The sequence below is a fragment of the Chiloscyllium punctatum genome, chromosome 15, assembly GCF_047496795.1.
Source record: "Chiloscyllium punctatum isolate Juve2018m chromosome 15, sChiPun1.3, whole genome shotgun sequence".
NCBI classification, from domain to species: domain Eukaryota; kingdom Metazoa; phylum Chordata; class Chondrichthyes; order Orectolobiformes; family Hemiscylliidae; genus Chiloscyllium; species Chiloscyllium punctatum.
This window is the reverse complement of record NC_092753.1, coordinates 85,396,003-85,468,091: the sequence shown is the minus strand read 5'-3', so window position 1 is coordinate 85,468,091 and position 72,089 is coordinate 85,396,003. Positions and strand designations below refer to the sequence as shown.

Sequence of the window (72,089 nt, the reverse complement as noted above, 5' to 3'; positions counted from 1 at the left end):
CCTGGACCGTCTCAGACTCCTCCCTCCCATTCCTAGACCTCTCAATCTCTATCTCGGACGACCGACTCAACACGGATGTATACTGTAAACCGACTGACTCCCACAGCTACCTAGATTACGCCTCCCCTCACCCTGACCCCTGTAAAAACGCCATCCCATATTCCCAATTCCTTCGCCTTCGCCGCATCTGCTCCCAGGAGGGCCAGTTCCAATACCAAACAACCCAGATGGCCTCCTTCTTCAAAGACCGCAATTTCCCCTCACATGTGGTTGACGATGCTCTCCACCGCATCTCCTCCACTTCCGGCTCCTCCGCCTTTTAACCCCGCCCCTCCAATCGCCACCAGGACAGAACCCCACTGGTCCTCACCTACCACCCCATCAACCACCAGATACATCAGATCATCCTTTGTCATTTCCACCACCTCCAAACGGACCCCACCACCAAGGATATATTTCCCTCCCCACTTAGCGTTCCGGAAAGACTACTCCCTCCGCGACTCCCTTGTCAGATCCACACCCCCCACCAATCCAACCACCACTCCTGGCACCTTCCCCTGTAACCGCAAAAAATGCAAAACTTGCGCCCACACCTCCCCCCTCACTTCCCTCCAAGTACCCAAGGGATCCTTCAATATCCATCAGAAATTCACCTGCACCTCCACACACATCATTTACTACATCCGCTGAACCCGATGTGGCCTCCTATACATTGGGGAGACAGGCCGTCTACTTGTGGAACGTTTCAGAGAACACCTCTGGGACACCTGCACCAACCAACCCAACCGCCCCGTGGCTGAACACTTTAATTCCCCCTCCCACTCCGCCAAGGACATGCAGGTCCTTGGCCTCCACCATCGCCAGACCATGGCAACACGATGCCTGGAGGAAGAGTGCCTCATCTTCCGCCTAGGAACCCTCCAACCACACGGGATGAATGCAGATGTCTCCAGCTTCCTCATTTCCCCTCCCCCCACCTTTCCTCAGTCCCAACCTGCAGACTCAGCACCGCCTTCTTGACCTGCAATCTTCTTCCCGACCTCTCCGCCCCCACCCCCTCTCCAGCCTATCACCCTCACCTTAACCTCCTTCTACCTATCGCATTTCCAACACCCCTCCCCCAACTCCCTCCTCCCTACGTTTTATCTTAGCCTGCTTGGCACATCCTCCTCATTCCTGAAGAAGGGCTTATGCCTGAAACGTCGGTTCGCCTTCACCTTTGATGCTGCCTGACCTGCTGCGCTTTTCCAGCAACACATTTTTAAGCTCTCATCCCCAGCATCTGCAGTCCTCACTTTCTCTGGATTAACAGGCCAGTGATAATATCACTAAGGGCATTGCATATGACCTATTGCTAATTAGGGCTCGCTCCCACTGCAGTCACAATAGCAGTGTCTTATTGTTGGGTTTGATCATGTTTAGTCCATAGGAGCAAGACCAACCTGAATCATAAAAGTCATTCTTTCATGGGCTGTGTCTGGAACTCCTTCCCCATATCTTTCCAATTCTTTGGCTGCTGCAGATAGTTTCTCTTCAACTTCCTTTTCTAAGTCAGGCAATGATTGCCTTCAAAAAAATAGAAGAAATTATTACAGTCCAACATCAGTTCTTGACAAAATCCCACAAGTAAGTAACTGATTTAACCCCTGGAAAAGTAGATATGGTCGAACCATAAAACATTTCACAAACAAACATACCAGGATGTGCTGGACAAGCTCTGTAGTGAATCTTTCAGCCAAGCATGGGACAGTGGCCTTCTTATCATCCAAAAGAGGTCTAAGGAGCAAGAAATTGCACAACTGCATTGGCCACATGGTTGGTCATTTTGACAAACATTTAACGGAAATTAAGTTGGTTGAATGACAAAAAAAAAGAGTACTGCTGAATTACTAATGCCCAGAATGGAAGAAGCTATATACTGGTGTCCCCAAGGGTTCAACACCATTGTTCTCTGGATATATAGGAATAAGTATTGCTGAAAGAAAGACAGATTTTGTCTGTTACAACACTCCTCTGCTAATTTAAACCAGCAACACAGAAAAGATTCAGCCCGTGCTGTAACCTGTTAAAATTTGAGAGGCAAAGATTTATCCCAGTGATCATTATTTAACGTAAAAATTAACAACTTTATTCTTTAACTCCAACTGAGAATATCAAAACCATCAACTATTTACAACTTATTTCCCTTAAACCTATCTTTTACCTCCCATTCTATAATACTAGTCCAATAAAATACTAGTCCAACTGCTATTCCGAAAGAATATTTCTCAGGAATTCTGGTACAGCAGCTAAAGGCTGATAATAAAATTGAAAGAAAGAATTGAATAGTTATAGCAACTTGTCACACCTCTGATTCTACATCTAACAAGCCTGCATGTTTAAGACATAGGCATGACATGTGACATTCCTATATAAAAAGGTACCTGCCTCACCTTCAGTCACTCTATGTATTGGAGTGGGGAGATTGTGTGTGATGATCAGTAACAACAATTAGCATAGACCCAGCCTAATCTGTATAAGTCTGCAATGTCACAGTCTTAATGTGGAAAATAATGTTTTATGACTCAGCAGAACATAACTACCCGCAGTATGTGATGTGGACTAACAGATATTAAACCACAGCCTTCTTGGTGGCAGCAGGAAGGCATTGAAGGTTGGTCTTGACGGCTGGAAGTGTGCACAAAAGGCTGAAATGGTGAATGCGCTGAGCCAGTTGTGAACAATTATTTTTCTAACAATGATCCTTCAGTCTACCTCAGTTTAAAGCTGATGTTTCAACTACACCAATCTAAAAGCTGCAAAGCTGTCCTGGAAAAGTGACTATTACCTCTCTCTCTCTCATACAGAAAAACACAAGAAGCTATTACTGATCCAATTTTTAAAAATGCTATTTATAAAGTGAAGAACAGCCCCAACTTAAGAAAAATTCTCCTCCTGCAAATAACAAGAAAAAAAAGCACTGAACGAAAAGTAGTTTTCCACATTGAAAACCTTTAATAAATGTTCAACCCCGGTTAATTTCACTGCCTTTGGAATAAAGCTAGGAAACCAAGGAATAATGTGCTTTCCTCATGTATGGTCATTACACACATCCTGAGTGGATTCAGCAACAGCAGATATTATGATCACTGTTGCCTTGATACAAAACTGGCATAGAGAACTTGAGGAGACTGAAAGTCACCAGCAAGCTCAGGATCAGGAGCAAACTCAGGGGGACGCCGAACAGCCTCCACATAAAGAGATCTGATCAGGATGCAGAGGAGGTTCAGGAGGCGCAGAGTGCTTCACCCTAAATGCAAGTCCCTCCACAGAGTAAGGATGCCCTGGGACACCATCACAGAACTGTGACATCTGTGGGAGCAGAATATTTCATCTGAAGGGGTTTGGGGTGGGGGTGGGGGCATCCTAGCCTGGTGGCTGTCAAAGTGAAAGCTGCTCTGAACTTTCTCATAATCAACAGGGACTCTCCGCAGAATCTCTTGATCCCTGACCCAGATTCACTGATGCAACTTGTGACCACGTCAGTGCTGCGGCTCAGGTAATGGACTTCACCAATGGGGGCAGGATGCTATAGACTGTACATATGTCATGTTGAGAGTGTTATACTGTTGAGAGTGTTATACTCATTAAGGGATAAACTTTGTTGATGTCCAAGACAACTGTATTATCACTACCATGTCTTAGAGGTTTGTGCCAAGTCTTGTGGAAGCTGCCATGATTCTTGATACCTATCGGGATTTTAGTTTGTTTCAAGGGCTGGATGCATTGCAAGAGTGGCTGAAAGGAGACAGAGGTCACCTTCTCCAACCAAGGCTGTTGACTCTGTTACTCAAGCCCTTGACTGAGGATGAGTACAGATACAGTGCAGCTCATTCTTCCCCCAAGGTTATTCCTGAGCAGAAGCTAAACTTCCTCAAGTTGGTGTTCCAATGCTTGGATTCCAAGCTGAGCTTCTAACAATACATCCAAGTCATCACCAAGAGCATCTGCATTGACCTGCCTCAATGGTTCACACTACTGCCTGACAGTGCTATGGACCCAGGTTCAATTCCACACTCAGCTGACTATTTATGAGGAGTTTGGACATTCTCCCCTTGTCTGTGTGGATTTCGACCAGGTGCTCTGGTTTTCTCCCACAATCCAAAGATTAGGGGGGATCGGCCATGGGTAATGCAGCGTTACAGGGATAGGGCAGGGGGATGGTTCTGGGTGGGATACCCTTCGGAGGGTCAGTGTGGACTCAATTTAGGGATTCTTCTGTATGCTTCTGCACTGCAAGGATTCTATGACCTCTGTGTCAATGTTCAACTCTGTTTCTGCTGCTAACTCCCTTATCTATGTCTTTTTCACTTTGAGATTTGTCTAGTCCAAAGCACTCTGATTGACTACCTACCTTTCACCCATTCAACCTCTCCTGGCTCAGACTGAATCCTGTTCACCCATCACCCCTGTCGTTACTGGCCCACACTGGCTTCCCGTGAAAAATGCCCCAACTTGAAAATGTTTCTCTTCGTTTTCAAATCTCTCTGGAGCTTTGCCCTCTGTCTCTGCAACCTCCTTCAGCCTTATAGAATTGGGGATAACCACATTCCCCTAATTGTGGCTGTTTGAATATCCCTGATTCTAATTGTTTAATACTGGGGCTGTATCTTCAGCTGCTGAGGCCTTAAATCTAGAAACCCTTCCTTAAACCTCTCCTTCACCTCGCTTTCAATCTTTCCTTCCTCAAAATCTCCTCAAATCCTCACTCCTAAGTTCATGTATTACTGCTGTCTTATGCTGCTCAGTCTCAAATTATTTTAAATAACATTCCTTGAGATATTTAGTACATTACAGGCACTAGATTGATGTTGTTCATCGCTGTTATCTTACCACTCCCTCTGGGTAGTGACACCCCGGACAATGCCTCCGATACTGAGCTCTTCCCAGAGCTCTGGTCTCCAATCACAGCGATGGCTGGAAGAGCCAGATCCTTAGCCGCACCCAATCTTCTCAGTGAGTCGATAAGATCTTTGCAAGGACGTATCTTCTCCTCATAGCTCTTATAGAACATCGTATCCATCGTCTGCAAATAAGCACAAGGAATAAACCCCTTTAGTAAAGTCCAAAATGATCGAAATATTTCTAAGTGGAACTAAATATTTTGACCATTGCTATGCAAGTCCTCTATTTCTTATCTGATGTTTTTAAATCAAATGGAAGCTCTGGAGTTTTCTCCCTGTAGTTTCTATCTCTACTTCCATCTGCTCCTTCTAGATGCTCCTTTACCCCTCATTTTTGATTAAGCTTTTGGACACCTCTCTCGGATTCTACCTTGTCACTAGTTTCCTGAATTTTGACATGTGCAACGAACACTTCACGAAAACGTTTTCTGGGATAAGTTCCCTTTCTTCAAAACGAAATCAGCAACAGATAATATTTTTTCATCTGACAGTACCGTAACATCATCTTAATTTATGTAAAGTAAGTAATTAAGTGTTCACTGGTCTTAGAATGGGGTTAGGGCAAGAATCCAGGGACACACACTGTAAATCCTGGATTTGCATGTCATTCATAGCAGGAGGAAATTGTGGATGGACTTTTATTTCTATTGCACCAATTTCTTCTCTCTTCTGTCATTTCGCTCTTGTTCCTGATAGCTGGTAACATGTGCATCATGGCTACATCATTGAGATGGTTCCTTAGCCCATGTTCGAGTGAACATTGTACTGCTGGTCATATCTCTTAGTTCCTGATGAAGGGCTCCTGCCCGAAACATCGATTTTCCTGCTCCTCGGATGTTGCCTGACCTGCTGTGCTTTTCCAGCACCACTCTAATCCTGACTCATAATCTCCAGCATCTGCAGTCCTCAATTTCGCCACATCTCTTAATGTAAGACTATCACTTGAGCTCAAAGCATGACTCATTTCTATTTGCGTGAAGCAACCTACATTCAAATGCAGTGGCCCATTTTCTGTGACCAAAAGGAACCTGATCAAGACGTGAGCCTTTTCTTTCAATTGCTCGGTAGGTTGTCAGCCCATAATTCCCCATTGCTATCACACTGGCAAGCTGAATCAACCAGCATCCTTATACCTTGCATAAATTGTTGTGATTAAATTTGGACTCCATCGTGTTTGCCTTTATGGGCGCAAAATGACAAGCTTGAGAAACAGCTCTCTCCCTTCAGGAATATTTAAGTGTAGGAGAAATGTTTGGTGGGTAACAGCAGAGAGTGCTTAATAAAAACCAAAGAAACTGTGGATGCTGTGTTATGGACCACGACAGACTCCCTTCAACCGTTTCAAGGAAGTAGAAAGGCTTTCGCCCGAAACGTCGATTTCGAAGCTCCTTGGATGCTGCCTGAACTGCTGTGCTCTTCCAGCACCACTAATCCAGAATTTGGTTTCCAGCATCTACAGTCATTGTTTTTACCTCAGACCCAAAATTTGCTAGTTGTTTAAGCAGATGTAACGCGAATATTCCAGGAACAATGCAGCTGGTCAAACCACATAGTTTTAAACAAAACAGAATTTATTTACAAGGTTACCAAATGAAACAAACAAAAAAAGAACAGAATATAGAATAACAACCTATCCGAAAACCCAATATATTATCCCAACTTAATGCTGCTGTTCCAACAATTCCCATAAACACCCCTTGGCAAAATAGGAAAAAACAAAAGCAAGTTCTGACAGGAGAGATGTCAGAGAGAGGGAGGATCAGCATGGACCTGCTTCTTCTACATTGCTGTTTCTTAGAACAGAAGCCTCAAAACTGACTGTCTGTTTTCAGTGTACAGCCAGACTGGGAAAAACCATATCAAAGCAAATAATAGCTGAGTTCTGAGAACTGGCCACTCCCATTTCATTGTAGATGTTGTTTTTAACTTGAAAGCCTTTTTCCTGAGGCAGTATCTGTGAGCCATCATCAAAGTGGCCTGAAAACTCTTCAAACCCAGACACCCTGGAACCAGTGACTTTACAACTGCTCTGGGAAAAAAAAAGCCAAGGACAACATAACCTTGTTAAAGGTGCATCGTCATCATCACAGCTTTAAATCAGAAACAAAAACAGAGGTTGCTAGAAAAGCTCAGCAGGTATGGCAGCATCTGTGAAGAGAAATAAAAGTTAACATTTGGGGTCAGATGACCCTTCCTCAAGGAGAGGATGCTTGCCAAGGGAGTCATGCCATGGTCAGGCAATGTGTTAACTAATGAGAGTAAAGCAGTGGGGACTGTATGTAATGCTGAAAAGTTTACATTGGGCACTGTATGTGTGTTTTCTGTGTGAATAAGCTATGAGTGATTCATAGGCTTTCATTTTCTTGCATAATGTTTCAAAATTAATTTATGAATTTCTTTGGTTACATTTGTCTCACTACAATCCATGAATACTCAATACTCTAACCTTACAAATTTCACCAGTGGTATTTTGACACTGTTACAGGGCAGAGAGCTTTGTTGCTGGTCAGTTGGCGATTTTATTTCTGTGGATAGTAAAAGATTCTATGTTACTATCCAGAGAAGAGACAAAAAAAACTGCAGATGCTTGAAACCAAAGTAGGCAAGCAGGAGGCTGGAAGAACACAGCAAGCCAGGCAGCATCAGTGGAGAAGTTGGGATAATATATTGGGTTTTCGGATAGGTTGTTATTCTATATTCTGTTCTTTTTTGTTTGTTTCATTTGGTAACCTTGTAAATAAATTCTGTTTTGTTTAAAACTATGTGGTTTGACCAGCTGCATCGTTCCTGGAATATTCGCGTTACATCTGCTTAAACAACTACCCTCTACCTGTCTTCTACTATCCCCAGTTCATCACTATTCAGAGAAGAGAAGAAGTGACCTCCCACTATCCAGAATGGTGCTAAAGTAGCATTGCTGTTTGTTGGGAGTATGCTGTGTGCAATTTGAGTGTTGCAGTTCAACAATGGCTGCATTTCAAATGTCCATTGTTGACTGGACAGAACTTTGGGACATTCTGAAGTTGGAAAATATGCAATATAAATGCAAACATTTCTTTCTTTACCCAGAGAATGATCACTAACCTATAACTAACCTTCTTCTGCAGAGTATCCCTTTCTGGAGAGTGTTGAAGGCCCATTTCAGTCACAGGTAGGGTTCTTTGAGGGTACATGTATTATGAACCTGGATACAATTTTGTACAGTGTTATTTTCTGCTGGCTGCCTTGCCGTGTGGGTTGGTGTGGGATATAGGTAAAGTAGTGTTACTTCTGCAATTATAATTACTTATACAAAGTAAATGAACTCACACCAGCGTGTAATTGTTTCAGCCAAGAGCTGAGTCAACAAGAATGAAAACATTGTGGAGGAAATACATAGTTGTTTTTGTATTGGCTAAAATTGTATGCAAGAATGAAACGTGACTGCAAAGCAATGGTAGATATTACAGGCGAATAGATAAGATGCTGTGAGGGGAGGAATTTAAGCTAAATACGCCTGTACAAACAAACAGTAGGTATAAACATCTGTTTCCCACTTTTACAGAAACACAGGAACAAACCCCAATTAAAAGGGTCATAAGGATCAGTATGGTAGGGGAAGGTACAGATGGAGGGAGTAGATAATGGTGAAGAAAAGATATGCCTAACAATGACCCACAACGGGATGAGGTCAAATGGCCTTGTGAGGCCAGAAATAAGCATTTTGTCACAGACAAGGCCAGATAAGGCAAGAGATAAACAGGAGTAATGGGTGCCGGTCTTAGGGAAGTGCAAGATGTAAACAGGGAAGGAGCAATGAAAAAAAGAAACCAAAATTATATAAATATCATGTATTAATTGAATTTAGTGTGTGTGTCCCTTGCCTTGTAGACAATGGACATCACACCCTCTTGCAAGAGTAAAATAAAGGACACTACTGATTTAGATTTTGTCTCGGACTGCAATTATTGTGAGCTTTGTTTCTCACAATTGGGGTCTGTCCGGGATGTTCTTCCATCGCCAGGGAGAGTGGCTGGCCTTGGACACTGGGAAGACGTGTCCCGTTCCCAATTGAAGAGCAGTCTTGTGTCCCGGTTTGGTCCGCTCCCTTGGGTGACTGGTACGGATCCCACAAGAGGGACATCTGAATCAGACAGTGATAGGAGGTCGATAGAAAATATGGCGAAAAGGGGCCAGGCAACTCTGTGCACAGACCAAGGTAAGAAACCTGAGTTTTAAGTATTGCCTTGGTGGCCGGGAAAAGGGGTATTTAAATCACTGAGGGACTGGCAAGGGCCCCGGGAAATGGGGGGGGGTAGGCAGAGTAGCTGTCACAGAGTAAAGGAAGAAGAAAAAGTCCCTGGTAACATTCCTCTTGAAAGTCCGTTGGGGAGGATGTTGCGGGAATGGACAAGCAGTACTTGTACAAGGGCAAAAGATAAAAAGAAAATGATTAAATATTGTTTTTTAGTATGGACCAAAGACCCAATCATTCGTCCGGCTGTCTTCTGGCAGACGAAGGATTGGGTATGTCAGTATTTAGATTTGTATGTGAATAAAAAAACAACCATTTAGTCAAGAGGAGGCGGACTATGCATCCTGTTGGAAGGGTAGTTTGGGAATGATGGTAGTAAAGACAAGGGATTCCCCCTCTGCCCCACCTAGTCCCTGGGATCCTCTTGGCTGTTTTCCCCCCCCCGTACCATGAAATCAGGTTAGGTGAAAATGGGGGAGGAGGAGACACAGACAGACAGGGACAGGGAACAGATGACTCACAAGAGGAGGACGAAGGGGCGGTGGACAGGGATGTTGTTGTTCCTGACCCTCAATCCTCAGTAAAAGAAAAGGAAAGCTACAGTAGATGTAGAGGAGGCCACTGGAGGATCTAAACTCAAAGCCTAAGGGGGAAAAACAAAAAAAAAGGGAAGAACATAACGACTTATCCCCTTTGGGAGGTACAAATAGGGGACAAAGAGATTGGGTTTGTAAGTGCCCCCCTCACCAATGGGGAGGTCAGAACATTTAAAAAGGAAATGAAGGTGCTGGTTGAGGAGCCGGTGGGGTTGTCTGAACAAATTGATCAATTTTTGGGCCCAGTCTGTATAAGTGAGCTGAGTTAATGTCTATTTTGAATATACTATTTACTGGGGAAGAAAGGGGACTTATACGAGGAACAGCCATTAAAATATGGGACAGGGAACACCCGATTGGAGATGGGGATGGTGGACAGGGAGAGATGAAGTTTCCCCTCAGAGACCCCCAGTGGGAAAATCAAAACCCGGAGCATAGAGAAGAAATAAGGGAATTGAAAGACCTGATTCTAAAAGGAATAAGAGAGGCAGTTCCGAAGTCACAGAATTTGACTAAAGCCTTTGAAGTTAGACAGGAGAAAGAGGAGACTCCCTCAGCTTTCTTGCAAAGATTAAGAGACTCAATGCGGAAATACTCTGGAATGATCCTTGAGGACTCAGTGGCACAGGGACTTTTGAAAGTACATTTTGTGACAAAGGCATGGCCAGACATACAGAGAAAGATACAGAAGATAGAAGGGTGGAGCGAAAAACCATTAGATGAATTGTTAAGAGAGGCACAGAAAGTATTTGTAAAGAGAGAGGATGAGAGACAGAAACAGAAGGTGAAAATGATGGTAGCTATGGTTGATGAGGTAGTTAAGAAAAGCATGGAACCAATATTGAGCAACCAGAGCAGCAGGTGGCAGCATGTCGGACAGAGAGGAAAAGGGAGAGGGAGAGGACAAGGGGGAGCATTTGATAGAGGGTTTGAGTGACAGGGGCAGAGCCGGAGGTCTCCACAGGCAGGAAGCTATTATTGCGGAAAGATAGGGCACTTTAAGCAGGAGTGTCCTGATCTACAAAGGGAAGAAAGGGCAATTCCGCTTATGAATTTTGATGAAGAATAGGGGTGTCAGGGGTTCCTGCCCTCGGGGGCCCACCAGGAACCCTTGATAAACCTGAAGGTGGGACCCTATAGGGAAGAGGTAGTCTTCCTAGTAGATACGGGGGCAGCACGGTCATCGCTGAATTTTAAACCAAAGAAAGTAGAAATGTCGACACGGTCAATTACTGTTTTGGGGGTAAAAGGGGAAGGATTTACTGTTCCAGTATTTGAACCTATGATGAAAGAAGGTCCTAAGGATAGGGTCACAGGGGAACTGCTGTATATCCCTGACTAGGGAGAGATTTAATTATCCTCTTAGGACTGGAGATTGGAATTCAGGAAAAAGAACTGGTTGTACAAATGGCAATGTTGACAGAGGAGGTGGAGAGAGAGATAGACCCTATTGTATGGGCTAGAGAAGGGAATTGTGGAAAACTACAGATCCCTCCCCTAGAAATAAGTTTAAAAAGGAAAAGGGACGTTGTCTGTGAGCGACAATATCCCATTTCCATAGAAGGTAAATGAGGACTGCAGCCAGTAATTGAGGGACTGGTTAGAGATGGACTGTTGGAGCCATGTATGTCTCCTTATAATACCCCAATACTACCAGTGCGGAAATCTGATGGAACTTATCGATTGGTGCAGGATTTGAGAACATGAAATCGAATAGTACAGATCAGGCACCCAGTGGTCCCAAACCCCTACACGTTATTAAGAAAGATCCCTCATGACCACAAATAGTTTAGTGTGATAGATTTAAAGGATGCCTTTTGGGTTTGTCCCTTGGCGGAGGAAAGTAGGAATTTGTTCACCTTTGAATGGGAAGATCCCAAGACAGGACGGAAGCAGCAATACCGGTGGACAGTGCTCCCCCAGGGGTTTACGGAATTCCCAAATTTTTTTGGACATATGTTAGAACAAATATTGGAGAAATTTAGCAGCCCCAAGGGGACTACCCTGTTGCAATATGTAGACGACCTCTTAGTGACAGGAAAAAGAAGAGAAAGAATTGTAGAAGCCACGAACAAATTATTGAATTTCCTGGACCAGCAGGGACTGAAAGTATCTAAAAACAAACTACAATATGTGGAGCAAGAAGTGAAATACTTGGGACATTTAGTTAGTGAGGGAAAGAGAAAGATAAGCCCGGAACGGATAGAGGGAATAGTGGGGATGCCGCTGCCCAGGACTAAACGGGAGTTACATAACTTTTTGGGTCTAACGGGATATTGCAGATTGTGGATTGATTCCTATGCTCAGAAGACTAAGAAATTATATCTCAAACTATTAGAGGAGGAACCAAAATGTCTAAGTTGGGATGATGAGGAAAAAGAACTAGTTGAGAAACTCAAAAGAGATCTGATCCATATCCCCGTGTCAGCCTTACCTTCTCTAGATAAACCTTTCCACCTCTTTGCTACTGTAGATAAGGGAGCGGCTTTGGGAGTATTAACCCAGAGGTGGGGAGGAATGAAACAGCCAGGAGCATATCTTTCGAAGCTACTGGATCCAGTATCCCGGGGGTGGCCTGAGTGTGTGCAGGCTGTGACTGCCACTGCACTGTTGGTGGAGGAAAGCAGAAAGCTCACATTTGGAGGAGCCCTAATAGTAAGCACCCCACACCAAGTGAGAACGATCCTAAACCAAAAAGCTGGGCGATGGTTGACAGACTCGCGGATTTTGAAATTTGAGGCAATATTAATAGAAAAGGATGATCTAGTGTTGGTCATGGACAATTGTTTAAATCAAGCTGCCTTTCTTTGGAAAGGGGAAGGAGACTCTCCTCAGAATCCAGGGCACGACTGCCTTGACATTATAGAATACCAAACCAAGGTCCGTTGTACCTTTATTCCTAATAACACTGCACCTGATGGTTCAATTACTCGGGCCTTAAGGGGATTGGCTACCTTAGCAGAGGAACTGGCTGAGAATTCAGGAGTAGACACATCTCTCACGGGATGGCTTGAATCATGGTTTGGAAAAAGGAAGGGGGTGGTGGTTTCTCTCCTTACTTCCCTGATAGTTTTTTTTTGGCAATTCTCCTGTTTAATTTTTTTTTCTTCTTTTTTTTTCCCCCACACTACCGCCTAAGTGCGGTAGTGCTTATTTTTATTCCCCAGCACCCATGGTGTGTGTGTGTGTGCAGGTGTAAAACACAGTGAAGGACACAAAGTGCACGAATCTTTATTCAATTTCCACCACCAGGAAGATAGGAAAAACACCCAAGTGGCCAGTGACAAGCACTGCCCTTCACATCAAAGGGCAATGCTGTGTGATCAAAACAGTGAAGGGGAGGGCAGGGACTAAATCAAAATAGAGTTGGAGGGAGAAATAATGCACTCCACTCCCTGCGGGGCCCACCTCTCCCTGAAACTTCCCTGATAGTAGTAGTCGGGGTATTGGTGGCCATTGGCTGTTGTATCATACCCTGTATACGAGGGCTCACCCAAAGACTGATTAAGACAGCCTTAATGAAACAGATGCCCCTAATAGGGAATCAGGCAGAGGAACTTTATCGAATAAATAATAAGGGGATGAGCAAGACCAAGATGGATAAAATCTCCAGAATGATGCTGCGAATTTCAGGAGCGATGCTTAAAAGAAAAATTGCACAAGATAACAAATGGTAATTAAAGAAAAAAGGGGAAATTGTGGGATATAGGTAAAGTAGTGTTACTTCTGCAATTATAATTACTTATACAAAGTAAATGAACTCACACCAGTGTGTAATTGTTTTAGCCAAGAGCTGAGTCAACAAGAATGGAAACGATGTGGAGGAAATACATAATTGTTTTTGTATTAGCTAAAATTGTAAGCAAGAATGAAACGTGACTGCAAAACAATGGTAGATATTACAGACGAATAGATAAGATGCTGTGAGGGGAGGAAGTTAAGCTAGATACGCCTGTACAAACAGTAGGTATAAACATCTGTCTCCCACTTTTACAGAAACACAGGAACAAACCCCAATTAAAAGGGTCATAAGGATCAGTATGGTAGGGGAAGGTACAGATGGAGGGAGTAGATAATGGTGAAGAAAGGATATTCCTAACAATGACCCACAGCGGGATGAGGTCAAATGGCCTTGTGAGGCCAGAAATAAGCATTTTGTCACAGACAAGTCCGGATAAGGCAAGAGATAAACAGGAGTAATGGGTGCTGGTCTTAGGGAAGTGCAAGATGTAAACAGGGGAGGAGCAATGAAAAAAAAGAAACCAAATTATATAAATATCATGTATTAATTGAATTTAGTGTGTGTGTCCCTTGCCTTGTAGACAACGGACATCACACCCTCTTGCAAGAGTAAAATAAAGGACACTACTAGTTCAGATTTTGTCTCGGACTGCAATTATTGAAGTGGGTGAGCTTTGTTTCTCATGGCTGGGATGAGAGATTAGATCTTCTTCTGTGCTTTCTTTTCATTGGAAATTGGTTTTGAGCAAAACTTCTGCGCACGAACAAAAATGTAGATGAATATTAGTTGGTATAGTGCAGAAACAAAGATGAGGTAAAAATGAAATCTGGAACCACGAAAACCCAGAGACTGTTTCACTCAACAAAATTGACTTTCTTTGGATGAAATAAATCATAGAGTCAAAGGAGGCCATCATCATTTTCGAATAAAGACCTAGTTGGAGTGAGTATGACTGCCTTTGATGTTGCAAATTAAATAAAGCGTAGTCCCATAATGCTATGTTGCTGGGAAGGACACTTGCATGTGTGTTACTGCACCTTACCTTTCTGTACCACTCTCATGGAGAAGTAATTGTCTCAAGGATAATTAAAAAGGAGAAGGGCTATGGGACTCACCTTCATTCATCCATCCAGAAATCCCGACAAATCCTATGAAAGGAATTGGATACATACTTGAACAGACAAAGGAAAGATTTAGGGACTGGGGCTTGGACTAGTTGAAAGGTTCTTTCAAAGAAATGGGAATCGCACAATGGGCCAAATAAGCTCTTTTAGCACTTATTATGGAACAGGCTTTGAGGAATTGTAGGGGCTGAGGGGGCTTGTACTGAACTGACTGCAAATTAACATGAAGAGTCTTAATTTATAGTTTGTCAGTCAGAGCTCCAGCATACGGATGAATTATGAATTAGCTTCCTCATTTTGTACTGTGATCTTTTGAAGGGAAAATCTTTCGTGAATATCTTTAGTGTCACCATGGTCCACTGATGCTCAGCATCTCAACAGTGTAACTTTACCAAAGCTTGCTTGACATTATTGTAGGGCAGTGAGCTTCATTGCTGCCTTAACTAGGCAACTGGTTAAATGGATGGTTAAAGGATTGTACGTTACTAGTTAAAGAAGGGCATGAGGGTCCTCCTGACATGCTGAATGAGGTTTCTCCCTCAAACAGCATTGCTATTGGCTAAGGATTTGTTACATGCAAATTGCCGATTGCAATTTGGCAGGGAAGACATTTCAAAAGCCCATTGCTAGTCATAAAGCACTTTGGGACATCATGAGGTTGCAAAATGTGCCGTGAAAAATTAAAATATCTGCCGAGATGGTATAGGCTGACTTTAATTGTTCACTAACCTTCTCCTGTAGAGTATTTGCAACTGGAGGGTGTTGTAGGTGGAATTCAGTCACAGACGAGAGTGCTTTGAGAACAGTGTGAGCTTCTGGAAGGGTCTGTGCAGTGGGTACACTGTGGACTCATTAGAATTGGCATTTCATTAATATCAATGAGAACTGCAACATTTCCTCCACCACATTCCTGGCAGAAATCTGACCCCTAAAAATTACAGATTGTTCAGATTTGATTTTAAAAAATATCAGAAGAGATTTTTATATTATTGCTGTTTGATTCCTGGTCTGTGAATTCCTGCAATGTGATTGGCTGCTGACAGCCTGAATATAGTTCTTCTGTTGCATGTTGGGAAAGTCCCAGTATTAAAAAAATGACAATTAATTGCAGTAGCACTGCACAGGGCTGGAGCTGGTATTCTTACTAAGGAGATCATTAGATCCCTCAGTGAGATGTTCTTCAGGTCCTTAGCAGGTACCCATGCTCCATGGTTGACCATAAACTTGAAACCAAGGCCATGATAAATGACACAAGAGTTTTTTCTGCCTATAGTCTATTTGGGGGAGAGAAACTTTGGTTTCAACTTTGAGTTGGAAGATAGAGTTCCTCTACAGTGAGGGTGAAATAATGTTGTCTAGGTATTGTACTGGGTTGATGTCCAGTGGGAAACATACACTATTGACTTAGTTGGGCAATATTATATCTTTTGCTGAGTCATTTGCCCTCACCTCACACTCAGATAGCAAAAAGGCAGAGGATGGAGGGCTCAATACTGCTCTGGTAAGTTTCCAGAAGCCATTTATCATCCAATTGAGCAATGAACAGGGGAAGAATTTGGTGCCTTCTTGAGGGGAAGTTGTGCCTCCAAGAAACAATGGCTAACCAGATGACTGTCAGCATGCAAGTCTTGGCAAGACACTGGAAGAGGTGGCAGCTGCTGAAACTGGGAAACCCCGGGGTGAGCAGGAATAGATGGGGCGGTATATTGGGAGGTAACCAATGCACACAGTGGGGTCTGAAAAGGACGCACCCCATCCCTCCATTAGTAATGGCACCAAGTGGAACCTGGCTGGTTTCAACCCTAAATCACTCCTCCTTGTGACAAACTGCCACAAATGCGTCCACTTGTGGGCTTCCAATGGACTAAAGACAGGTGGACCTTTCACTGTCAATTATAAAAGATAAAATTATGACTCATTTGGATAGCAGTAACAGGATAGGTCAGAGTCAGCGTGGGTTTATGAAGGGGAAATTGTGCTTGACTAATCTTCTGGAATTTTTTGAGGATGTAATTATGAAGATGGACAAGGGAGAGCCAGTGGATATAGTGTACCTGGACTTTTAGAAAGCCTTTGATAAGGTCCCTCATAGGAGATTAATGAGCAAAATTAGGGCACATGGTATTGGGGGCAAGTACTGACTTGGATTGAAAATTGGCTGACTGCTAGGAAGCAAAGAGTAGTGATAAACGGGTCCTTTTCGGAATGGCAGGCGGTGACCAGTGGGGTACTACAAGGTTCTGTGCTGGGACCGCAGCTGTTTACAATATACATCAATGATATAAATGAAGGTCTTAAAAGTAATATTAGCAAATTTGCTGATGACACAAAGCTGAGTGGCAGGGTGAAATGTGAAGAGGATGTTTTGAGAATAAAGGATGACTTGGACAGGCTAGGTGAGTGGACGGATGCATGGCAAATGCAGTTTAATGTGGATAAATGTCTGGTTTGGTGGCAAGAACAGGAAGGCAGATTACTATCTAAATGGAGTCAAGTTAGGTAAAGGGGAAGCACAATAAGATCTAGGTGTTCTTGTACATCAGTCAATGAAAGCAATCATGCAGGTACAGTAGGCTGTGAAGAAAGCTAATGGCATGCTGGCCTTCATAACAAGAGGAATTGAGTATAGGAGCAAAGAGGTCCTTCTGCAGCTGTACAGGGCCCTGGTGAGACCGCACCTGGAGTATTCTGTGCAGTTTTGGTCTCCAAATCTGAGGAAGGACATTCTGACTATTGAGGGAGTACAGCGTAGGTTCATGAGGTAAATTCCCGGAATGGCAAGACTATCATATGTTGAAAGATTGGAGTGATTGGGCTTGTATACACTTGAGTCTGGAAGGAAGAGAGGGGATCTGATTGAGACGTATAGGATTATTAAAGGATTGGACACTCTGGAGGCAGGAAGCATGTTTCCACTGATGGGTGAGTCCAAAACCAGAGGACACAGTTTAAAAATAAGGGATAGGCCATTTAGAACAGAGTTGAGGAGAAACATCTTCACCCAGAGAGTGGTGAATATATGGAATGTTCTGCCCCAGAAGGCAGTGTAGGTCAAGTCTCTGCATACTTTCAAGAAAGTGATAGATAGTGCTCTTAAAGATAGTGGAATCAAGGGTTATGGGGATAAGGCAGGAACAGGATACTGATTGTGGATGATCAGCCATGATCATAATGAATGTGGTGCTGGCTAGAAGTGCCGAATGGCCTACACTTGCATCTATTGTCTGTTGCCTCCTCCACTGCCTCACATTAAATTGTCATGTGATCAGTTGCCAGGAAGGGTGCCCATGGCATCCCATCTAATTTTACACACCCCCACCCCCCCACCTGCCCATCCCTTCTTACCACCTAGGGGCACAGGGTGACTGACATTCTGCCCCATTATCCTGCTTCTGAGTCCAATGGATTCTGCTCAGATTCCCAAGATCCCAGCTTTAAATACTGAACTGACATCCTGCAGAGGTACTCACACTTTTCCACTCCTGTCATGAGCAGCAAGTATGACTTAGATGGCATGCTGAAGATTCAAAAACTGTGCGCAAATCACCTCTTACAGAGAGTTTGGCCAAAAATACAAAACAAATCATACTTGTTCAGCAGGCTTTCATACATCTCTCCCGATTTTGAAGACAATGTCAATGGTAATAATGAGATATGTACACTCTCAACCAAGGTCAACTAAATTTCGCAGTCCAATATATAGATTCACAACTCAGTATGGATTTCTTTTGAAGGGATTTGAAGTTAGTTAAATTCACCTGGTCAGTATTTTATGAGGAAACCTGCTGATGCGCAGTGTGGTCAGAACTAAAGCAAACACTACCAAGGTAAAAACATTCATCCTTTCCTCAAATAAAGGGTGAAAGATGAGAACAGCAATGTTGCAATAAGTGATTATGTGCGTTCTGCCTGAACATAGACCCCGACTCATTGCCCGCTGGACAATCATGTTGTGCTTCTTCCTGTCAGTGATAGTCAGTGATAGGGCAAGGAGGTAACGTCCCAAGTCAGCCCGAAAGGGAACTGAACCAATGCTGTTCGCATGATTTGACATCACATTCTCGACAAGTCAACCAACCAACCTTTGCAATGAAATGTAACTCAATGTAGATCGGTCTCTTAATTAGGATGCTGCGAAACCTGTAAGGGTTCAGAAAAGATTTTCCAGGATGTTGCCAGGTCTGGAGGATTTGAGCTACAGGCAGTGGCTGAATAGGTTGGGGCTATTTTCCCTGGAACATTGGTGTCTGAGGGGTGATCTCAGAGGTTTATAAAATCATAAGGGGTATGGATAGAGTGAATAGCCAAGGTCCTTTCCCCAGGGCTAGGGGAGTCCAAAACTAGAGGGCATAGATTTAAGGTGAGAGGAAAATATTTAAAAGCGACTTAAGGGCAACTTTTTCACGCAGAGGGTGGTGTGTGTATGGAATGAGCTGCCAGAGGAAGTGGTGGAGGCTAGGAGAGTTAAGACATATAAAAGGCCTCTGGATGGGTATATGAATTTTTTAATTTATTTGTTTTGAGGGAATGTGGGCTCGGCTGGCTGGCTAGAATTTATTGCATATTCCTAGTTGCCCTTGAGAAGGTGGTGGTGAGCTGCTTTCTTGAACTGCTGTTGAAGGTTGACCCACAATGTCATTAGGGAGGGAATTCCATTTGGGAAAGGTTTTGAGGGATAGGGGCCAAATGCTGGCAAATGGGACTAGATTGAATTCGGATGTCCGGTCGGCATGGACGAGTTGGACCAAAGGGTCTGTTTGCGTGATGTACAGCTGTATGACTCTATAAACATGCCCGGCCAATATTGTCATTCATTAATGACCTTCACTGAATTCAATTTTGTCTGTCATATATCTACCCATTCAACTGGTCTGTCAATGTCCTCCTGAATTCTGCTCCTACTCTCCTCTTTGTTTAGTAAATTTCCGAATTTTGTGCCATCTACAAACTTAAATATTGACCCTTATACTCATCTCAACTCATCAATATCAATAGAAAGAGCAGTTATCCTAATACAAACTCCTGGAAAGGGCAGTGCTTGTCACTGACCACTCGGGTGTTTTTCATATCTTCCTGGTGGTGGAAATTGAATAAAGATTGGTGCACTTTGTGTCTTTCACTGTGTCTCACACCTGCACACACACACACACCATGTGTGCTGGGGAAAAAAATAAGCACTACCGCAGTTAGGCGGTAGTGTGGGGATAAGGGAAAAAAAAAACAAAAAGAGAAGAGAAAAAAAAAATACTAACTCCTGGAGAGCACTGCTGTATATGTCCCTGTGTTCTCTCTGGTTGTCTGACTAACATCTGTCAGCTGCCACCATTTTCATTAATATGGCTGAGGTTAATGAGATAATTTGTTTTCATGACCTTGGGGATAACTATTCTGCTCTTCTTCTGTGGGATATAGGTAAATTAATGTGACTTCTGCAATTCTGCAATTCCATTTTACAAAGTAAAATGAACTCACACCAGTGTGTAATTGTTTTAGCCAAGAGCTGAGTCAACAAGAATGGAAACGATGTGGAGGAAATATATAATTGTTTTTGTATTAGCTAAAATTGTATGTCAGAATGAAATGTGACTGCAAAACAATGGTAGACATTACGGGCAAGTAGATAAGATGTTGTGAGGGGATGAAGTTAAGATCGGACTGAAATTATTGAAGTGAGTGAGCTTTGTTTCTCACACTTCCAAAGTCCATATGCTTTGAACACAGATGAGAATGCTGCCAATGAGCCAACGGTGATCACTGGCCACTGAATCTATTCAGTGCTATTTCTCAGTTCAACAACATGTTGTTGTTGTTGTTGTTGTTGTGACTGAGGTTGCCTTAAATATGTCTCTATCAGTAAGTCACAACATTTCATATGAAATAATAGGGTTTCTTCAAATCTGTCACATCAAAATGTCAGTTAACGTAAATGGTGAGACTGGAGGTGAGATGCATTAATGTCACGACATGAAGGGAAATATCTGACCCACACTGCACCTGTCCTCTGTGATATTGTAGATTTCAGAACTTTAATGACTGTTCATGGAGAACTAGAGGGCATAGGTTTAGAGTGAGAGGGGAAAGATATAAAAGAGACCTAAAAGGCAACTTTTTCACGCAGAGGGTGGTGTGCGTATGGAATGAACTGCCAGAGGAAGTGGTGATGGCTAGTACAATTGCAACATCTAAAAGGCATCTGGATGGGCATATGAATAGGAAGGGTTTGGAGGGATATGGGCTGGGTGCTGGCAAGTGGGACTAGATTAGATTGGGATGTCTAGTCAGTGGGACCAAAAGGTCTGTTTCCTTGCTGTACATCTCTATGACTCTATGACTCGAAGTGGTGCTTTCACATTTACTTGATCAGTTACAGGGAGCCTTGTTTTCACATTTCATCTGAAAGACAAATTACTGTTATAGTCTGCTTTCTATCCCTGAATCAGTTTTGTGTCAATGCTGATGAGCTTCAGGTTTGTCTCAAAGTTATGCCTTCTTGATTTGTAACATTAAAAAGGGTGAAAATTACTTTTCAAAACTTATGGGGAGGAAATAAAGAAGTAGACATAATAGATACACTGAAACATCTGATAGATAAATAATTACATTGTGTGTAAACCAACAGAGCAAATAGTTGACAGAACGTAAAAAAATGAAGAACAGCATACCTATGCACCCTCAATCTGAGCTGCAAAACAGGAATGTAACAGACATTATGAAGTCTATCGACAAACTATTTTGCATAAATTTCTATTTTATTAAAGGAACACTGCTGTTTCTTACAAATAACTAATTGCTCACCCACTGGCAGACAGATTTTAAGATGAATGTGAAGGAAAATAAGCACTTGCATTAGTATAGCATCATGACATCCTTTACAGCAAATGCAGAGTTTATTGAAACATGATATAGGCAATGTGGCAGCTAATTTGTGCATGGCAAGCTGCCACAAACAGCTTTGAGAGAAGGTCTAGCAGAATTGTATTAGCAGTGTGTCTCCTGCCAACCCACTTGAACAGGAAGTTGATGTCATTGCTATCATCCTTGTATGCCTGCATTACACTGGAACTGGAAACTTGTGAATTTGTTGTCGCTTCCTCCGCACCCCTCACTGCCCTGTCCTCTCTCACTCAGCTCCCTGACCTCTATACTCTTCGCTCCTCCAATCTTCACTCCCTTTGCTGCCTTGTACTCCATTTCCCCCATTGCCCTGGCCCACACTTCCACCCGTCTCTCCTCTGCTCTCCTCCTGCCTCCACGAACCATTCTCTGTGTAAAAAAATTGTCCCTCATGTCCTTTTTAAATCTTTCTCTGCTCACCTTAAAAATATGCTCCCTAGTCTTGAACTCTCCGACTGTAGGAGCAAGATCCTTGCTATTCACCTTATCTGTGCCTGTGATGATTTTACAAACAGTCAACTGCACAGTTTGTAAACTACAGTGGGTCAATTTTTCTCTCTCCTTTATTACAGTGATTCCCCTTCCAAATCTTTTTTCAAGAATGCAATGCTGGTATAATTCCTGTGCTGATATGTGCAGAACAGCGCGGCACTTATTTGGATCTACATACTCTGGAACCCATGTTTCCTTGAACAATTCATCCCCTCCCCTTTAATGGGCAAGCACATTGAGGATCTTTTTTTTAACTTATTCATTCATGAGATAAGGGCCAGCTTTATTGCCCAGAGGCAGTTAAGAATCAGCCACATTGCTGACATATAGTCACACATAGTTCAGACCAGGTAAGGATGGCAGTTTCCTTCTCTATAGGACATTAGATTACAACAGATTACAACTGGATCTTGACCAAATTGGCCAATGGGCTGACAAGTGGCAGATGGAGTTTAATTCAGATAAATGCGAAGTGCTGCATTTTGGGAAAGCAAATCTTAGCAGGACTTGTACACTTAATGGTAAGGACCTAGAGAGTGTTGCTGAACAAAGAGACCTCGGAGTGCAGGTTCATAGCTCCTTGAAAGTGGAGTCGCAGGTAGGTAGGATAGTGAAGAAGGCGTTTGGTATGCTTTCCTTTATTGGTCAGAGTATTGAATACAGGAGTAGGGAGGTCATGTTGCAGCTGTACAGGGCATTGATTAGGCCATTGTTGGAATATTGCGTACAATTATGGTCTCCTTCCTATCGGAAAGATGTTGTGCTCCTTGAAAGGGTTCAGAAATGATTTACAAAGATGTTGCCAGGGTTGAAGGATTTGAGCAGAGGCTGAACAGGCGGGGCTGTTTTCCCTGGAGCATTGGAGGCTGAGGGATGACCTTATAGAGGTTTACAAAATGATAAGGGTATGGATAGGGTAAATAGGCAAAGTCTTTTCCCTGGGGTCGGGAAGTCCAGAACTAGAGGACATAGGTTTAGAGTGAGAGGGGAAAGATATGAATGAGATCTATGTGGCAACTTTTTCACACAGAGGTGGTACGTGTATGGAATGAGCTGCCAGAGGATGTGGTGGAGGCTGGTACAATTGCAACATTTAAAGGCATTTGGATGGGTATATGAATAGGAAGGGTTTGGAGAGATATGGGCAGGGTGCTGGCAGGTGGGACTAGATTGGGTTGGGATATCTGGTTGGCATGGATGGGTTGGACTGAAGGGTTTGTTTCCATGCTGTACATCTCTATGACTCTATGACTGTAGTGAACTAGACTGGTTTCCCCCCAAGTATCAATTCATGGTCTTCATTCCAGACTTTTATTGAATTCAAATTCCACCATCTGTTGTAGTGGAATTCAAATTGGGATCCCCAGAACATTACCTGGGTCTCTGGATTAACAGTCCAACAACAATACCAGTAGGCTATTGCCTTTGACTTGGCACTGATTATATAATATGAAAGATATTGAATCAATTACCTGTTACAGATCTCTATTTTACTTTGATGGAATTGAAGATTGCGGAGGGTCTATAACAAACATCTCAATGCTAATTTTGCACCATTACTTAAAGTCAATACTAACTCCATTATTTTAAAAAAACAAATCTGTTTAACAGTAAATGGGGAAAACATTCATGCTGTCAGATGTTTAATAGCTCTTTGAAATTTCTATCCAATTAGGCTCATTTTGATCCTTCTGTTTTTTTACCAATTTTAATCCTTCATTCTTCCAAGCTTGCCTGCATCTGTTGCACGTCCCCAATTTCCCTTCAGGTGGTGGTGACGAGTCATTTTCTTGAACTGTTGCAACTCACATGGGACTTTTAGGGAGTTACAGCCTTCTGAACCCCCAAAGTACCAGGGTTGTCTGTGACTTGGAGAGAAATCTGCAACATTCCTACCAGCTGGTGGATCTGATACATTTGGAAGGTGCTGTCAGAAGAGGTGGTGAACCTTGTACATAGTGACTATGTATATATATATCTTGGGCCAGGAGTCACATTTGGAGCAGACCTGGAAAGGATGGAAGAATCCCATCCTCATCTCCTGCAGGACATTAGTGAACCAGACAAATATTAACAAATCCGATTCACGGAACTGGCTGCCATTAGCTTTTAATTCCATGCTTTCTGATTGACTGTGCTGGATTTGAATTCATGTCTTTGAGAGTAATAGCCAGGATGTCTGGGTTACCATTAACATTCCCATAATAACTATCCTCGACACTCATAAAGTTGACTTTTTCCAGTATGGAAAGAGGCCCTTCAGCTCATCATGTCCGTGCCAGTCATCAGATATCCATTGTGCCATTTTCCAGCACTGGACCCTTTGTATGCCAAGGTATTTCGAGTATTCGTCTAAATACTTATATATTTTGAAGGTTCCTGCCTCTACACTGTTTTATATATATATCTTTCAACATTAGCATCCAAACCTATGTCCTCCATGACCAGAAGATACTGGGAACACCACTATCTGCAAGTTCCCCTTTGAGTCAATCATGATCCTGATGTGGAAATGTATCACCTTTCTTTCCCTGTTGCTGGGCCAAAATCCTGAAAGTGTCCTATACCCTGGTGGTCCGGTGAGTGCACCTATAATACAAGGACTGCCACAGACCACCATCACCATGGCAATTAGGGATGGGAAATAAATGCTGGCCTCGATGATACTCAGGTGCCATGAGTATATAAAAACAAAATACTGTCCTTGTTAATATCTTATCTACCACTGTTAGTACCTTAATATTTTCACTGAGGTGGCACTTGGTTTGAAAAAGGTTAAAATTTGTAGCCACATGGATTTCCTTCATCTATCCATTGCAATATATTTCATATTTGTGTAAAAAATGATTTGTTTGCTGGGGTTCTGGATTTTTCTGTTGTTCACTCCTGACAACTTGGGTGTCACTGGCTGGGCCAGCATTTATTGCCCATCCCTAGTTGCCCTTGAGAAGGTGGTGATGAGCTGCCTACTCGAACAACTACAGTCAACGTGCGGTGGATTGACCCACAAAGTCGTGAAGGATTTAGGGGGAGTCACAGGATTTTCACCCAAGTTCACTGAGAGTCCATGGCACAGATCCTGAATTCCGTGCTGGATGTGGGATGGGTGACGTCAAATCTGTCCAGGAAATCAAAACTCTGAGAGAAACGAAACTGCATCAAATCATGTGATTCCTGGTAAAGGGAAGTGAAACTGAGAGAAAGAGAGAGACGGAGGGAAACAACAACAACAGCAGAGCTGGTTGAAGTCGTCTTTGCGGTAAGTCTGCAACTTAACTCATGCAAGGTAAACTAAACGATTTCTGCTGTGATTTTTAACTGTTCCTCTGAGATTAAATTTTTGAAAATTTCGGGGTTTTTGGGTGGAGTATCAGAGCCTGATCATTATCTCAGACAGGAGGCTGGAAGAACAGCAACACAGTAAGTCAGGGAGGATCAGGAGGTGGAGAGGTCGGCATTTCGGGTGTAACCCTTATTCAGAAACGTCGACTTCTCCAGCCTCTGACCCTGCCTGGCTAACGGTGTTGTGTTCTTCCAGCCTCCTGCCTGTCTCTTTTGGATTCCAGCATCTGCAGTTTGTGTTTGTGTCGCTGAGCAGGTTTTTAGCGACCGTTAGGAAAATGGAGTTCTCTTCAGATTGCTATTTTGCCTGAAACTTCTGTGTACAACTCGAGTCATGGGTAGAGGTTAAACGGTTTTAATGGAATTCAGTTTCCTTTTTAGAAATCTCCCACTGTTGCTGACGCTCCGGTGAATTCACGTCTTGGTTAAACGCCACAGCGAATCTTTATTTGTTCTCTGGTCAATAGAGAATTGAAGGTGTTTGTTTTATAAAGGTAACAGCATTGCCCTGTCTGCTAGTGGATTTTAGAGGTCATGTTAAACTAGTTAAATCCAAACAAACAGATTTTCTACAGTGGACTTGGGCAGTATTGTTCGGGGCAGATGGATGCGTTAACCCTGTCGTTGGGAGTTAGTGTTAAAATCGTGATGGGTTGAAGTTGGGGGCAGTCATCGCTGGAGCAGTCTCTTCAGAGTACACTGTAATTTAAACCAGAACATAATCCCAATCTGACTGTCTCCAGTTTCAGATAACACTCACTTCACAGCTCAGGAACCTGAGAATCAATATGTGTGTTGCCTCAGGTTACAACGGGGAGTGTATGAGCCAAGGATTTTACTTCTGGCTTTGGAGGGGGAGTGGTCTTGTCCACAGAACCCTCAGAACTCGCCCTGACATTAATGTCAGGATCATAATCACCTCCTGGGAATTCCTGCTCTGGCAATAAACATCCCTGGGAATTTCCACCTGCTGGTGTGAGGTTACAGTAATCTCCTTCAGTGAAGTTAAAAATCACACAGCACCAGGTTATAGTCCAACAGGTTTAATTGGAAGCACAATAGCTTTCAAGCGTCACTCCTTCATCAGGATTAGCAGCTGATGAAGGACTGACGCTCCGAAAGCTAGTGTGCTTCCAATTAAACCTGTTGGACTATAACCTGGTGTTGTGTGATTTTTAACTTTGTACACCCCAGTCCAACACCGGCACCTCCGAATCACTCCATCAGTGAGGTTGTGCTTACGAGGTGAAAAGTGTCAGAAGGACATGGGCAATCTCCCCTGAGGGGGCAAGAGGATATTTTAGTATTGTTTGCCAAGGCAAGCTGGTTAGACGAAAATAGACACATCTGAAAATTAAGCCAAGCGCCGCTAAAAAGGGACAGAGGTCTTGGAAGGTGCTCGATGTTGTGGGAATATTACTCAGCTAATTACACAGAAGCTCTCATTAATGGTCTTGGGGATGCAAGAACAGGCACAGGCCCTGTGACCCACTAAGATTGCACCAATATGTTATGTCTTGCTAAATTAAAAGCCTTTCGCTTCTATGTGGTCCGTGTCCCTCTATTCCCTGCCTATTTATATATCTGTTTTAAATATATCTGCCTACAACACCACCAGCACCTCTGGCAAGGTATTCCGGACACTTACCTCCTCTGTGTTTAAAAAAATCTTGTCTCTCACATCTCCTTTAAACCTTCTCCCTTTTACCTTAAACCAATGTCCCCTTGTAACTGACATTTCTATCCTATGGCTTCAAATCCAATTCAGTCAAAAATAAATCTGGAATTAAGAGCTTCATAGAATCCCTACAGTGTGGAAACAGGACATTTGGCCCAACAAATCCACACTGAACCTACGAAGAGTAATGTACCCAGACCCATTCCCCTATATTTACCCCTGAGTAATGCACCTAACCTACACATCTCTAAACAATTTAGCATGGCCAATTCACCTAACCTGCACATCATGGGAGGAAACCCACACAGACAGTCACCCGAGGCTGGGATTGAACCTGGGTCCCTGGCACTGTGAGGCAGCAGTGCTAACCACTGAGCTACCTTGTAAGCAATTTCTTCCAAATTCATATTGGGATCTAGTTTAAATTATTAACTTTAAACTTAATATATAATATCTAATTAGTCATATTGGTAACCGAGTGGGCCATTTCACTTTACATTTTGGCTCACAGAGTAGTGGACTAAAGAAGATACATTGCAGTATTCCAGTCCTTGGTCATGACTCATGGTTAGAGATGAGCAGCAAGAGCAATAGCTCCTAATTATGGACACAAAGACATAGAAAGTAAGAGCAGGAGTAAGCCATTTAGTCCTTTCACTCTGCTCTGCCATTCAGCATAATCATGGCTGACCATCAAACTCAGTACCCTCTTCCTGCTTTCTCCCCATCTCCTTCAATCTTCTCAGCCCTAACTCCTGCTTCATAGAATGCCAACAGTGTGGGAGCAGATCATTCACTCCATCAAGACCACATTGCCACTCTTAAGAGCATCCCACCCAGACCCATTCCTGTAAACCTGCATATCCCTGGACATCATGGGCAATTTAGCATGGCCAATCCACCTCATCTGCATATTTTTGGACTGTAGGATGAAACCCATGCAGACACAGGGAGAAAGTACAAACTCCACAAATAAATAGTTGCCCAAGGCTGGAATTGAACTCAGGTCCTGGTGTTGTGAGGCAGCCATTCTAACCACCGAGCCACTGTGCCTGCCTCTTGAATACAATATTTGGCCTCAACCCCTTTACGTGGCAGTGAATTCCACAGGCTCACCACCCTCTGGGTAAAGACATTTCTCCTCATTGCTGTCTGACCCTATACACTTAGTGCAGTTTAAAACCCAATTAGACCAGCAAAAGTGAATAAAGTCGCTGATTCACCAAAAACTTGTGGTGCAGTCGCTCACTCCCTTTCTGCTACCTTGACAAACAGACTCCACCATATCACCTCTCGTGGTCACTTGAATTTCAGCAGCAGACATCCTTCACTGTTGATGTGCTTCTTCAGCTACCTATGTGTTTGTCCACCACTGCTGCTCAGTCTAATCCTTATGCAATGCATTGCCTCCTGCTCACATTCTCACCTGCACCTTTTATCGAGGAGAAAGTAAGGAGTGCAGATGCTGGAGATCAGAGTCGAGTGTGGCACTGGAAAAGCACAGCCAGTCAGGCAGCATCCGAGGAGCAGGAAAGTCGACGTTTCGGGCATAAGCCCTTCATCAGGAATGAGGCTTGTGGGTCGGGGCTGAGAGATAAATGGGAGGGGGATGCGGTTGTGGGGAAGATAGCTGGGAAAGCAATAGGTGGATGAAGGTGAGGGAGAAGGTGATAGGTCAGGGGGGGAGATGATGGATGGCTCTGGAGGGCGGTGCCGAGTTGGAGGCTTGGAACTGGGATAATGTGGGTGTAGAGGAATTGAGGAAGCTGTTGAAATCCACATTGATCCCGTGTGGTTGCAGGGTCCCAAGGCTGAATATGAGACGTGAGGTGTACCACCTCCAGGCGTCGGGTGGTAACGATTTGGTGGTGGAGGAGGCTCAGGACCTGCATGTCCTTGACGGAGCGGGGAGGGTGTGGTTTAAGTGTTCAGCCATGGGGCAGTGGGGTTGGTGGATGCGGGTGTCCCAGAGATGTTCTCTGAAATGACCTGCAAGAAGGCATCCTGTCTCCCCCTTGTAGAGGGGACCACACTGGGTGCAACGGATGCAGTAGATGACATCGGTAGAAGTGCAAGTGAATTTCCGACTGATGTGGACCTTTTATCAACCCTTAGAACAGAAGGAGATGGGAACTAGACCCACACATAGCCCAGCTAATATGTGTAGAGGTATTCCTGGAGTTAAATGGACTCCTGGAATTGCTCGTAATTGGAGATGATATACTAGTATTCTTGGTGGACTAGTAATCCAGAGTAGACAAGCAGGAGGCTAGAAGAACACAGCAAGTCAGGCAGCATCAGGAGGTGTTTTTCCAGCTTCCTGCTTATCTACCTTGGATGCAGTTTTTTTGTCTCTCATAATCTAAAGACCCACATACAGCTCTGGTACTCCAGTTGGAATCCTATTCAAGATGATTGTGCAAGCTGAATTCAAAATATCTGATGAAGACTCTAATGGTGACCATTAAACCATTACTTATTGTCATAAAAATCCATCTGATTCACTAATACCTCTTAGGGAAGGAAATTGGCTATGTTTACCAAGACTTGGGTCACACAGAATTCCACACTCATTACAACATGGTTCACTCTTAACTGCAACCTGAAATGACCAAGGAAGCCACTCACCTGTTTCAAACTGTTAATAATGTCTCAGACCAGTCAAGCAAAAACCTGACATACACTCAGAATTGTACCTTACAGGCAATGTGCCAGACATCAGTATCACCATCGCTAGATACATTCTGTCTGACTAGCAGGATAGACCCAGCAAACCTGAATGTACAGTGGTATACCGCCACAAGGGTCTCCACTGTTGACTACAGTCCTGATGGAGTCTCACAGTTTCTTGCCCATGTTTGATCTGATGCCATGAATCCTTCCTCCCCTCTGTTAATGAATCAGTGGTCCTCTTGAAGGAAGCATTGAGGGTAGCATGGTGTATTCTGTACTCTGGATGGAGGACTTCAATGTCCACCACCAAGAGTGGCTTTGTAGCGCCACAACTGATTATACTGATGGAGTCCTAAAGGACATAGTAACTATGACCACGTCCAACAAGAGAGAATCAAAATATCACCCCTTTGACATTCAGTGGTGTTGTCGTCACTGAATTCTCCCACGATCAACATCCTGGGGTTTAGATTAAGCAGAAACCAAACTGGATTAGCCCTATAAGTACAGTGGCTACGAGAGCTGGTCAGAGGCTAGGGATACCACAGCATGACCACCGTCTAAAAGGCATAAGTCAGGAGTGTGATGAAATACTCCCTACTTGCCTGGATGGGTACAGCTCGACATCAGTCATGAAATTTGACACCATCCAGGACAAAGAAGCCACATGATTGGTACCACATCCACAGTCATTCACACCCTCCCCACCATTCACATCTTCCCCACCGTTCACCCCTTCCACAACAATGGTCATTTGAAACACTGTGTGCTATTTACAAAATGCACTGTGGAAATTTGCCAAGGGTCCTTGGACAGCACCTTGCAAATCCAAGACCACTTCCAAGTACGAGGACAAGGGCAGCAGATACTTGGGAACATCACTGCCTACAAGTTCCCCTGCAAGCTTCTCACCATTCTGAGTTGGGAGTATTTTTTCTATTCCTTCAGTGTTGCTGGGCTGAAAATCCAGGAATTCCCTCCCTAATTCAAGAAGGCAGTTCACCATCACCTTCTCAAGGGCAAATTGGGATGAATAATAAATGTTGACCCAGCCAATGATGCCCACATCCCACAAATGAATTTGGGAAAAGATAGGGAACTTGTAGATATCTGGTCACATAATTACAAAGATTTCTGGCACATGTGGTGATTGTATTTCACGAATAATTAAGTGAAAGGAAAGCCATTTATTTTAATTGCAAAGATTGCTACTTAATAACATATAATTCCTATGTATTTTTGATTTTTCAGGTTCTCCACAAGGTGAATCAGAGCTGCTGCTGAGGACCATTAATGAAAGGAGCTTATTCCCTCTAAAGGTGCACTGATACAAGTGTACACCAGGATCGATACTTCTGCCTTTGGTGGGTCCACTTAGACAGTTAAATACATGTTCATCTGTCTAACTCACACGTGATCACAAACAGACACTGGTAACAGAGACTGCTGGTGAGGGTCTTATTCAGGTTGGGGGTCAAGGAATTGCTACTCTCCCTGAGATCTGCACAGCTGCTAAAGCTGAGGGCTACCATTGAGGGGACCCTCCTGGAACTTCAAAAAAACAGAAGTTAAAGTTATTTTAAAATTCTCTTATTTCCTCCTAACTTTGATGTTAAATGCTGTTATTTTCCACCCAGCCATACCAGTGGTTGCATCTCTGCCACTAAATATGTTACTGACGTTCAATTTGTTAAACCTAAAGGTTGTGTGTTGGAACCAGCTTCTAGTCCAACTTTATTTCTAACACCTACTTGACCCCAACTCAGCCATTCCTGGACATTAAAACCACCCCTTACTTCCTGAGGCATGTGAAAAGACGTCTATTCTTGTAACAAAGAACAGCATAAAGTTGAAGCTTTACTCTTTAAATGTTGCAGATTCCCCGATTCAACCATACAAAGCTACCTCATGTATTCCAGACCAACAATAGACAGTGATTGCAAACGCTTGTCTTAACTATTTCCTGGAGTTTATTAGATTAGATTAGATTCCCTACAGTGTGGAAACAGGCCCTTTGGCCCAACATGTCCACACAGATCCTCCGAAGAGTGACCCACCCAGACACATTTCCCGACATTTATCCCTGACTAATGCACCTAACACAATGGGCAATTTAGCATGGGCAATTCACCTAACCTGCACATCTTTGGAATGTGGGAGGAAACCGGAGGAAACCCACACAGAGGGAGAAAGTGCAAACTCCACACAGACAGTCGCCCGAGGCAGGAATTGAACCTGAATCCCTGGCGCTGTGAGGCAGCAGTGCGAACCACTGAACCACCATGCCGCTATATTACATTACAATCTACTCCCAACAGCTCCAACAAATTAAACAGCATCCTTTTGTTCACCTTTCCACTTCTAGTTTTTTTTACAACAAATAAATAAAACACTTTTATATTAATGTCCTGGTGGTTGTGCACATGAATGGAGGGTTATTTTCCATTCCTGGAAATTCTCGATCATTCCTGGAAGATTAAAAGCTCTACCACATGTCCAAGTCCCATTACTACCTTAGAACTTTGTCACAAAAAATCTTTTATTACATTTTTGGATGGAATGTTGGCATCACTGGCAAGGGTGGATTTATTATTGCCCCTGAGAAGATGGTAGTGAGTTGTCTTTGTGGTCAATGAGTGGTTTGCTAGGCCATTTCAGAGGGCAAGAGTCAACCATGTTGCTGTGGCACTGGAGTCATCAATAACCCAGGCTGCAATAAAACTTGGGATTGATTTCCTTTCTTAAAGGGCATTCATGAGCCAGATGGGTTTTCATGTCAAGCTGGTAACTTAATTGTTCCATTGCAACCATTAACTGTTAAAATTCCACATTTATTAAATAAATTGTTCTCCTAGCTGTGGTGGTGGGGTTTGAATTCCTGGATTACTGGTCCATAATATAACTTTGTGCTCAACTATTGTTCAAAACCTCTTACTGTATTGTCAATTTTGCTTTTGTTTTCTCAGGTCATGGACGCAGTGCTGTACAATCACTATGAAGAGAGGGTTCGACCTTGTATTGATCTCATTGATTCACTGAGAGCATTGGGTGTGGATCAGGACCTCTCTCTTCCAGCCATTGCAGTGATTGGAGACCAGAGCTCTGGGAAAAGCTCTGTGCTGGAGGCACTGTCTGGAGTCGCTCTCCCCAGGGGCAGCGGTAAGATGGTACTGAATGTCAACTTGCTCAGGCTCTGTGTGATTCATCTCTATTCCCCAATGATGTTCCCTCTTTCTTTATTGCACTAGTTTTATTAACTTCATTGCAAGCTGAGTTGAACACAGCAGTGGCCAGATTTGTTGAACACCAACCCCCACCTCCAACACTCATATTTTGATTCTTGACATCAGGAATGAGGGATTGGAAGAAACCTGCGTTCCTTTGTAAAGGGGTTATCGTGAAATTTGAGACAATTGAGTAACTCCTGTGGCTTTGCTTTAAATCTGAACCAGGTTGATGGTCTCAGCATGATGTTGGATAGGTCCTTCATGACTCAATCCAATTTCTCATTGCAAAGCCCACAGAGCCACCATTAATTGGGCATTTGCTGAAGATGAGGAATTTCTTCAGCTAGAGGATAGTGAATCTGTGGAACTCATTGCCGCAGAAGGCTGTGGAGACCATGACATTTAATGTCTTTCACATCAAGGCGGAAGATTTCTTGCAGCATCTGTGGAGAGAAACCAGAGTTAACATTTCAGGTCAAGTGACCATTCCTCAGAACTCCTGAGGCAGTCATGAGGAAGGGTCTCTCGACCCCGAAATGTTAACTTGAATTTCTCTCCACAGATGCTGCCAGACCTGCTGTGCTTTTCCAGCAATTCCTGTTTTTGTTTCTGATTTACAGCATCCACAGTTATTTTAGTGTTTGTACATAGGTTCTTGACCAGTAAGGGGATGAAAAGAAGGCAAGAGAGTGGGGTTGAGAAACATATGATCAAATGGCAGAGCAAACTCAATGGGCCAAATGGGCTAATTCTGTACTGAAAGTTTAAGAAAACCTAAGCGGTTGATTATACCTTTGTTGCTGGATGGCTACAATAATCTGAGAGCCTTGGAAATGGGAAACGTCAGCTCAAGTTTTCAAACTAAAGTTCAAGCAAAGAAATCCTTCTAACAGTCTGCTGTTGTAAAATATTATGTAAAGAGAGAAGGTTCAGCAAGTGTAATAATCGTGTCATAAGATTTGATATTTGCTAAGTCTTATTCAAAGTCTTTTTTTTAAATAAGATCAAAATGTTAATGCAATGTTCCCAGAGTATGTGCCAAATTTTCAATCTAAGTACTCTACTAATGGATTGATGTGGAGGTACCGGTGTAGGATTGGGGTGGCTAAGGTCAGAAGTTACACAACACCAGGTTACAGTCTAACTTGATTTGAAAGCACAAGCTTTCGGAGCACTACTTCTTTGTCGGGTGAACCTGTTGGATTATAATCTGGTGTCATGTGATTTCTGACCTTGATTACTAATGGAAGTGAGAGATGAGTCCCTTGCCTGCAGCAACTTCACATGTGTTGTGATGGGATTTTGCACATGAACACATGGTGCTCCACTACTGGTAGTCTTGGCCATTAACACAGCCAGAAAACAATGGACTGTTTAGGCACAAGAAATTATTAAAAAGGCTAACGGAATGAACCGTAGTCTGAAAGGCAGGAATAAGTAATGGCTGAAATTAAGTTTCAATTACTGTATGTTAAAATTTGATTGAATCCCACTTAAACTATTATTTTTATTTCGGGGGGGTATCGCTGTAGCACAGGAAGGATAAAAGTTAAATAAAAAATTAAAATCATCACAGTCCCAGAGGGTTGCTGTCTCATTAGAGAGACGACTGGTGATGATTTAATCTCAGGGTCACCACACCTCAGGCAAAGGGTGAGGTTGAAAAGGCAGGACTTTAATGGTAACTTCAGCTGGTACAGGAATTGACCCCACGCTCTCAGCATCATGATGTGTTGCAAACCAACCATCCAGCCAACTGAGCTAACCGGGAAGGATATATTGGCATTGGAGTGGATGCAGTGTAGATTCTCCAGGAAGTAAGTTCAGAAAAGTTGAATTGTAGGGACAGTTGATTTGCTTTGTATTCCATTGGATATAGACAATTAAAGAGTGAGGTAATTGAATTGTGAAAGATGTTATGATGAATTACTGCGAGAGATAGAAATTAATTCCCTAAGTGGGGCCTGATCTTAAAGGATGTTGTTCAAGGATGTTGACAACAAGCCCCTCTTATTGCAATCTATTGGACACTCTGAAGCTCATTAGTGGAAAAGCTGTCTGAGGCAGGGAGTTGGTTAAAAATGTCAAAATTGAGATTGATCGGGTTTGGCAAGGTTGTTTGTGACGGTGGGCAAAAGATTGGCCATGGTCCAATTGAACTGTGGAACAGGCTCGAGGAGCTGAATGGCTATTTCCTGTTTCTGCTGGTCAATAGAAAGTTCGTCAGTTTTATCAGCAAAAGTGTGAATGTTTGCTCATATCCGTCCTGTCTTAATGGAAGATGGAGAAGTCTATCTAACTTAATTCTCTTTCACTTTCCATCTCTCATTATCAACAGGATTAAAGCATCCTCTGTGCAGAACTTTTTTTTTTTGCAATGAAAGATTGACTGACATTACTTCTCTCTATTTGACAGGAATTGTGACAAGATGTCCTCTTGAACTGAAGCTGAAAAATGCTAGAGAGAGCAAAATATGGAAGGCACAGATAAGTTACAAGAATTATTTGAAAGAACTGTCAGACCCATCTGAGGTGGAGAAAGAAATTGTGAAAGGTGATGGTCCCAGTGATCATAGCCTGGTGTTACCAGGTTTTGGTGTTGATAATGATGAAATATTTGTGATTTGTTTAATAATACGCTGCAAATTATTTATATTTTTCCTCACAATTTTCTCTTCGCTTCTTTGAACTTGAAAGCCACATTCAAAGATTCATTTGCAGAAATCCTGGGTGCTCTCTGGTACCTCACCCTGGTGGCCATTTCTTGTGTGGTATTTCTGACCATGAGTGGTGGGCTGCATGACTGAAGGGGGAATCACTGCGGCCAAACTCTGCCTTGTCTGTGTTTACATGCCTCTTTCCACCAACAGCACTGCACAGCAGGTAGGAGTGGGGACTGGCTGCTTTGTCCTCACTCTCTTTCTACAAGCTTGTTCACACTGAGGCTAATGCTGGGTCACAAATTGTCCCTGTGGTGATTAGCACAGGCAGGTAATGAGCGATGAGGGAGGAATTCATTTAAGGCTGTAACACAAAAACAGACAATATTTTATCATCACTCCAACACTCACTCAGCACCTGATGGTTTAATTCCATTGCCCTCAGTAACAGTGAATAGATGATGGATAGAGTGGATAGCAGATCGGATTCTGCCCATTTCATGCCATTTCCCCATGTTTGAAAAGTAGAATTCCGTATTGGGATCTGGTTTCGGGTGCATTGTTAAGTCTGCAGATCAGGTGGAAGTTCTATCCTGGGCGCTTCCATTTTGGCTTCAAATGCAACTCTCCATTCAGCAAGGATGGTGTTGGGGCAGGGAAGAGGGTTAACATTGGGCTGGATTCATGGAGTAGCCTGAAGGCATGTTGATCTCCTGGCTGACCACAGATTGTTTGCACTGACTCTGAATTAGCTCAAGGCTGCTGACACAGACAAAGCAAGAGGCACAAGTCAGTTTCAAGGAAATATCTGAGATGCTCTTGGCCTGGAAGAGCAGAGGTTCTTCCCACTCAGGCACCAAAGCAGCCTTTGGTTCTCCTTCTCTGCACTGTGATCAACTGTCAAAGTCCTTCAGTAAAAACAATGACTGCAGATGCTGGAAACCAGATTCTGGATTAGTGGTGCTGGAAGAGCACAGCAGTTCAGGCAGCATCCAAGTAGCTTCGAAATCGACGTTTCGGGCAAAAGCCCTTCATCATTGTCCAATGCTAACTGCTCTGAGGAACGTTCCTTTAGATTCAGAGATTCCAGACCATACATTTAGCACTTTCAGTCCTAGTGATTTTTGAGATTTCTAGCTCAGGTTGATATTAAGTATGTAAGTTAGCTCGCTGAGCCAGAAGGTTTGTTTTCAGACATTTTGTCACCAGGACAAGGTAACATCATGAGTGAGTGTCTTCAGAGAAGTGCTGGTGGTATGTCCCACCTCTCTGTTTATAGGTCTTGGTTTCTTAAGGTGAGTGATGTCATTTCTGTTTTTTTTTCAAGGGAAGGTAGATCAGATCTAAGTTGATGTGTTTATTGATGGAGTTCTGGTTATGCCATGCCTCTGAAGAATTCTCATGCGTATCTTTGTTTCACCTGTCCTAAGAAACCCAAGACCTATAAATAGAAAGGCAGGACATACCAGCAATGTTTCACTGGAGACTCTCACTGATGATGTTACCTAGTCATGGTGACGAAACATCTGAAAAGAAACCTTCCAACTCAGTGAGCTAACTTACATACTTACAGACCTATTAGTTTCAGGAGAGAGAAAGATAGACTGTCTTGGATTACTTCAATAAGGCCTGAGGTCCACTTCTTGAAGGTGAGATGCTTTTTTTCCAGTCGACCCACCCATCCAAATGTGTCCACCACCATTACTCCTACTGTACATCTCCCACAAAACTCCAATTGGGGTCAGCGTCTCTTGAAAAGGTAGAGACAGATAAAGCAGCAAGTAGAGACCGGGGAATATAACTGAATCACTATACTGCGGATTTCTGCTTTGACTCAGCTGCTCTCAGGAGTCTTGGGTGACATTTACTTATCCACACAGTTGAGAAGGATAAACGATAGTGACTGATCTGACAAAGAGTGGAAAAAGAAACATTTCATTTAAATCCATGGTTTTGTGTCAGAAAACTGTGCAATGTGGTTGATGCAGAGTTTGGTTCGATTTACAGCTCAGGACATCATGGCTGGAAAGGACCAAGGAATCAGCTCTGAGCTGATCAGTGTGGAAGTGGAGTCTAGCAAGGTCCCTGATCTGACATTGATCGATCTGCCGGGAATTGCAAGAGTGGCAGTTGGGAGCCAGCCACAGGACATCGGAGACCAGGTAGGGTCGCACAGCAGAAAAACAACCACAGCAGTCACTCCAAAAGGGAATGTATTGGGTGATTCCCAATTCTCCTTCTGAGGCACAGAGTTCCAAAGTTGCACAGCCCTTAAAGAAATCTCTCCTTATGTCTGTCCTAAAATTTTAAAACACTGCCCCTCTGTCCTGCGCCCCCCCCCCCCCCCCCCCCAAACTTCTGGACTCCCCCACGAGAGGGAAACAACTTTGTCAAGACCTTTTCATGGTCTTGGGCATGACAGTCAAATCACTCCTAACTCCTTTAAACTCCAGTGGAAACTAGCTCAGTCTGTCCAACTAAACCTCAAAAGACAACCCACGAATTCCAGGTGTCGACCTAGAACCACCCTCCAACACCATTAAATAAGGAGACCAAAACTTTTTACAGTATTTGTGATGTGATCTGACTAATGCCTGATATCACTGAAGTATTTCAGTTCCTCCTGTGATAAAGAATGGCATCCCATTACCTTTCTTTATAATGTTCTGCACTGCATACTAACATTTTGACTCTTACATGAAAACACCTAGCTCCCTCTGCACCTGAGTATTGCGCAGTGATTTTTTTGTTTAAGTGATACTCTGCTTCAGTATCCATCCTGCCAAAGTAAATTACTTCAAATTTTCCCACATTATACACCATCTGCCAGATTTATCTCACTAGTGGAACCTAGCTCTACCTATCTGTAAACTCCATGTCTTTTTCACACTTCCCTACCTACCTCTGTCATCTACAGATTTTGTTACCATACCTTTACTTTTACCTAAATTATTGATATAAATTGTAAAAGGCTGAGGCTGCAGCACAGACCCTTTGGCTGCTCCACTTATAAAATCCTTCCCGTCATTCAAGGGCTCTTATGCACACATTCTGTTTTCTGTAAGCCGGTGTTTTATCATGTTAATATTTTTACCTTCTACGCTGTGAGCTTTTATTTGTGCAATAAGATTTGATATGGCTTATAATCAGGCCATGTGGAAATCCAAGTATGGTACGTCTACGGGCTCCCCTTTATTTATAGCACATTACTGCTTCACCTGTTTTTCTAATCAACCTGTTAAGAGATGTTAAGAAACACCTTTTGGCGCAGGTGAGAGTCAAACCTCGGCCTCCTGGTCCATAGTTAGTGACAATACCACTGCACCACAAGAATGCCTCTACTATTTCAGTTTCGTTTTCTAAAATTTATTCAAATTTTGCAAAGACCGAGCCAATATCAACAGATTTTTTTACTGTGCCTGTCACAGACAACCCAATTATGTAGATGCTCCTGCTTCTTACAATGGAGCAAGGGAAGGTCATTCAGACCCTTGCGCCTGTTCAACCACTCAGTGAGATTGCGGCTGATCTGTGGCCTAACTCCATTGTTCTTTTTAACGTAATCTGTTTGTTCTAATCAACCTGTTCAGAGGTATTGTTATTACACACCTCTGGCACAGATAGGATTTGAACCCAGACCTCCCAGACCAGGTGTAGGGAGACTACCACTGCATCACAAGAACCCCATAACGCCTTCAAAAAAATGAACCAATTAGTTAAGCATGATTCCCCTTACTGGAAGCCATGCTAATAGTAATTGGCAGCTCTGATCTTTTTAATGACTAATTGACAGACATTAAGCATGGCTTCATGTTTATTGCCTCTCATTGAATGGAATGGTAGCATGGAATGGTGCCTTCTGCATCCTCTTTTCTTATCCACTGTTCTGTCTCTTTAGGTTAACCCGTCCAACTCACTCTTTATTCCACTTGCCTGATTAAATCCCACATCTCTCCTTTCTAAAATCTTTTTGAAACTCTTTTTTTTTCCGCCTTTTTATACAAACCCACCAGTGTCACACATGGTCAAAAATTGTGGTGTTGGAAAAGCCTAGCAGGTCAGGAAGCATTCGAGGAGCAGGACAGTCGATGTTTTGAACATAAGCTCTTCATCAGGCATTCCTGTGTTTTTTCAGCACCATACATTTTGACTCTGATCTCCAGCATCTGCAGTCTTTGCTTTCTCCTGGTGTCATACATGGGACTGGTGAACAACAAGTCACTTAGATTTATTTACAGATTCCCAACTGATATTACATATGCACATTGCAAGATTGTTAGATATAGTCTTGAATTACAGCAACAGATGCAATTCTTGCACCATCAATAGGTTGATGCTTTCCATCTTGGCTGTTCAAGACTTTACATTTTCTCTTAAAGTAATACTTCCATCTTGTTTGCACTTGCTTGAACCTACTTGTTCCCTACTCGTTTAGGTCCAGTCCTTTCTTGCTCACTGCTGATTCTGGTTTGAATTTGAGTTTAAAATCCACCTTTTCTTCACTGTGCCAGCTGTGTCTCAATGATAACACCCTCACTCTATTGAAGGAATGCTGCATTGTCAGAGATACTGTCTTTTCAAGCAACCTGGTTTCTCGGGTGGATGCAAAGGATTTCACTATTTTGAGCAAACTTTAGAGAGAAGGTCCTTTGTTGTCCTAGTGAACGTGTTCTTAAAAAAAAAAGTAATCATGATATTCCTATTTGAAAGACACTGCTGAGGTATACGGCTTTAAGAATAAATCATTTAGCACCAAATATCTGCTTCACCCTCATGTTACACTGTTAGTCCAACCAGGTCTTTGTAAAATTGGAGCATGACTTCTACCTTTTTTATTACAATCCAAAAAGCTTTTGAGGAAGGATATAATTGGAGCCAATCTTCACACGCTTTCATAAATATTTAATGTCAGATTTAGAATATTAAGCAAGCACCGTAGCTTCAGTCTGGGTCTAAGTATACTTTTGGGATATTAATGAATCCCCTGTGGATGTGATATGCACCACTTAATAGCAAATAAATACAATTAATATACAATCAAAATCTTTGCACAGTATTTTATTCCATTAGTTATAAATATCAACATTCTGGTAATCTTCTCAAAGTTATTTTCTATGCATAAGTTACCTACTATTTTAAATTACTTCATCGATTGTAAATTGCTTTGGGATATCCTGAGGTCATGAAAGGCAGAATATAAATTAATGTCAAAGTGATTCTTGTGGCATGGTTGCAGTGCCCTATCTCTGAGCCAGGAGACCCGGTTCAAGCCTGATCTGCTCCATAGGTATGTCATTACGTGTTTCAACAGGTTAAATAAAAACTTCAAAAAATTCATGTCTTTTTTTAATGAACCAATTTTATTGTACATTCCTTCAGATCAAGCAGCTGATCAATTCCTACATCAATGAAGATAAGACCATTAATCTTGTTGTCATCCCATGTAATGTTGATATAGCTACGACAGAGGCCTTGAAAATGGCCCAGGAGGCTGATCCTTCAGGGGAGAGAACTTTGGGTAAGAGACAAATTTCCTATTTCTTCTAGATGTTCATTCAGGTAAAAATGTATTGAGCTGAATTAGTTCTGTTTGTAGAATTAATCAAAGTGCCTTTAATGGACTTTAAAATCTTGAGGCACTTCACAGATAAATTTACAAAAAAAAACTCTGACACATATGACAGTGTTAGGAAAGATGGCCAAGTGCCAGGTCAAAGATATGTTTTTGAAGAGCAAAAGAAAATGAGAGGCAGAGAGATTGAGGGAGGAAATTCCAGAGTTAGCAGCTTGGCAGTCACTGAACAACCAATGGTTGTGAAAATTGATTATGATTAGAGCAGTGCAGGTATCTTGAAGGGTTCAAAGGAATAGTGATGAGGAGGATGAAGCCCAAGAGTGTTTTGTAAACAAACAGGAGAATCTTCAATAGACAGGATTTCACCAGATCAGGAGCAGATATCAATCAGGGTGGGTGCAGTGTGCTAGAAGTTAGGAAACAGGTAGCAAACTGAAATGTTTGGTGGGTGAAAGCACTGGCCTAAAGCGACTTGGAATGGTCTAGCCTGGAGTTACAAATACATAACAAAATGCATCAAGAGTCAATCAATTCATTTTGCTTTAAATTAAAATATCCATCTTTCAAGGTACGCAGTTAGAGTTATCCAGCCCTCTGCAGGAAAGTAGGAAGCTCCATTTCAAATGGGTCAATCAAGGTATTAACAGGAAAAGACAGAATTGACAAAGATAACTTATTGCTACTGGTTTGGGATTCTAGATCTAGGGTCATAGTCTAAATATTAGGGCCATGCAGCTTTAGGAGAAATGTTTGAAAGCATTTAGAACTTAGAACTTTACAGCACACTTGATGTTACGCCGACCTGTGAAACCAATCTGAAGCCCATCTAACCTACCCTATTCCATTTTCATTCATATTTCTATCCAATGACCATTTAAATGCCCTTAAAGTTGGTGAGTCTACTACTGTTGCAGATAGAGAGTAGTAGGGGTATGCAACACACTGAGTAAAGAAACTACCTCTGTCTCATATCTATCACCCCTCAATTTAAAGCTACGTCTCCTCATGCTAGCCATCACCATCTGAGGAAAAAGGCTCTCACTGCCCATCCTATCTAACCCTCTGATTACCTTTTATGTCTCCATTAAGTCACTGCTCAACCTTCTTCTCTCTAACAAAAACAGCGTCAAGTCCCTCAGCCTTTCTACACACACAAGTCCAAAAGTTCAAGTCCATAGCTCTCTGAAAGTGGCTACTCAAGTAGGTAGGGTGGTAAAGAAGACGTATGGCCTGCTTGCCTTTACTGGTCAGGGAATTGAGTACAAGAGTCAGGATGTCATGTTGCAACTTTATAAGACTTTGTTTAGATCACACTTGGAGTATCGCATTCAATTCTGGTTGCCGCTTAACAGGAAGGACTTTTGGTGGTGAGAGTGGGGAAGGATGTGCAAAGAGGTTTAACAGGTTGCTGCCTGGATTAGAGGGTGTGAGCTATAAGGAAAAGCTCAAAAAAACTCAGGTTGTTTTCTCTGGGCTGAAGCTGAAGGGGGAGCTTGATAGAAGTCTATAAAATTATGAGCTGCATCGATAAAGTTGACGGTCAGAATCTTTCTCCCAGTGTTGAAATGTCTAATACTACGGGGCAAGCATTTAAGGTGAAGAGGGAAGTTCGAGAGAGATGTGAGGGACAAGTGTTTTTGCACAGAGTGGTAGGAGTCTGGAAAGCACTGCCAGCAGTGGTAATGGGGGGCAGATACCATGGGGACGTTTAAGAGCCTTTTAGATACACACATAAGCAAGAAATGGAGTAATATGGACCAAGGACAGGCAAAAGGGATTAGTCTAATTTGGTGTTGTATTCTGCACACCATTGTGGATCCAAGGGCCCATTTGTATATTATATTGTTCTCTGTTCTAAAAGATTGTGGACGTTTGGAACCACACTCCTCAAATACTGGTTGATGCTAGACCAACTGTTAATTTTAAGTTTGGAGATAGGTCATTTTTTGTTAAGCAACGGCATTGAAGCATGTGGGCCAATGGCAGGTGCATGTAATTAGTCCACAGATTAGCCATGATCTCAGGCTTGAGAGGCTGTCTGGCCTACTCCTGTTCCTATGTGGTGAAATATGGACCAAATCCTAGAAGCTTTGTATTTTTAAACATGTTGTTTATTTAGGTCCTCTGATCAGGAGATGTTAATTGAAGTGAAAACGATTTTGAAGTGTGTTTACTTCAGCAAAAATGCACACATTGAGGCAGTCCATGAATCCACTGCTAATTACAACAATAACCCTTTAACCCACCCCAACTCTCCGCTTCAACTGACCACCATACAGATCCAGAGGTTACAAAATGGATAAAAGCCAAATAGTGTGGATATTGGAAATCCAGAATAAAAGCAGGGAGTGCTAGAGAAAACCAGCAGGTCTGGCAGCATCTGTGGAGAGAGAAAGAGAATTAACATTTTTGAGTCTAATATGACTGTCTTCAGAACTGTATCACCAGCACTTCCTCCTCTTTACGAAATAGATGATAACTCTGCACTGTCATCCATGGTTTAGAAACTGGTAGCAAGTAACATGCTTTCAAAACCTTATCCTTTAACCCATTGATATTTATTAATATAATAATGTTTCTCTTTTAATATTGTTTAATGGCTCGATTTTAAGTAGAGAATTTAACGATGAGGTGTCAATGTAGTGGACTGTATAATCTATCCCAGATATTATTCTAAGGATTTTCTGTTTTATTGTCAAAGTTGCATGGAGTCAGAGGAAGAATTCTGCTTTGCATGGCAGTGGAAGGTGTCTGCAGTTGCAGGCATTCTAAGATTTCAGCTTCTAAGATTTGGCCCACATTTCACATCATAGGTACAGGAGTAGGCCATGCATCCTCTCAAACCTGAGAACCTGGCTGATCTGTGGACTAATTACATTTATCTGTCTTTTGTTCACATTTCTAATACCTCTGCTTTACAAAAAATTATCTATGTCCAATTTAAAATTAACAATTGGTCAACCACCATTTGAGGAACATAGTTTCAAACCTCTATCACCTTTTGTGTATCAAAGGCTGCTGAAGAGGCTGCAAGTTTTGTCTGTGGTCTAAGCCGCCAAAGCGAGGAGAACAGATGGAGTTTAATTTAGATAAATGTGAGGTGCTGCATTTTGGGAAACAAAATCTTGGCAGGACTTATACACTTAATGGTTAGGTCCTAGGCTGCTGAACAAAGATCTTGGAGTGCAGGTTCTTAGCTCCTTGAAAGTGGAGTCGCAGGTAGATAGGATAGTGAAGAAGGTGTTTGGTATGCTTTCCTTTATTGGTCAGAGTATTGTTTACAGGAGTTGGGAAGTCATGTTGTGGCTGTACAGGGCATTGATGAGGCCATTTTTGGAATATTGTGTGCAATTCTGGTCTCCTCCCTATCAGAAAGATGTTGTGAAACTTGAAATGGTTCAGGAAAGATTTACAAGGATGTTGACAGGGTTGGAGGATTTGAGCTACAGGGAGAGGCTGAACAGGCTTGGGCTGTTTTCCCTGTAGCATTGGAGCTTGAGGGGTGACCTTATATAGCTTTATAAAATCATGAGGACATGGATAGGATAAATAGACAGTCTTTTCTCTGGGGTGGGGGATTCCAGAACTGGAGGGCATAGGTTTAAGGTGGGGGGGCGGGGTAAGATATAAAAGAGATCTAAGGGGCAACTTTTTCACACCGAGGGTTGTATGTGTATGGAATGAGCTGCCGAAGGAAGTGGTGGAGACTGGTACAATTGCAACATTTAAAAGGCATCTGGATGGGTATATGAATAGGAAGGGTTTGAGGGTTATGGGCCGGGTGCTGGTAGGTAGGTCTAGATTGGGTTGGGATATCTGCTTGACATGGATGGGTTGGACTGAAGGGTCTGTTTCCGTGCTGTACATCTCTATGACTCTAAATGAAATTGGAAACAGTTCACCCACCTTCCAATTGCCATTGTGTAAGAGCAACTTTTTAATCTAATCTGAAGTCCTCTTTGAGGGTCCAAACACAATCATGACCTAGAATCTTAAATGGGCCCCACTTGTACAATCCTTGGGTGTGGGTTATGTCCCTGTCAACTCAGAAGCAGTGGAGGAGGGGGGGGGGGTGCACAAAAAATGATATTTTACAATTACTATGACACAGAAGGAAACATTTCAGCCCATTGTACCTGCACCACTCTCTGACCAATTTACTGAATGCTATTTCCTCGGCTTTACCCTGTACCCCTGCACTTTGTCCCTTTTTTAAATTCCCTTTCGAAAGCTTTGATTAAACTCCTCTCCATTGCACTTCTGGACAGCTTATTTCCAGACCTTAAACATTTCATTGCATGCAAATGCTTTCTCTTCAATTTGCTTTGCTTCTTTTGCTAGTTCCTTTAAGTCTTATTCTCAATTCTTTCACATGTGGGAGCAAATTTCTCCTGAGCTAGTCTATTCATACTCCTCATGATTTTGAAAATTTCTATCAAGCCTCCTCATAGACTTATTTGCTCCAAGGAAAGCAGTCTATGCTTCTTGGAGCAGCCTTGATCACAGTTCTACGCTGAGGAAATTTCATTCACGTGAATCTATTCTGCAGTCTCTTCAATGCCTTCACATCTTTCTTAAAGTACAATGCCCCACATTGCATGCAGTGTTCCTGCTGAGACTGAAATAATTTATTATCCAAGTTCCACATAACCTCCTTGCTCTTGTACTCACTGCTGAGGGTACTGTGTGCTTTATTAACTACTTACTGAACCTCTCCAGCCACCTTTGACTAAGGGACACTTGCACTCAGATCCCTCTCGTCCTAAGCCATTTAGAGTTGCTTATTATGTTTTCTCTCCCTGTATTCTTCCTATGAATGAATCGCTTCACATGTCTTTGTGTTGAACCTTATCAATGTGTTTGCCCATTGCACCAAATTATTATAGTCTATTTGTAATTTCCTCATTCCATTTGTATAGAATCAAAATGTTGCATCTGCACTGGCCCCTTTGGAAGAGCAATTTTCTTGGTCCCACTTTTCCCGGAAATCCCGACAGTATTTTTCTTGCTGATCTATGACTAGAGCTCATGGTGTTTCCAAATATCTGTTGCCTATGTCCTTCTTTATATATCTGACTCATGTTGTACCTGACTTAGTAATATTTTATTGGACACCAGATTCCCATTGTAAAAAACTTCCATTTCCTAGCTGAAAAATAAGATGAAGTGAAGATTAAAGAGTGTGAAGGCAGCGGGATTCATTTTATTCTTGTGTGGGATTTGATCATCACTGGTGAGGATGCTATATTTCCCATCCTTCCTTGCCTTTGACCTGATTGGCTATCTCAGCCATTTCAGACACCGGTTAAGAATCACCTGTTTTGCTGGGATCAGGACTCACATTTAGGTCTGACCAGATGCTGACAGCAGATTTCTCTCCCTGAAGGACATCATGAATGAGAAGAGATTTTACCACAATGAGGACATGGTTGTCATTAGATTAGTTTTTAATTCTAAATTTTTTTGAATTCAACTTCCACCATAAGTCAGATTTGAATGCTCCACGCAGAGCATGGGGATTCTGGATTACTAATTCAGTGACATTATCACGATGCCACTACCTCTCTAAGTAATCAGATGGTTCCTATATAGATGACACATTTGCAGAGACCTGATGGGTCAAATGGCCCGTGCTTACGTTGTGATATTCTGACTCAATTGAATGTTGCTGCAGCATTATCATTGTTGTTTGCAGGGATATTAACAAAGCCAGACCTGGTTGACAAGGGGACAGAAGAAAGCATCCTTAAAATAATCAGGAATGAGGTCGTTGCTTTGAACAAAGGTTACATGGTTGTCAAATGCCGTGGACAGCAAGATATTAATGATCAACTGACCTTGGTGGAGGCATTGGAGAGGGAGAAAGCTTTTTTCAAAGGCAATGAGCTTTTCAGGTAAGGTTGCATAAAAAAAAACATTGAATATTTTGTTGATAGCGAGTTTTGGCAAGATTTGTAGCTCAGGTTGAGGTTCTGGTTGTAGGTTTGCTCGCTGAGCTGGAAGGTTTGTTTTCAGATGTTTCATCACCCTACTAGGTAACATCATCATTAATAAACACATTGACTTGGATCTCATTTACCACCCCCTGAGAAAAAGAACAGGAAATGACATCACCACATGAAATGACACCACAAATAAAAAACAGGTCTTACCACCAGTGCTTCACCGGCGGTTCACTGATGATGTTACCTTGAATGGTGACAAAACCTCTGAAAACAAACCTTCCAGGTCAGTGAGCAAACTTACATCCATATTTTGTTGACTTTGTAAGATCATAAGATGTAGAAGCAGACCAATTAGCTCATCAAATTCACTACTCCATTCAATGAGATGGTTGATAATCCTCAACTTTGCATTCTTGCCTTATCCCCAGACGAGTTGATTTTCTAATGACTAGACATTTCCTCCATATTAACATATTTTAAAAAATATATTGCAGCCATAGGATCATAGAGATGTACAGCATGGAAACAGACCCATCGGTCGAACCCATCACCATGCCAACCAGATATCCCAACCCAATCTGGTCCCACCTGCCAGCATCTGGCCCATATCCCTCCAAACCCTTCCTATTCATATACCCCTCCAAATGCCTCTTAAATGTTGCAATTGTACCAGCCTCCACCACTTCCTCTGGCAGCTCATTCCATATACGTACCACCCTCTGTGTGAAAAAGCTGCCCCTTTGGTCTCTTTTATATATTTTCCCCCTTGACCTAAACCTATTCCCTCTAGTTTTGGACTCCCCGATCCCAGGGAAAAGACTTTGTCTATTTATTCTATCCATGCCCCTCATAATTTTATAAATTTCTATAAGGTCACCCCTCAGCTTTCAATGCTCCAGGGAAAACAGCCCCAGCCTGTTTAGCCTCTTCCTATAGTTCAGATCCTCCAACCCTGGCAACATCCTTGTAAATATTTTCTGAACCCTTTCAAGTTTCACAACATTTTTCCGATAGGAAGGAAACCGGAATTGCATGCAATATTCCAACAGTGGCCTAACCAATGTACTGTACAGACACAACACGACCTCCCAATTCCTGTACTCAATACTCTGACCAATAAATGAAAGCATACCAAACGCCTTCTTCACTATCCTATCTACCTGCAACTCCACTTTCAAGGAGCTATGAACCTGCACTCCAAGGTCTCTTCGTTCAGCAACACTCTCTAGGACCTTACCATTAAGTGTATACGTTCTGATAAGATTTGCTTTCCCAAATGCAGCACCTTGCATTTATCTGAATTAAACTCCATCGGCAACCTCTCGGCCCATTGGCCCATCTAGTCCAGATCCTGTTGTAATCTGAGGAAACCCTCTTCGCTGTCCATGACACCTCCAACTTTGGTGTCATCTGCAAACTTACTAACTGTACCTCTTATGCTCGCATCCAAATCATTTATGTAAATGACAAAAAGTAGAGGACCCAGCACCGATCCTTGTGGCACTCTACTGAAGAAGGGCTTATGCCCAAAACGTCGATTCTCCTGTTCCTTGGATGCTGCCTGACCTGCTGCGCTTTTCCAGCATCACATTTTCAGCAAATACATGTACACCCTATCCGTCAGGATTCCCTCCAACAACTTGCCCACCACTGACCTCAGGCTCACTGGTCTATAGTTCCCTGGTTTGTCCTTACCACCCTTCTTAAACAGTGGCACCACGTTAGCCAACTTCCAGTCTTCCGGCACCTCGCCTGTGACTATCAATGATATAAATATCTCAGCAAGAGGCCCAGCAATCACGTCTCTAGTTTCCCACGAGTTTTAGGGTACACCTGTTCAGGTCCTGGGGATTTATCCACCTTTACCCTTTTCAAGACATCCAGCACTTCCTCCTCTATAATTTGGACATTTTGCAACAAGATGTCATCATCTATTTCCCTACAGTCTATATCTTCCATATCCTTTTTTACAGTAAATACTGATGCAAAATACTCATTTAGTATCTCCCCCATTTTCTGTGGCTCCACACAAAGGCTGCCTTGCTGCTCTTTGAGGGGCCCTATTCTCTCCCTGGTTACCCTTTTGTCCTAACGTATTTGCAAAAACCCTTTGGATTCTCCTTATATGTATTTGCCAAAGCTATCTCATGTCCCCTTTTTGCCCTCCTGATTTCCCTCTTAAGTATACTCCTACTGCCTTTATACTCCTCTAAGGATTCATTCAATCTACCCTGTCTATACCTTACATATGCTTCCTTCTTTTTCTTAACCAAACCCTCAATTTCTTTCGTCATCCAGCATTCCCGATACCTACCAGCCTTTCCTTTCACCCTAACAGGAATATACTTTCTCTGGATTCCCATTATCTCATTTCTGAAGGCTTCCCATTTTCCAGCCGTCCCTTTACCTGCAAACATCTGCCTCCAATCAACTTTTTGAAAGTTCTTGCCTAATACCATCAAAATTGGCCTTTCTCCAATTTAGAACTTCAACTTTTAGATCTGGTTTATCCTTTTCCATCACTATTTTAAATCTAACATAATTATGGTCACTGGCCCCAAAGTGCTCCCCCACTGACACCTCAGTCACCTGCCCTGCCTTATTTCCCAAGAGTAGGTCAAGTTTTGCACCTTGGTTACCTACCCTTCGGCCCAACAAGTACACACCTACCCTCCGAAGAGCAATCCATCCAGACCCATTCCCCAACATTTACCCTGACTAACGCACCTAACACTACGGGCAATTTAGTATGGCCAATTCACCAATCTGCACATCTTTGAATTGTGGGAGGAAACCGGAGCCCCGGGAGGAAACCGGAGCCCCAGGAGGAAACCCACGCAGACACGGGGAGAATGTGCAAGCTCCACACAGACAGTTGCCCAAGGCAGGAATTGAACCCGGGTCCCTGGCACTGTGAGGCAGCAGTGCTAAGCCACAAAGTTGTTTCTCAATTTCCTTCTGACTATTAGGGGCTCTATAATACAATCCCAATAAGGTGATCATCCCTTTCTTATTTCTCAGTTCCACCCAAATAACTTCTCTGGATGTATTTCCAGGAATATCCTCCTTTAGTACAGCTATAATGCTATCCCTTATCAAAAATGCCACTCCCCCTCCTCTCTTGCCTCCCTTTCTATCCTTCCTGTAGCATTTGTATCCTGGAACATTAAGCTGCCAGTCTTGCCCATCCCTGAGCCATGTTTCTGTAATTGCTATGATATCCCAGTCCCATGTTTCTAACCATGCCCTGAGTTCATCTGCCTTCCCTGTTCGGCCCTTGCATTGAAATAAATGCAGTTTAATTTATCAGTCCTACCTTGTCCCTGCCTGCCCTGACTGTTTGACTCGCTCCTTTTCCCAACTGTATCAGTCTCAGATTGATCTCTTTCCTCACATCTCCCTGGGTCCTCCCCCCAGTTTAAATCCTCCCAAGCAGCTCTAGCAAATTCTCCTGCCAGTATGTTAGTCCCCTTCCAATTTAGGTGCAATCTTTACTACTTGTACAGGTCAATTCTACCCCAAAAGAGATTCCAATGATCCAAAAATGTGAATCCTTCCCCCCCATACACCAGCTGCTCATCCATGTATTCATCCGCTCTATCCTCCTATTCACTAGCTCGTAGCACTGGGAGTAAGCCAGATATAACTACTCTCGCGAACCTCCTTTTTGAATTCCTACCTAACTCTCTAATCTCCCTTCAGAATCTCAACCTTTTCCCTTCCTATCTCATTGGTTCCAATGTGGACAATGACCTCTTGCTGGCCCCTCTTCCCCCATGAGAACATTCTGCACTCTCTCTGAGACATCCTTGACCCTGGCACCAGGGAAGCAACACACCATTCTGATTTTTCTCTGCTGGCCACAGCAACATCTATCTATAACTCGGACTAGAGAATCCTCTAACACAATTGATCTCTTGGAACCTGACGTACCCCTCGTTGCATTAGAGCCAGTCTCAATACCAGAAACTTGGCTGTTCATGCTATGTTCCCCTGAGAATCCATCCCCCCCCTACATTTTCCAAAACAGCATACTTGTTTGAAATGGGTATATCCACAAAAGACTCCTGCACCAGCTGCCTACCTCTCTTACCTTTCCTGGAATTAACCCATCTATGTGACTGTATCAGAGACTTTCCCCCCTTCCTATAACTGCCATCTATCACATACTGTTGCTGTTGCAAATTCCTCATTGCTTCTAACTGTCTCTCCAACCGATCCGTTTGATCTGATAAGATTCGCAACCAACAGCATTTACGGCAGATATAATCCACTGTAACCCTTAAACTCTCTTTAAACTCCCACATCTGACAAGAAGCACATATCACTCTACTAAAGGCCATTTTTGCTTCTTCACAATCTACAGATGCAGAAAATAACACCATCTTATTCCTCTACAAACACTGCGCCAGGTTAAATGAATAGTTATGGCTTATATTTTAAGTTTAATCAAGACACATATCTCCAAAAACATATAATCAAGAAAGAACCCACTCTACTCACTACTGCAGACCTTCCGTAGGTCACATTAAACGAACAATATACTTATCTGCTTCTGTGCTGTGAACTTCACCCAAAATTTCCTCCAAGATCAGTTGTGATTTTCACTGTTTGTTAATTTTCCCAGATGCACTCCAATGTCTAGCGATACATGAATTTAAACAGCAACGGCAATACTGTGCAGGGACACTGCTGTGTCAGTTTCTTTCTATTATTCTCTCTTTCTCCTGCACTGACCTCAACATGTGCTCCCTTTGTCTGCTCTTCTCCCTTTTAAAACTGCTGTTGTTTTGACTTTTTTTTTCCCCAAAGTTCCAAAACAATGCAACAGCATATAAACCAGTAATTGCTGCTCCTGGAATTTGAGGAAATCACCTTCAGCACCTAAAATGCCTCAAACAAGGAGCAGCTGTTACAGCCAGAAATTTTTCCCGTCCTCCATCTTGGATTATCCAGGATCATTGTGTATTACATATTGGATTCAAACACACTGTGCTCGTTTGCTTATGTGGTCACTTGCTTATCTTGTAACCTTGCCCCTGAATTCACTGAATTCTGCTAAGGTTCTGCCCTATTTACTCATATTGGTTAGCAATTAACAATGCCTCCGTGGTTTGGGTGGCATGTCTTTCATGATGCAGAGAGTCAATCACCTTAAAACATCTTATTTTATGGTTTTGTATTATAAGTTTCTTTACTTTTGTACTAAGGTCCTTTTTTACCAATCCACTCTCAAGCACTCTATATTTACTACTACCCTGCATTTCACTCATTCATTCAGAAAACTGTGGTCTCTCCACTCCCCAGTGTACTATGTCACCTGAAACTATGAAAAAATTATAATACTAATCCCCCTTCAGAACCATCTACTGGGACTTGAATAGCTTGCAGGACATAAACCAGATTTTCTCTGTCAGCGTGTTAGATACATTATTGAGTAGAGCCTCTGTTCCCTTTAAGAAAGTTACTATCAAAATGATGTTTCTGTGAAACTGAATGAATGAACAAACTGGGAATAGAGAGTGAAATCTCAAGACCCAGTTGCAATAATCAGTTTACTACCCTCTCTGCTTTTATTAAGTGCATATATAATTTCTGATTTGGTTAAATCTCATAAGCCTGATATTCTTCCTAGTTTTCTTGACCCTAAAAGGACCCGTCATTCCCCTACTACAGTCCCCAATTCTACATTCTACATCCAAAACCTTCTTTCTGCTTCTACAATATCTCTCCCTTTAAGAAATCTATATGTTTCTTTGAGATTCTTCAAAATCCCAGAGAGTGCAGGTACAATATCCTCAAACTTTCCTCATAGGATGGTCTCAGCAACCCTGGAATCAATTTGGTGAAACTACATTGCACTCTCTGAATTGCAGGTATATCCTTCCTTTGGCAAGGGGACTATAATTGCACATAAAACCCCAGGTGCAGTCTAATCAGTAGTTTACTATACAATTGAAGAAAGACTTATTTGCTCCTGTACTTAAATCCTTTTGCAATAAAGGTTAACATTCTGAATTGCTGACTGCATTGTATGCCAGTTTTCAGTGACTTGAGCGTCAAGGATACCTAGGCCCCTTTGGATATACAGCAAGCTTTGTTTTAACCAGCACCTTAGTGAACCAGCACTCTTGATTAAACCAGCAAAAGATACACCCCTCAAATACCAGAGGTGTCTTGCATTATCACAATCTCTGCGATGTTGAGTAGTCAGCTGAGGGTGCGAGCAAGAAGATTTTCTGCCAGTAAGTTGTATTTGAGGCAAAATTGCATAATTATTTAGGTGATTCATGTGGTAAATAAAGTATAACAATGATAAGTACACCCCCTGCATTATGTTTCTACTACTTAGTGTATGTTTCTACATTGGTCAAGAGGCCTATATAATCAATCATAATATTGATCGACCACTGATGCCATAGGTGCTGGTTAATGACAAGTTTGCTGTAATACTTTCTGATCTCTCACCATTTAAGAAATGCTCTACTCCTTTGTTCTTTCCACAAATAAGAGAACAACCTCGCACATGTTAATATTACATTCCATATGCAATGACCTTGCCCACTCACTAGCTTTATCTGAATCACCTTGAAGTCCGCTTTGCATCCTTCTCACAAGTTGCATGCCCACCAATTTTTGTGTCATTGGCAAGCTTTGAAGTTTTACAATTGGTCCCCACATCCAAATAAGTGATATAGATTCTGAACAGCTGGGGTCTAAGCATTGATCCTTGTGGTAGTCCACTGATTAGACCCTGCTAACCTGTAAAAAGCAACCCTCTCATTCTTATTTCCTGCTTTCTGCCTGTTAACCACCCTTCAACCTATGCCAGTATTTTAACCCAATCTAAAAAACTTTACCTTTTTTTGGTTACCTCCTGTGTATAACTTAAGCAAACTTCTGCTGAAAATTCAAATACACCACATACGTTGGTTCCCCCATTATAGACTATGCTAGTTACAGCCTCCAAAAAACTCTTAGCGGTTTTATCAAACATGATTTCTCTTCCAAACACCCATGTTGGCGATGTGCAATCAGACAGTTTCTTTTTAAATTTCCATCAATCGCATCCTTTATAATAGGTTCTAGTATTTTCCCTATTATTCATTTCAGAGTAACAGGTCTAGAGTTCCCTATTTACTCCCCCCTTTTTTAAACAGTTAGGTTACATTTGCAACTTTGCAATGCATTATTGGGCAGGCATCAATGCATCAGTAATGGTCTAGCTCTCCTCTGGTGTTGTCATATTAAATGTGACTTCTGCCTCTTTGTGATTTCCAACGAGTCATATTTACAGTGACTCTGGACAAAAAACCTCTGCAACTGATCCCTGTGAATGGTCCTGGTGGAATGCTCATTAAAAACAGAGGTGGTCCTTCTGGGAGTAGTTCAGCAGCTGAAGTACCATTGGGATGAGGCCGGTGTGGCCTAACTCCCAAAATTTGCACCGAGCTCCCAGTGCAAGAGCCTGCCTAGTAGCCAATCAAACATTCTATGGATATTTCGCTGGGCAACCAGAGGTCAGAAATTCCTCAACAATGTAAAGATGAAAATTTTAACCTTTACATACTTAAGGAATTTCAGGGTCTATATTTTTAGCCATGATTTTAACTCTGCGATGAATGTGGAGGTGAGATGCTGTAGTGCCAAACTGACTTATGACATGGTCCATTTTAAGTCCCAGTCCTCATAACACTGAATTTTCATTTTGTTTGAATTAGCAGGTTTGGATTCCTAGTGGTCTAATTTATTCTGAAACTCATTGAACTCCAGTTACCTTCCTCCCTAAAACAAATGGTGATATATTTGTTTATTGTTGTTTTCCTTTCTTGTCATGAAGAACCCTTTTGGAAGAAAAGGTGGCAACGATTCAGTGTGTGGCTGCCAGACTGACCACAGAACTTGTCAATCAGATCCGGGTTAGTAATGCCTATTTTTATTAATGACACCATAGGCGCCAAGTATCATAAAGCAATCTGTGTTTTAAGCAGTAGTTGTACATAAAAATATGGTGAGGGAAAATCACAATAGTTTTTACAGTTAGCTCAAACTAATTGCCTACTCCTGCATCCGAGATACTAACGAACAATGAGGTTTGGGAATTTGGCAACATTTCTTTCCTAGAAGGAAGAGAAATACAATTGCTGGTACAAAAATCAAAGTTGCTGGAAAAGCTCAGTAGGCCTGGCAGCATCTGTAGAGAGAAATCAGTGTTAATGTTTTGGGTCCAGTGACCCTTTCTCAGTTCTGAGACTGGACCCGAAACGTTAATTCTGATTTCTCTTCACAGTCGCTGCCAGACCGGTTAAACTTTTCCAGTATCTTCTGTTTCTGTTTCTGATTTCTAGCATCTGCAGTTCTGTCATTTTTTTGCAATTGCTGGAGGTTCAATATCGTAAAAAGATGTGAAGTAAGAAGCAATTGTCAACGTGGAAGGGGTGGGGTTTAGGATGGTGGTAAATATAGCTTTGTCTATCTAAGGTAACGTGGTTTTGAATACTTTTCTCATTAAGAAAACCCTGCCAACCATCGAGAAAGAAGTTCGAAGCAAAATTGCTGAAACGAGTAGGGAACTGGAGTTGATAGGATCCGGTGTACCAGAGGAGGATGAAGAGAGAGTCCCTTTCCTCATTGATGTAAGTACACAAGAGCTTTTTTTTATTGAGACCTTAATCAAAGAAGAGCTTAGGCTTTTCCACAAGAGTGACATCTTGGATTGACATACATCAGTTTGACGAGTGAGCAAATATTAATAACTGATGGTAAGATAGAGTTTGATGGTGAGCATTTCTGCATTGAATTTTCAAAATTGATTCTGGATTATTGAGAACTATAGCTGACACTGTTTAGCATTAGGAAGGAGATGTCTGTAAGTCTGTTGGAATTTTCCCTACTCTGGCATGAGGTTTGGCCAAAGTTGATAAGCTATAGCAGGATAATGCTCAATGTGATAGAAACACATAGAATGCTGGAGAGCCTCGGCAGGTCCAGGAGAGAGAAAACCGTAGTTCTTGTTTTGAGTCTGGTTTTCAGAATTTAATTTGATAGAATGGCAGTATTCTGTTGGGTATTCAAAACCGCCTTAACAGCAGCATAATGGCACTTCCTGTCATTAGCTTATTATTTCCTGATCTCAATTGAATTCTCATCTTAAATTCTCAAATGCAGGAATTTTGAACTTGTTGTTGCTGGGCAACAGTTATGTCTGAGCAATGTAACATTGCATGACAGCACTAGACTACAATTGTCCTTTAATTCCCTTGTCAGATCCACACACTGCACCCACCCCCCCACCCCCCAGCCCACATCCCACTTCCAGCACCTTCCCCTGCCACCACAGGAAGTGCAAAACCTGCGCCAACACCTCCCTCCTCCCCTCCGTCCAAGGCCCCAAAGGATCCTTCCGCATCCAACAGAAATGTATCCTTACCTCCACCAATGTCATCTACTGTATCTGGTGCACCCGATGTAGTCTCCTCTACATTGGAGAGACAGGACGCCAACTTGTGGATTGTTTCGGAGAACATCCATCAACCATCCCTACCGCCCCTTGGCTGAACACTTAAACTCCCCCTCCCACTCTGCCAAAGACATGCAGGTTCTAGGCCACCTCCATCGCCAAATCTTTACCACCAACACTGGAGGGAAGGACATCTTATATTCCGCCTTGGGACTACAACCACCGAGGATCAACGTGAATTTCAGCAGTTTCCTCATTTCCCCTCCCCTCACATTATCCCAGTCCCAAGGCTCCAATTTGGCACCACTCTCTTGACCTGTCCATTGCCTTTCCCAGCTATCCGTTCCACTCTCCTCTCCAACCTATCATGTTCTCCCCCACCTTTATCTACCTATCGCATTCACAGCTGCCTTCCCCCAGCCCACCCCCCTCCCATTTATCTCTCAGCTCCTCCTCCCCCCCCCCCCGCCCCCCCCCAGCCCACAAGCCTAATTCCTGATGAAGGGCTTATGCCCAAAATGCCACCTCTCCCGACCTGCTGTGCTTTTCCAGCACTCTTGACTCTGATTTCCAGTATCTGCAGTCTTCACTTGCTCTCTGTCCTTATAATTACCCCTGCATACATTGAGAAAGTGTTATTTTTCCTTGAACCAGAAATCTTCGTTTTACCAAGTACTACTACGGTTATAATCTCCAGGTAAAAACAATGACTGCAGATGCTGGAAGCCAGATTCTGGATTAGTGGTGCTGGAAGATCACAGCAGTTCAGGCAGCATCCGAGGAGCAGTAAAATCGACGTTTCGGACAAAAGTCCTTCATCAGGAGGTTATAATCTCCAGATTACTCCAGTGCATTGAGCTATTGAAGTGTTAGAATAGGAAGATGACCGCGTGGCTAAAGGGATGGTATAGGAAAGATGACTTCAGATTTTTAGATCATTGAGACAGTTCCTGGGGTAGGTGGGATCTGTACAGGCTGGATGTGTTGCCCCTGAACAGGAATGAGTCCTAATTCCTTGCCGGAAGGCTTGGTCATGTTGTTAGGGAGGTCCGGCAGGGGGATGGGGCAGAACGTCAATGTAAAGTTGGCAGCAAGATCCAATCCGATATAGAAGATAAAATACTAGGATCGGCGGAGAATTCATGGGTGCGTTAAGGCACATGGGAGAACGGGAAACTAAATTGTAGCAAATTTAATGCAAGGAGCTTGATGGTAAGGCTGATGAATTTAAAGCATTGATCGGCACATGGGAATATGATGTTGTTGCAATCACTGAGACATGCTTATAGGAAATACAGGACCAGTACCTCAACATTCCAGGGTATAGAAGTTTCAAGAATGATGTGAGGGTAGGGATGTAAGAGATTTGGGGCATTACATTATTGATGAAGGAGACCATCACTGCAGTATTGAGGGAGGATATCTTAGCCTCTTCAAAAGAGGCCATCTGGGAAGAAATAAGAAATATGCTCTAGAACCTCACTATCTCAATTGAAATCTCCAGCTATATAATCTTTTTTTATGAATACAGATGCAAAGTATGTATTCAAGATCACTTCAACTCCACTAGCTCCACACACGTTGCCCCTTTGGTCTCTAATGGGCCCCATCTTCCTCCCTGGCAATCCTCTTGTTCTTAATATACTTATGAAATGTCTTTGCTGGGATTATACTACATGCCTCCCAATTGTTAGGGGGAGATGGAGGAACAGATATGCAAACAAATCATAGAAAGGTGTGAGAGGAATAAAGTCAGATTAACAGCAAATTTCAACTGTACTAACATTAACTGGGATCACCTTAGTGCTAAAGGATTAGACAGGATGGAAGTTTTAAAGCTCATTCAAGAAACCATTCTGTGCCAGTACTTAAACAGTCTTACTAGAGATTAAATTACATTACAGATTAGATTACATTACAGTGTGGAAACTGGCCCTTCGGCCCAACAAGTCCACACCGACCCGCCGAAGCACAACCCACCCATACCCCTACATTTACCCCTTACATAACACTACGGGCAATTTAGCATGGCCAGTTCACCTGACCTGCACATCTTTGGACTGTGGGAGGAAACCGGAGCACCCAGAGGAAACCCACAGGGGGGTGGGGGGGGGGTGCTTTAAAAATGAAATTAGAAGGGCAAGGCTGCCTTTCTAAGAGAGGCTGCGAAATATTTTTGGCAGAAGGGATTACAGAAAACCACAAGGCATTTTATGAGTAAGTTAAGGACAAGAGGATTACCAGGGAGAAAGATGGGGACTACTAGACACCAAAAGGGCAACTAGGTGTGGTGCCAATGGATGTGCAGAGGTCTTAAAAAGTACTTTGCATCTGTCCTTTCCTTTATGAATATAATGTAGGGAGGGATTCCATTTGCAATGGTGAGGTTCTAGAGCATATTAAAATTTACAAAGGAGGAGATAGTAGATTTGGGCATAAAGGTGCATAAATCCCTGGGGCCTGATGATTTGTATCCCAGGCTGCTATGGGAAGAGATTGCTGGAGACCTGATGGAAATATTTAATACTTTACTGACCCCAGGGGCAGTACCAGATGACAGGAAGATAGCCAATGTGGTTCCTTTATTGAAAAGTAGCAGCAGGGATAGGCCAGGTAGTTAGACCAGTTAGCCTGATGTCAGTGACAGGGAAATTGTTGGGAAGATTTCTGAGGGACAGGATCAAAATGTCACAAGGCAGGGATAGTCAGCACAGATTTATTTAGAGGGAGATTGTGTCTTGACTAATTTACTTGATATTTTTGGAAATATAAATATATTATGGTCATGCAATATATGTGGTTTACATAGACATCAGTAAGTCTTTGACAAGCTGCCACATGGAAGGCTGGTCCAAAAGCTAAGAGCCCATGGGATCCAAGGCAAATCGGCAAACTGGATTCAAAATTTCCTTGCAAACAGAAAGTTAAGAGTAATGGTGGAGGGTTGTTTTTGTAATTGGAAACCTGTTACTGTCTGTACCACAATAATCAGTGCTGTGCATCTTGCTGTTTCTTATTTTCATTAATGACTTGAATGTAAATTCGTATGTTTGTAAATGATATGAAAATTGGTGGTATTGTTGACAGTGAGGAGGATGATCTCAGCCTACTGTCTGATATTGATCAGCTGGCGAGTTGGGCAGGAGTTTAATCCTGATAAATATGAAGTGGTGTATTTTTGGAGTTCGAATAGAGGGAGGATTTACACAATGAATGGTGGGTCTGCAGGGAGTACTGAGGAACAAAGGGACCTTGGTGTACAAGTCCATAGATCCCTGAAGGTGTCAGCATAGGCAGACAGGGTGAAGGTTACATGCAGGATACTTGTCTTCGTTAGCCAGGGGATCGAATATAGGGGATATCCTATTGCAGCTTAGGCTATTGATGGAATTTTGTGTTGCTACACGAAGGAGAAGGATGTGATAGCACTAAAAAGGGTTCAGGGGATGTTGTCCAGGATGAAACGTCTCAGTTATGAGGAGAGACCGGAGAGGCTGGCTTTGCTTTCCTGGGAGTGGAGGAGGCTGATGGGGGAATCTGGTAATTTTGTATATCTCAATAAATGAGAAGCATTGATAGAGTAGATCGTGAGAATCTCTTCCTCATGGTAAACATGTCCAAGACCGGAGTGCACAAGTTTAAGATGAGCAGTAAGTGGTTTAGAGGGGATCAGAGGAAAAGGTTTCCTTTCACCCAGAGAACGAGGACGGTAGAAATATGGAACATGCTGCCTGAGAGGGTGGTGGAGGCTGGTACATTTGCAATATTTAAGAAGCATCTGGATAAGTAATTAAAATGCCTGAGCAGTAAGTGGTTTAGGAGGCTATGGATCAAATGCAAGTAAATGGAGTTGGTGTAATTTAGTGTTTTTGGTCGGCATAGACATGGTGGGCCAAAGGGCTTGTTTCTATGCTGCATTACTCTAAAGAGATAGCACATTTTTCTTCCTAATTAATTGTGAAGATGCTGAAGCGAAAGTGAAAAATGTTTTTATAGGTTTGATGCTCAGGTTACAGTTAAAGATGATCATAAACACTAATGTTTCAATGCACTGCAGAAAATTAGAGCTTATGGTGAAGACCTTTCCAACTTAACAATTGGAGAATATTCAAGGGAATATGAGGATAGCCTGAAAATATACACCGTGGTCCGAAAGAGTTTTGGGAAATGGCATGATCTCCTCGATGATGATCAGACAGAGTGTAAGTGATCAATTAACTTCCATTAACATTGTGATTGTCCAATAAATTTGATCAAGTCTATAAAAGCCTTTCTTGAAAGAATGTGATTCAGGAGTTACTAAAATGTTCACAGCCAATGTTATATTGTGAGAAAACACCAGTCAGTTTGTATTCTGTGAGTTCTCATAAAGACATGAAGCACCAGGTGACCCGTTGGTAATGGATCATAAATGATCAAGACATTGGAAGAATCCTTGCTGTTCCTCTGATGGTGCCATGGGACACTTTCATGGCTGGCTGAGTCAGCTCACAGTTCCTCTGCTAAGAGTTGCATCTGACAGTGCAGCACTCCCTTAGCAGTGCACTGAAGAGTAAGTCTAGATTTTGTTCCCAATTCCCAGGAGTTCAGTTTGATTCTATGAACTTCTGAATCAGTGTATGATCATTAAGCCAAGTTGTTACTGTGGTATTTTATGCATTGTCCTGCCCCATCTCATCTGTCATGAATGGTATTCAGACATCTTAATCATGGCCTCTGGAGCTCCCTAAATCATCATTTTTCTCTACATCTTAAAATCTTCCTGAATCTGAGATACTTTGGCATTTTGGTTTTCTCTTAAAGGATTATATATATGTTCTTATGGGAGTAGAAGCAACTAGACTACTGATGAATGAAATATTAGGGCCACATTTCTTTGAATTTTCCCCCCCTCCCACCTTTGGAACAAAGGTAAGGTTGGATGAAATGGATGAATGTCCCAAGGCGAAAGTGAGGACTGCAGATGCTGGAGACTGGAATCAAGAGTGTGGTGCTGGAAAAGCACAGCAGGTCAGGCAGTATCCAAAGAGCAGAAGAGTCCATGTTTTGGGCAAAATACTCCTCCAGGAATGAGGCTTGTGGGTTAAGGGGGAGGTGAGATAATGGGAGGGGGGTGGGGCTGGGGGGAATGTAGCTGGGATAGGCAGATGGAAGTAGAGGCAATGGTGATAGGTCAGAGGGAGGGTGGAGCGGATTGGTGAGAAGGAAGATGAACAGGTTGGGCAGGTTATGAGGGCGGTGCCGAGTTGGAAGTTTGGATCTGGGATAAGGTGGGGGAAGGGGAAATGAGGAAACTGGTGAAAGCCACATTGATGCCATGAGGCGTTTTTCCTCCAGGCGTCGGGTGGTTAGGGAGTGGCGATGGAGGAGGCACAGGACCTGTATGTGCTTGGCGAAGTGAGAAGGGGAGTTGAAGTGTTCAGCCACAGGGCAGTGGGGTTGGTTGATGCGAGGTTCTCTGAGATGTTCTCTGAAGCGCTGAGTGAATAGGCATCCAGTCTCCTCAGCGTAGAGGAGATCGCATCTGGAGCAACAGATACAGTAAATTACACTTGTGGAAGTGCAGGTGAAAATTTGATGGATGTGGAAGGCTTCTTTGGAGCCTTGGCAGAGGTGCGGGGGAGTTGTGGGTGTTGATTTTGCAATTCCTGCAGTGGCAGTGGAAGGTGCAGGGAGGGGAGGGTGGGTTGGTGGGTGGGGCGTGGATCTGATGAGGGAGTCGAGAAGGGAATGGTCTTTACGGAAAGTGGGTGTGGCGGAGAGGTAAATATATCTCTGAGGGCGGGGTCCATTTGTAGGTGGTGGAAATGGCAGAGGATGATGTGATATATACAGAGGTTGGTAGGGTGGAAGGTGAAGACAGGGAGATTCTGTTCTTGCGTTAGGAGGGGTAGGGTTTGTGGCGAAGGTGCAGAATGTGGATGAAATGCGTTGGAGGGCATCATCAACCACATGGGAGGGGAAATTGCGGTTTTTAAAGAATGAGTCAATGTCCCTGTTAAATAAAAGAAAAATGTTCAGTTGCACTGGAGAGTAATAGTCCATGAAACACAAAAGTTTCACAGGATTTAACAAACAGGTCCAACGATAACATTGTTTTATTTTTGTTTGCAGTCAAAGAAATAATGAGTGACCAAGTGTCAGAGTACACTGAGAGGTCGCGTGGGAGAGAATTGCCCGGATTTACCAATTACAGAATCTTTGAGTCGCTAGCCAAGAATCAGATCATGAAGTTGGAGCCTCCTTCTCTCACCATGCTGAAGGTGATCGCAGGTAATGTAGAGTCCGTATGGCACTCAGCAAGAAAGATTCTGCGGGTTATAGAGAAGGATTTTGCATTGGTATTGTGCAACTCTGGGTCCCCCAAAGCATTTCACAATCAGATGTACCTTGTTGAAGTGTAGTAATTGATATAATGTAGGACACAGGGCATTCAACAGCAAGATCCCACAAATAGTAATAATATTGTGGCCACATATATTGTTACAATGTTAAGAGATGAATTTTGACTAAGGCATCAGGAATAACTCCTTGATTCCTCCTTAAAGAATTCTATAGCAATTTTATAAAATAAAGAACTATGGATGCTGGAAATCTGATACTAAAATGGAAGTTTCTGGAGAAAGTCAGTAGGTCTGGCAGCAGAGAGAAAAACGAGTCAATGGTTTGGGTTCATTGATGCCCCAAGCTGTGATACATTTGCCACACTATTCACGCACTTGGGATTTGGAAGTTCTGATTTTGGCTGAAGCTAATATAGATCAGATCCGCTGTGAAGTCTGGGTTAGTTGATCAGGAGTATTATTTTTGTACTGTTGTGGTCAGTCCCTGAAGATATTCAGACAAGACTTCCAACGTTCTTTTCAAAAACACATACACAAGCTTGTTGAATTTTTTAAAAATCTGCATAAATAGAAGGTCATTCATAAAAGATCAGAACGTGGACAGCAAAGAGAGCATTCAACCCTTTTCTCAGTAATATACTTTACAGACACTCCATCCCAGTGAAGTATCTCTTCTACATTAACTCTTCAATTTCAAACATAACTGATCAGATTGCAAGCATTTCCTTTCAGTGAATCCCTATGCATTCATCAGGTGTGATTCTCTCTTGCGTCTCTGTCCCTGAGATGTACAGACACTGGCTGTTTCATTGGCTTTCCTCACTGAGCACTATCTACTTAAACTGCGAAAACAGTTGTCAGATTTATTTCCAACTCTGAAAACCTGGACTTGCACATGCTGAAAACTGCCCTACTGCTAGTATGAAACTATTTCTCTCAACTAAAACCTGATTTTGGTCCCCATCCTGATGGCTTTTGTATGTCAAAAACATTTAACATTGCAAACATTTCATCAGGTAACTCCCCCAGGTAAGTTAATGTAATCTGAACTCATATGCTTTCTTAGAAATTATGTTCAAACTCTACATGCAGAACTGACTTTCTGACCTTCTGAGAACAATTACTCATCATTGCAGTTAAATCCAAAAATATGAATGCCCAAATTATTACTGTACAGGTGCACAATTCTTTATCCGAAATGCTTGGGACCAGCTGGTTTACGGAATTCAGAATTTTTCAAATTTCAGAATAAGTGACAGTTTGATGGGGAATTTTGTTAAAAATCTTACCGGAGGAGCAGATTCACTAAGTAAAATGGGCCTTGAGACGGAATTGAGGGCTGTCAGTGCTGGGCCACGCTCCCCACATGTCACATCTGAGTGACAAACATCGAGTGGGTGTCGACTTGGGTTAACTGTTTGCACAGGGCAGAAGTGGGTATTGCAGACACTGGAGATTAGAGTCAAGATTAGAGTGGTGCTGGAAAAGTGCGGCAGGCCAAGCAGCATCTGAGGAGCAGGAAAATCAACGTTTCGGGCGAAAGCCTTTTATCAGGAAGGGCCTTTGCCTGAGACGTTGATTTTCCTGCTCCTCGGGTGCTGCATGACCTGCTGTACTTTTCCAGAACCACTCTAGTCTTAACTGTTTGCATGCTAAGCAACCTCATGACTGAGAAATAAAATTCACAAAAAAACCTTTGGATTTTGGAGCTTTTCAGACTTCGGGTTTTCGGATAAAGGGTTATCTACCTGCGTATTTATTCTAAAGCTTTATTGCACTGTTAGTTTGGACAAATCCTCTAGAATCTTACTTGATTGGATTTTGGGGAAAAAGCAAGATTGCAGACTCATCCCTTGGTACATTACAGGAATAGGCTATTCAGCCCATTGAACATGCTCTCCCAATCAGTTGAATCATAGTCAAGCAGTACTATCTGATTTTGGACTTGTTGATGTTTTCTCACAGCTACCTTTCCCCCTTCATCACTTGTAGAGTCATAGTCATACGGCATGGAACAGACCTTTTGGTCCAACCAGTCCAGACTGACCATAATCCCAAGCTAAACTAGTCCCACTTGTCTGCACTTGGCCCATTTTCTTCCAAACATTTCTTATTCATGTACCGATCTAAATGTCTTTTAAACATTGCAACTATACCCACATTCACCACTAGAAGTTGATTACACACATGAACTTTCTTTGTATATATTTTTAAAAATTGCCCCCATGTCTTTTATAAATCATTTCTTGTTAGGATTGCATCACAGCAGAACTTTTATAAATGAAGGCTGTTCAAAACACAACCAAAGAATTGTCTTCCTTCTCTAATTGGCCTCTTTTTTTTTTGTTTTTCCTTCCAGATCAGGTCCAGTCAGTATTTAACAATTTGGCTGTGCAGCATTTTGTAGGGTTGCCAAACCTAATGAGAAGAATCAAGGTATGTAGACGACTAATTTCTTGGTTTCTGTTCAAAGGATGGGGGAAGGAAGGGGGGAGCGGGTGTGTGGTGATATGTTTCTCTGACTGACGTGTAGTAGATGGATCTGATGACACTAGTTCAGCTTGGATTCAGAGCATTACTGGAGAATCCACTGATTCCAGGTTCAATAATAGAGATCTGCAACCTCTGATTGGCTGGCAGCTCTCGGGGATTTGATCCATTGTGATCTTTGATGCTAACCAGTTAAGTCCTTGAAGACTTTCATGTTGAAAGTCTATCATAAAAACTAACATTGGGCACTCACCCAGTGAGCGTGATTCCCATTAGGTCGGGCAGATCCAATGTAGTGTTAAGTTCTGGCTGGGGTGTGGGATTAAATAGGCTAGTTCTCTCTGAGTTACTGCCACAGGCACAATGAGCCAAATGGTCTGTAAGATTCTGTAACTGCTTTGACTTTAGTTTGAATATTTCCCAATGTTATCTGTCCTGGCACAGTGATAATGATTATTTCCCATCAGTTACTTATTGGAAAAGTCGAAAATACCTAACCTAAAAGTGACACTGTTAACTACAGACTTGCTTTAATAAAGGTGTCAGTCTCTTTTAAATGGCACTAGGGATGGTGGTTTCCATCATGAAGTTCTAGAATGACTGTACAAATGAGTTTGCTCTCCTGCCCATCATGAGGGTCCTGATGTAAATACAAGGTTCTTTTTAACATATTTTAATGATGCATTTGTTTTAGGTGACCATTAGGGATGGTTAATGGGCTCTCAAACCAATCAGGTGGGCTCCTGCTTATTGGGACAGGGTAGTACAAAACTGGGCTCCGTAGGACCTATTTGAAACCCAAGAAAAGGCTCTAACCAATGAGGAGAAAGTGAGGACTGCAGATGCTGGAGATCAGAGTCAAAGAGTGTGATGCTGGAAAAGCACAGTTGGTCAGGCAGCCTCCGAGGAGCAGGAGAATCGACATTTCAGGCATTCCTGGTGAAGGGCTTATGCATGAAACGTCGATTCTCCTGTTCCTCGGATGCTGCCAAGAAAAGGCTCCACATTTCCATCCCCCCGTATCTGTGCAACAACTGGCTTTTTGGTGGGTTAGGCTGTCTCCAAATGGAGTCAAATATTGCATTTAAAAAGATGGATAGATAGCAGTGTCCAGGAAAGGAAAAGACCATTGCACACCATCCGACCAGTTCCATACTGAGCAACATGTTGGCTTATCTCCCCTGCAGAGTAAGATTGATGAAATTCGTGAGATCCAGGAACAGGAAGCTGAGCAGATGCTGAAGACTCTATTCCAGATGGAGAAAATGGTCTACAGTCAGGACATCATTTATTCCAACAAGCTGAATCAAATCCAGACCGAGTATGAGGTACCAGAGGAGCAGAACCAGCAGATAATTTCTATCAGCACTGACATCACTGCAATGTCCATTCATTTGGAAACCTATTACCTGGTGAGCTATGTAATTCTATCTTTAATGATAAGTGAGAGAGTCATTGTAATTGATGTCATGGTTGATTGTTGCTTTGACTTCATGTTGCTCACGTGAAAGGCAGTTAAATGTATGTTAGAGATGAAAGGTCACCTCTGTACAGAGGGGAAGGTGAGGTGGATAATGGCACTGGGGAGGGAGAGCAGCTCAAATTCAATAAGAAATATTCGTGTCTGTTGGTCAAAGAGCTTGGGTGGCTAAAGCACATGTAAATTTTAATAGCAGGCTCTCTTCATCCTATCATGAAGTTTTAAAAGAAATAATTCCTCATCCCCATCATTAGCAGGAGCCTCCTTATTTTTAAACTGGATCATAGTTCTCGATTACAACTACAAGGCTTCTCAACATCCGGATGTCAGATCCTCGCAAAATGTTGCGTGTTTCAAGAAGATCACTTCTCCTCCTTCTTTGAAACTCCAATGATTATCAGCACAACCATCCTCTAAGAATTAGCCTGGTGAGCTGCCTTCTCTGAACCAGTGCAAGTGGGTCCTGTTTTAAGAAATTAAAACTATCCAAGGACTCTAAGCCATTCTCACCAATTGCCCTGTGCGCTTGTAGCATGGACCACTTTAAAACACCAACCCATTTGCACTAAAGGCCATTGCTCCATTTGCTGTTCTCATTACTTGCTGTGTCTACATGCCAATGTTGTGATTCATGTGGAAGGGTACCCAAACTGCTCTGCTCTTCTGCACCCTGCAGTCTCTTTTCAATTGAAGTAATATTCTCTTCTCTATTCTTCCTGCCAATGTGGACAACCTGATTCTCCTACATTTTGCTTCATCTGATAGTTTGAGTGAGTGGGCAAAAACTTATCAAAAATCTTTTATGTTCTCTTTCAATCCTCACAGCATGTTTCGACCAACAGAAATGTCCCTTCATCCATGAAATTATGAATTATTGAGAGCTCAACACAGATCCCTGTAGTACCCCTCTAGTTATTATAGGTTGCCAACTTAAAAATTGTCCATTTATCCTCACTTTATTTCCTGTTAGCCATTTCTCTGTGCATCCTCTTAACTAATGTCGTCACTGTTATTGTGGCACCCCATCATATTCCTCTTGGAAAACCAATTACACTCCATCTACCTGCTCCCCTTTATCCATCCCGGATGTTTCACATTCAAAGAATACTGATAATTTACTCAGCCACCATTATATTATGTTTCAAAATGTTTACAGTAACAAATAATCTCAATATTGATAAAACATTACGTAGTGGAAAATTAATAGTGTCCAACCTTAAAGTATCGTGAAACCCCAAGAGACATTTACAGATTATATTCTTGGACAGTTTGAATACGTATGAAGCCTTGTAGTTGAAATTCCAAATTTCTCCCACTGTCCAACTTGTTTCTTCTTGTGATACGCTGAGGCAATTTGCCTGGGATGTCCCTTCACTCCGACTCCAGAATGCAGTCTAATGGACTTTCAGCAGCAAGACACCTTTGTGTATTTCCTTGGTCTTTAGACCTCAATGAGTTCCATTTCTTCAAACAGGAAATTCATTACCATCAACATTGTACCTGACAATTAACAAACAGTCTCTCCCACTGCTTCACCCAGCTGCCATTGTTTTTAGTCTTCCCCTTCAGGCCTTTTTGTCTGATTCTGAGGGTCGATATCCAAAAACTAATGGCCAGTTGCCCTTTAGTTATTTCCAATTTTAACACTGGTTTCAACATAAGCCTCTGAACCCACGTGTCTGTTACTGGGTGGATTGATTTCCATTTGATTTCCCCTTGATACCTCCACACTGTTCAGCACCAGCACCACTGAAGAGCCTCATTTACCTCAAATTAAAAGGGTCACTTAGAAAGTCTGCAATTCATAACAGTTTTATCCTCATGGGGAAAAGCATAACTTGAGGTCATTATTACAAGACAGTCGGCAAGAGATTCAAAAGCAATTCACGTGGAACTTGCACCAAAAGTGGTGAGAAAATTGAACTCGTACTCACAGGGAGTGATTGAAGTGTGTGGTACAGCTATATTGAAGGGAAAGTTTAACAGGTATATTGGGAAGAAGGGAATAGAGTGTTACAATGGTATATTTATATTAGAAAGGATGGGAGGAGAGCCAAGTGGAGAATAAACACTAGCACAGACTGGGTCAAATTGCCCTTTTCTCTGTGCTACATAATCCAGTGTGAACTTACAGAACAAGGCCAACAGGGCTCCGAGGAGAAAAGTGTTGATGGTGAATCTACTTCTGTGTTTCAGATTGCTTCAAACCGACTGGCGGACCTGGTCCCCATGGTCATTCGGTACTACCTCCTGCAGGAGTATGCAAACAAGCTGCAGCGTAACTTACTGCAGTTGCTGCAGGGTCAGGAGCGGATGGAGGAGCTGCTGAGGGAAGAGGAAGACATCTTTGAGAAGCGCAGGTTTCTGAACAGTCGCTTGAAAAGGTTGAGAAAAGCCCGTCAGATCTTGACCATGTGTTGAAGCAAATCATCTGCCAATAGATTTAATGCATAGTCAATAAACTACAAAGGGTTTGAGAGTTGGTGACCTCCAAATAGAAGTCTTGGAGAAAATATGCCAATGAGAAAACAACATTTCTGTCTTTTGGCATTGTATTCCTCCATCTGTGAAATCAATGAGAATGGAAGTTTGAGGCTATTCAACCCGTCTTGTCTGTTCTTCCCATTATATCATAGTGGATCTATGTCTTAACTCCATCTATCCACCTCCATCTATATCTCTATCTATGCTTGCAAGATAAACATCTCGTGTTATTGGGTTTAGAATTATCATAGAATCACAAAATTGTTACAGTGCAGAAGGAAGCTATTTGGCTCAGACAGTTGTACCGTGGACAGAAACAGAAAATGCTGAAGAAACTCAACAGGTCTGGCAGCATCTGTGGAGTGAAAGCCAGAGTTAACTTTTTGTCTCCAGTGACCCTTTATCTGAACACTCAGCCTCCTATTTATTTTTGATTGATCGAGGAAGAAAGTTCTTGATTTCCTCCAATGTTTGAATGAAGAAGTGCATTTCTCCATGGCTCTAATAGAGTTACACCCCCCACTTGTTCTGGATTTGCCCAACAGAAGAAATTATTTCTTTCTTTCCATCTTGTCAATTTTATTTGATCATCTTAAACACCTCCATTAGATCACACGTAATTATTTACAGTGTAAGTGGCTGATGGGTAAGAACCGCAACCAAGCGTAGTTCTTGAAGGGACAGGAAACCATAATTTACATGATCCCAAATTTCCCATAGACATGAGCAGAACAGGCAACTAGAATTATCTCCCTGGTGTGAGATATTGATCCTGTTTAGTCAGCTTAATCCATTTCCCTTCTACAACACTTACCCCATTCCAAGAGTTTGAGTTTTCAAGCAAAATCTTGTGGATATTTTTTGCTTCCTTCACTGTTACCAATTCTGGTTCTGACCTTTTTGTTTTTGGTGATCTTTATTTTATTCTTGGTAAAGGTTTTCCAAGAAGTTGCTCGGTAAAAATAGATGGTCTAACGTGAGTGTTTTATGTTACTTGTTTTCATGCACTGGAGCACAGTTTCTCAATCACTATGTGAGATGTGCTGTTCTTGTATTGTGTATTAGAATGGTGTTTTTTCTCAAAGTGTAATGGTTTATTGAGAGATCCAGCTGGCATCTTAGGTGAGACTCTGATTCCAGCATAAACTGACTGGACGGGAGCACTAATGGGACTTCACACTGGTGACAATCAAGACTTTCTGCCACTGATTGGTGGTTTAGTGCTGTAATGAACCTTTGACTTGTTCAATAAAGAGACAATTTAAGTAGTGTCTACTTTTTTTTTCTATTTCTTATTTGTCAAATCATTAGGACTTTCATTCCTTTCCTATGTGCCTGATCTCAAACTGGAAACAAATCTTTATTCACCAACAGTATTCCCTCTGGACCATCACTGCATTTGTCAACCTGAGAAAATAAAGACTTGTATTTTTGTCACTTCATGACCTCAGGATACTCTGAATTGTTTTACAGCCAAAACAGTACTTTTTATAATAGCAGACGTAGACCATTTGGCCCATCGAGTCTGTTCTGCCTTTCAATAAGATCATATCTGATCTGATAATCCTCAACTCCACTTTCCTGGCTTTTTCCATAACCCCGATTCCCTGACTGATTTAAAAACTCTAGGCAAAAGTGAGGATTGCAAATGCTGGAGATCAGAGTTGCGAGTATGGTGCTGGAAAAGCACAGCAGATCAGGCAGCATCTGAGGAGCTGGAGAATCGATGTTTTGGGCATAAGCCCTTCATCAGGAACATATCTAAAACCCTATCATTAACCTATTTAAAAATCTATCTCCGCCTTCAGTAGAGTTAATGAACCAGCCTCAATAGCCCTGTGTGGGAGGAAAAAAACTCTAAGGATTCGCAACCTTCTTTTGAAATGTAGGCACATTTAATGAGCAAATAGAAAGTGAGGACTGGAGATCAGAGTTGTGAGTCTGGTGCTGGAAAAGTACAGCAGGTCAGGCAGCATCCGAGGAGCAGGAGAATCGATGTTTCGGGCATAATCCCTTCATCAGCCCTTCCTGATGGAGGTGCTGGTGTTGGACTGGGGTGTACAAAGTTAAAAATCACACAACACCAGGTTATAGTCCAACAGGTTTATTTGGAAGCTCTAACTTTGAGTGCTGCTCCTTCATTAGGTGGTTGTGGACATCTACTGCTAGCCTTAAATGGTTTGTTAAAGTTAGGTGTAGTTAATACAGGTTCATTCATTAAAATCGCTTTTAACTTTTCAAAGGCTGCTGGCATTCTGTGGACGATACTAAATTAGTAAAAGATATGGCTTCTCAAATTTGGCACCAATTTTCAATAAAATTCGTACATCCCCGAGAATCTCATTATCTCTCATTTTGTTTTAGGGGTGGGAAAGTAATTTTTAACTTTTGCTGTTCTGGATGACATCTTTTCCTTCAACAGGTCCAAAGTACCTTACTTTGGCTTTTGGAAACTCATTTTATTTTGCTTTTAACCTTCATGCTGTTGCATCAACAGCCAAACTCCTCCCAGAAAATAGTCCCAAAATCCAGTTCAAACTCCAGACGGTCTCTTTCGGACTGACCACTTCCCCGTGTGGTCCCTGTTACCATTCAACATCTGTCATCCACTTCCACATAAGTCTCTCCTAGACTCTCTGAAACTAATTCCCAGGTATTGACTCTTTACTGATCAACATCAGCCAAAAATGGAGGTCCTCAAGGGTA

The 72,089-nt window shown here is 42.5% G+C and overlaps 1 protein-coding gene across 2 annotated transcripts; it reads left to right on the top strand.

Annotated features, from left to right (window-relative positions):
• Positions 1–25,059: 25,059 nt before the first annotated feature.
• LOC140486481 (interferon-induced GTP-binding protein Mx3-like) lies at positions 25,060–70,654 on the top strand. Of its 2 annotated transcripts, none has more exons than XM_072585702.1 (14): positions 25,060–25,284; positions 30,970–31,082; positions 32,685–32,877; positions 35,362–35,499; positions 37,613–37,767; positions 40,985–41,123; positions 46,876–47,074; positions 54,966–55,044; positions 55,639–55,761; positions 60,643–60,787; positions 62,700–62,858; positions 65,289–65,365; positions 66,607–66,831; positions 69,096–70,654. In XM_072585702.1, the coding sequence occupies exons 3-14, from the start codon at positions 32,688–32,690 to the stop codon at positions 69,318–69,320; spliced, it is 1,854 nt and encodes a 617-aa protein (XP_072441803.1). In that variant the 5' UTR covers positions 25,060–25,284; positions 30,970–31,082; positions 32,685–32,687; the 3' UTR covers positions 69,321–70,654. The 2 variants fall into 2 exon arrangements, with proteins under 2 accessions (XP_072441803.1, XP_072441804.1); XM_072585703.1 differs by lacking the exon at positions 25,060–25,284 and adding an exon at positions 25,763–25,861.
• The last annotated feature ends 1,435 nt before the right edge of the window (positions 70,655–72,089 follow it).

Bases quoted from the DNA above. Each gene is read 5' to 3' on its own strand.
- LOC140486481 (XM_072585702.1), top strand. From the start codon at position 32,688: ATGGACGCAGTGCTGTACAATCACTATGAAGAGAGGGTTCGACCTTGT. The intron at 47,075-54,965 runs GTAAGGTTGCAT...CTTGTCATGAAG, and splicing joins AAAGGCAATGAGCTTTTCAG to AACCCTTTTGGAAGAAAAGG. The intron at 66,832-69,095 runs GTGAGCTATGTA...TCTGTGTTTCAG, and splicing joins ATTTGGAAACCTATTACCTG to ATTGCTTCAAACCGACTGGC.